Source organism: Adiantum capillus-veneris, chromosome 7 (assembly GCF_014529385.1).
Source record: "Adiantum capillus-veneris isolate H3 chromosome 7, ASM1452938v2, whole genome shotgun sequence".
Lineage (NCBI taxonomy): Eukaryota > Viridiplantae > Streptophyta > Polypodiopsida > Polypodiales > Pteridaceae > Adiantum > Adiantum capillus-veneris.
In genome coordinates, this window is record NC_140937.1 from 125439546 (window position 1) to 125511634 (window position 72089).

Below are 72089 nucleotides of genomic sequence, written 5' to 3' on the forward strand. Positions count from 1 at the left end.
GAAAAGATTATAGGTCAAAACTCTATGGGCATGGAAACACTAGGTTGACTCACTTTGCATGCAAGCCAAGATTGATGTAGAAGAAAAGATTACCGTCAGAATTCTATTAGCCTAGAGGGAGTTTTGAGATCCTTATGTGTATGTGAAGCTCTAGATGACCAATTGGATTTAGATAATGATGATAAGTGACACACTTCAAACCAATTTTTCTCCTTTCCCAACATTTCCATGAAGTATCAAATTTGTTTTGAACGCTTGCTATTTCTAAGTGGTAGGTATGTTTTTACCACTATGTCCATGTGGTAGGCCTTGTGATTTTATCACTTGTTTAAAAAAAAAGATCGCATTAGCGACACTTTGAACACGCAACGATTATATGACGTGCAGGGTTTCATAAGTGATCTCTCCTCACTCCCTCTTTCTCTCTCTCTCACACACACACACAGTACATACAACAATCTAGCTCTAATGCTCTCTCTCTCTCTCTAGCTCTTCTACACACACATACAAACTCTAGCTCTCGAGTGGAACACGTGTCACACCCACAAACTCTAACTCTCTCTCTCGCATCGGTGTTCTTGCATTTGTGATTGCTCTCATTGCTCATATATTTGTTGGCATTTCGCATAGTAGTGTGGACGTTGATCGGACCGGTGCGTACGTAAGCGATATAAATTTACAATTTCGGCTTCAAGATGAATTATGGTAAACAGCTCTCTCTCTCTCTCTCTCTTTTTGCTAATTTTTTAAGGTAGAACTTTAAATTAAATAAAAAATAGACGATTATGTTTGTTTATTAAAAATATATATTAAAATAAAATAGCAGGCCCTCAAGCCAATATTAAATCTCAAACCCATGATTTATGTCATGTAGCAGACGTTTTTATAAGTCCTAAATCGGCTCCCTTTGTTCAGTTAAGAAAAACGTTCTTGATGTATAACATAAATAATTCTTGCGAACTTCTAAAATGATCCATTGCTCAGCCGCTTCAGATCTCGTGAGCCATATAGCTTGCCAACATGCCTCGTTGGCATGTGGACAAGCTATGTGAGATCACAAAAGCTCAAACGGCTCGCAAATGGGCCATTTTCAAAGTTCAAACAAGTTGTATAACTTGTTCACATGCCTCATTGGCACGTGGGCTCCATGCGCTAAAGCGCGCCGATCGACCATTTCTGAAGTCCACGACCAAAAAAACGCTCGCGGACTACTTCGGACGGACTACTTTGGAAACGGCCCATTGGCGAACCATTTAAGATTCTGCGAGCCCACATAGCTTTTCCGCGTACCAAAGAGGCATGTGGCAAGCTATAGGACTCGCCGAGAGCTCAAACAGCTGACCGATGTATTGTTTTGAGCGTTTTTTTCTCGAGGACTTTGAGAACGATGCATATATCGACGAGTTGTTTGAGCTCTTAGCGAGTCGTATAGCTTGCCCATATGCCTCATTGGTACATGGACATTCCATGTGGGCTCACAAGAGCTCAAACGGCTCGCCGATGGACCGTTTCTAGAGTCCACGATAAAACAAAAACTTGTCCCTATTTCATACAACTCGGGACATGTGGGTTTAATATGAAAATAAAGAAAACTTGGTACATGTTGGTGTTACCATATACATGTGGTAGTGATGTGTGTGAACACACTAGGACCGCCGAGGCATTTTTTCCCTCTTTAGGAGGTTTTTTCCCCCGTGCATTGTATATACGCCCATCACTCTAGGGCTAACTATCTTTCCATTGCACACTAAGTAACATACTCTCTATTGTGTGCCTTGAGCTTCCTTCGTCTTCTCCAAGCTGTGTGTGTTTCTCTGCAACCCTAATTCCAACAATTGGTATCAGAGCAGGTCACGTCCTCCTGGGCTTAGTCGCCAGCTGCTCCAGCACACGCCTGCTCACTTTCTCCGATTTCAGTGAGCTTTGGCGAGCGTTCACAGGTCGACAAATATTTCGGGCGAGCTCGAAGAGCTCGGTCTGCTCAGAATTTTGATTTGGGCTCATTTCGGCCTCCGTTTCCACTACAGGCAGTACTGCACAGGCTATTTCGTCATTTTGTGTAGATTTTCTGTCAGTGCTGTTTTCTGCATAACAGGTGCCTTATAGTCTTCTACGGTTTGTGCTATATAGCACAAGTTGTTCCCGCTCCATTTCTCCTATTTTCGGGCAGTTTTCACATCAGGTGCAGCATTTACCATGGCTGACAACAACAACACAGATGTGTTCAAGATGTTTGCTGCTGAGGACAGGTTGGATGGGGACAACTACCCTATGTGGGCTTATATGATGCAACATGTTCTTGTGTCAAAAGGTGTCTGGAACATTGTGCAGGGCATTGATGTACGTCCTGGTTCTGAAGATGTAGGCGATGTTGAGGATGTTGCAGGTCTTGCTGCAAGGATTGCAGCTGTTAGAGTTGTTTTGCCTACTGCAGAACAAGCTCGTTGGGATGTTAAGGATGCGCAGGCTCATGCATTGATTGCGTTGTCTGTGAAGCACACCATTATTCCTCACATCCGTTCAGCAAAATCTGCAAAACCAGCTTGGGATATTCTAGCAGGTCTTTATGCAAGCCGCAATGAGGCTAAAATTGCTTTGCTGCGTAAAGAGCTAGAGTCGAAGATTATGCATGAGGAAGATGATATGGACACTTTCCTTGCTAGTGTCAAGGATATCAATGAGCAACTCATTTCTGCAGGTGAAGTCATTTCGGACAGTTCCCTTGTGCAGACTGTTCTTGATGCCTTACCAGATTCCTACCAGACTTTTGCTAGTACTTGGAGACTGATGACCCAAGGAAATCCTGAAGTTGTCAAGTTTGATGCATTATGCACATTGCTGTTGCAAGAGTCACTTTCTAGAAAAAACAGGACTAGGCAGCGTGCAGTTGAACAGGCTTTTATTGCTTCTCAAAGAAAGGGTGGTAACAGTAATGCAGCCACTTCTTATGGTTCTGTTGTGAGTGGCAAAAATTCTGTTCCTAATGCTTCTGGTGGCAGCACTTCGTCTGGCAATTCTAGTGATAAGGGAAAAAAGAAGATGCGTTGCCATTATTGTAAAGCCAATGATCACTTGATCAAGTCGTGTCCTAAGTTGAAGGCCAAAGAGGCTAAGAAGAAAGAGGGTGGTTCCACTGCAAATGCTGGTTCCACTACAAATGCAGCCATTGTTGAGTCTTCTGTGAAAGGAGATTGTGATGCTGATGTTGATGCAGAATGGGCTTTTAGCGCAGAGTGCACTTACAATCCTGCTGTCCATGATGCATGCTTGTCAGTTGCTGCAGATTCACATGTGTGGTATTTCGACAGTGGTGCTACAAAGCACATTACCTCACATCGTGAATTGTTTACCTCTCTCGAGTCTGTACCTCTCGCTTGTGCCAACAACGCCTCTTATCCAGTTCAGGGAGTTGGAAAGATTGTGCTCACTGCTGCTAATGGCAATTCCTTCACACTTGTTGATGCACTTTATGTACCTGGGATCAAGAAGAATCTCTTGTCTGTATCCGCACTTGCTAGACTTGGACTTGTAGTCAAATTTGTGGATGACAGATGTACAGTTCATGATCTCAGTTTTGGTGATGAAATTGTTGCATCTGGGCTTTTGTGCCGTGGGCTGTATAAGCTCACTTTGTATGACAAGTGTGGACAAAATTTTGCAAATGCTGTTGCAGATTCAAGGGCTATTTCAGATGCAAAACTTTGGCATGCACGTTTTGGTCATCTGAATTTTGCCAGTTTGCTGCGTTTGCAGAAATCTGATATGGTTGCTTCTTTGCCGCCTCTTGAAGCACCTGTCAAACATGTTTGTGAAGGCTATATTCTGGGTAAAATGCAGCGTTCTAAGTTTCCAAAGGATGGTTCAGTTAGGGCCACATGCAGGTTGCAGCTTGTGCATAGTGATGTTTGTGGGCCCATGCAAACTCCGTCCTTGGGCAATTACCTGTACTTCGTGACTTTCATTGATGATTACTCCAGGCATGCATGGGTATTTCCGCTTAAAGCGAAGTCCGAAGTTTTTATGTGCTTCAAACAATTTTTGGCTATGGCTGAAAATGTCTCAAAATGTACTATGGGCACCCTTCGTTCCGATCGAGGGGGGGAGTATATGTCTCATGAATTTAATGCATTTCTGGCTAGTCGTGGGATAAAACACCAATGTACAATGCCTTATACACCTCAGCAAAATGGTGTTGCTGAGAGGAAAAACAGGTCACTCACGGAAATGGCACGATGTATGGTCAAAAGTCAAGCTTTGCCGCATTCTTTTTGGCTTGAGGCCATCATGTGTGCCACTTATGTACTTAACAGGTGTCCTACGAAAGCTTTGCAGTCTATTACTCAATATGAAGCATGGCATGATAGAAAACCTTCTATTGAGCACATGCGTGTTTTTGGCTGTTTGGCATATGCTTTGGTGCCACAAGTGCAGCGTAGAAAATTGGATGATAAGGCTGTCAAATGTATTTTTGTTGGTTATAGTGCTGAAAGCAAAGGTTACAGGTTGTATCATCCGCAAACAAAACGTATTCTGGTTTCACGGGATGTAGTGTTTGTGGAAGACTCTGTTCAGCCCTTGCTGTCATGTACTAGAGACAGTAATGTAAGCTCACAGGACATTTATGACACTTTGTTGCCTCTTTTCAGTGGTGGAAATACGAATGTAAGTTCCAATGAGGCAAATGTACAGCCTATGGGGGTTTCTGAAAATGTTTTAGAACAGCCTATTACTGATGCAGATGTACATGATGTACTTGATGAGGAAAGGGCGGAAAATGAGCAGGCTAGAGGGATGCCAAAATGGCTGGTGCACACTTTGCGTGACAGTAAATTGGATGCACCTTTATCTAGTTGTACTCGTTCAGGCTCTCGCCATGCATCTTATGCATCAGATTGTTATGCTTTGGCTGTGTCTAGTTTACATGATGTTGAGGAGCCTCTGTCTTTTGATGAAGCACAGAATTCAGAAAATTGGATTGCTGCCATGAAATCAGAATATGATGCACTTATAGAGAATGACACATGGACTTTATGTGATTTGCCTCCTGGCAAAAAGGCCATTGGTACGAAGTGGGTTTACAAGTTGAAACGCAAGCCGGATGGTGAGATCGATCGCCATAAGGCTCGACTTGTTGCAAAGGGTTATGCACAATAAAAAGGCATAGATTATGAAGAGACTTTTGCTCCCACTTGTCGTATGACTACTGTTCATTTTCTATGTGCATTGGCAGCTCATTTTGGTTGGGATGTACATCAATCAGACATTGTTACTGCTTTCTTGAATGGTGACATATTTGAGGAAGTTTATGTAACGCAGCCTCGCGGTTTTGTCATAAAAGGACAAGAGGACAAATTGTGCAAATGTAAGAAGGCTTTGTATGGGTTGAAGAAATCTCCTCGTGCTTGGTATGAGAAAGCTGACACTCATTTGGTTAAACGAGGCTTTCGTAACAGTCCAACAGAAAGCACATTGTATGTAAAGCGTGAGGATGATGTATTTCTCATTGTGGTTCTTTATGTTGATGATTTGCTGATCACTGGACCAAATGAGAGACATATTGTTGAATTTAAGGCTGATTTGAATGCTACTTTCAAGATGAAAGATTTGGGGTTGTTGCATCATTACTTGGGTATACAGTTTAAGCAGTGTGATGGTGGTATTGCCTTGTGTCAGAAAAGTTACATAGAGACATTGCTATGTAAGTTTGGACTTGAGGATTGCAAACCTATTGCCACTCCCATGGAAACAGGTTTGAAGTTGAGTCTACATGGTGCTGGCGATCCTGCTGATGTCACTCTTTACCAAACTGCTGTTGGCTGCCTCATTTATGTATGCAACACGAGGCCAGATATTCAGTTTGCAGTCTCGCAGGTCAGCAGATTTATGCATAGCCCAGGGTCTAAGCATTGGCAGGCTGTCAAGAGGATTTTCCGCTACCTTAGTGGCACTTTACATCTTGGCTTGTTTTATCCCAAGGGGGGATCATTGCCGCCAGACTTACATGCTTTTTCGGACTCAGATTGGGCTGGTTGTTTTGACACGCGAGTGTCCACAAGTGGTTTTTGTTTCATGCTTGGCAGTTCATGTATATCATGGTTGAGCAAGAAGCAACCTACTGTGGCCACTTCGAGTTGTGAGGCTGAGTACAGGGCAGTCTTCACAGCTACGGTTGAGTGTGTATGGCTCAGACGCCTTATGGCTGACTTGGGTGTTGGACAGGACACTGCCAACACTATCTACACTGACAGTCAGAGCGCATTGGCAGTTGCGAGGAACCCAGTTTTTCATGCTCGCACAAAGCACATTGAGGTGCATTACCACTATGTCAGGGAGTGGCTCTCAGCAGGAGAGATCAGCTTGGCTTATGTGCCAACACAGGACAACCTTGCAGATCTTTTCACAAAGGCATTGTCTCGTGAGAAGCTTGAAGCTTTCCGCAAAGCTTTGGGCTTACTCCCCTTTGTGGACTGATTCTGTCCTCAGGGCATGGCACTTCCCTTTACTCATGTGCCAGCTCTCGTTCACCGCATCACTCCAGGGGGGATTTGTTACCATATACATGTGGTAGTGATGTGTGTGAACACACTAGGACCGCCGGGGCATTTTTTCCCTCTTTAGGAGGTTTTTTCCCCCGTGCATTGTATATACGCCCATCACTCTAGGGCTAACTATCTTTCCATTGCACACTAAGTAACATACTCTCTATTGTGTGCCTTGAGCTTCCTTCGTCTTCTCCAAGCTGTGTGTGTTTCTCTGCAACCCTAATTCCAACAGTTGGTACTTGGTACATGTTGATACTTGGTACTTGGTACATGTCGGTACTTGGTACTTGGTCCTTACTTTAATTTGGCTGTAGGTTCCATGATGAAACTTCGTACTTGCAATTGGTACATGGTCCATGGTACTAATTGGTCGGTGTAACTTTGTGGTACTGTAATAAATTAACATGAAAACAATAAAACCTCTCTAGTGTTAGATTTGGTATAAGGTACTTGGTACTTGATTTGGTACTTAGTATTTGCAACTTGAAATTTGGTACTTGATTTGATACAAGATATGTAGAATTTGACACTGCGTAAAATCTCCTACTTCTACAAAAAATATGAAAATCAAAAGCTTGTTAATACTAGAGCCTGACATAGAAACCAAGAAAACTTGTTAGTGTTAGATTTGGCAGTTGATTTAGGGTTTGGTATCAGGTTCCATAATGAAATTTGATAGTTGTAGTTGGTGCATAGTACATGGTACGTAACTTGAAACTTGGAGCGTATGATGCTTGTAGTTGGTGCATGGTACATGGTACGTAACTTGAAACTTGGAGCGTATGATGCTTGGTACTTTGAAACGTCATAGTTCAAATATTCATCTTCAAAGAAACACTAGAAGCCTTTTTAACAATGTGTAAACCGACCGGGTGAAAAGCCACAGACGGTGACCCAAAACCAGGACAACAATAACTGAACAGAAAGACTAGAGTCCCTAGCAATATTTCTTTAATATTCTTAAAGACTTGCACAAGAGTGCTATAAGATCAAAATGCCTTAATTTTGAAAAGTAGAGCAACTAACAGAAAACTTAGGACTAGGTTTCACATGCCACATCATCATTTGGTAGCACAATGACCATGATTTCAATCCATCTCTTTTTTTAAAATATATATAAAGACAAATAAATAACATTGAGATGGTTACTTAGGTTAATTATCTTATCGACAAATAATTAATTGTTTGACAATAGACAAATTCAGTGATGCAACAAACACATGTCAGTATATATCATCAGTAAGTTTATGTACATCTGTCCAAAATGTGTGGTGATCAATCCTCACATATACAAAAAAAATCTCATCATCACATACGATGTAGTAATGCACACTGAAAAATACATATATAACGATCCCAAATATGCAAAAGAAATCTCTACGCAGGATCACTATGTGATCCATCACTACTGGAAGAATCACTACCATCGGTCTCATGATCGCTAGTGCCACCACTATTGGTCCGAACCGTGGGACGACGACTGTCCCCATCTCCGGGATCATCACCATCATGGCCAGTGATTGGACCGCTGCTCCTCTCAACCTCTCGACGTCGCCCCTCGGCCTCCTGTCGAGCCACCTCTGTCATATCAGCCTCCCTATGCTGCTCATGTATTAGTTAGTGAAATAAAAAAAGAATATATTCAGTTACTATGAAAAAAACTACAAAGCAAAACAAAGATACGTACAAGTGGATCTGGAGTGTTAGTAAGTGTCTGACACAAAGCACGGTAGCCGCAGTATGTGGCGTACTCTAACTCCTGTGGCGTCGGTGCACGACCATAGTCTTTCATCTACATTAAGACACAACCAAAGACTTATTAATTTTTGCATTCAATAATACTACCTTTAAAAGTTAAAATGTGAATGGTCTATACTCACAAATGTGGCCACAAATCCATCTCGTCCCATCCGCCCTAGTCTATATGTGTGACGTAAAGCTACTCTCTTTCTTGCTGCCTCCTAAGCAAATTTGAATAAACAAAATAACATAGATTAGAGAAAAGTTAGAATCAATCTAGGAAAGTTCATATTAATTCTAATATATATTACCAAAGGCACACACCTTTTGTTGGGGAAAATTAATGCGTAGGCGCATCTCCTTGCGGAAGAATTGCCATGTCTCTATGCAAATGGTTGCCTTTCTCTTGTTTGACGGCACCACACAATAGCGCCTATTTATTTTTTAAATTACAAAGCGTCAGAATATACCATATACCTATTAGAATTCAATGTTTTGTTACTTTTATTGAATTTTTTATTTTAGTCATTTGATAAATGTTTCATGTTTTTATGGTAATTGAAATCCAGATTCGGATCAATCAAAGGGTACACCACCACCTCCTACTAGTGGTAGCCGGGGTGCACAGAGTTCCGATACTGCACATGAACCCGTTTACAATGATTTCTACTATGATGAGCCTATTATATGCTGGTGTGCTCGTTGTTGTGGCACGTATCGTCGCAGGCCACGACGGGAGTGCTTTTCACATCAGATGACTTATGGTACTTTTGAGCAAGCACCACCACCTGAGGAGCGACATCGACCTATGGTATATTTTTGATCTCCCTTTGTTTGATATTGGAGTTTTAAAAATCAAAGATTGATATATATAATGTAACTAGATTATATATGTAGGTATCTTCACTTGATGACGACGATGACTTTACTACCAGTGGTGCACATGTCTCTTGCACACGGTACGGACAGGTCATTTGTTAGTTGCAGCTCGAGGTTTCTCAACATCCTCTACCTCCTCCATTGGAGGCTGAGATGGGTGGAGATCATCCGCTGCCTACTCATTTATAGAATCAAGTACAGAGCTACGATCGTAGACGATACGGAGGCTGGCAGGGAGGACCACTTCCTTCAGATGGAGTGGTTTTTGGCTTTTGGGGCAATCGCTACATGATTGCTCCATCCACCATCAGTGGAGCGGGACGAGGCGTGTTTATTGCACAGGATTTGCATGTGCCCCCTCATTCAGAGGTCACCCTTATGTCTTTTTGTGGACCTATATATAGATGGGATCCATGGCATCAGCTCACTCGCTACATCCAGAGCATGAATACTTATGGATTATGTCTCAATGCAGCCTCTCTTTCTGCTAGAGGGATTACACATGCAGAAGGCCAAAGACTCTATGTTGATGGAAGACCTTACTCTCAAGGAAACATAGCAGGTTTAATCAATAGTAGTCGAGGGAGAAGTGCAAGAACCAATTGCACATTTGTGGAGTGTGAGAATAGTCATGAACCAAGACACATGACTAGGGATGTACCAAGATATATAGTTTTCCATGCTATTAAATCATTACGTGCTGGTCATGAATTGCTAGTCAATTATGGATGGCGTAGACCTCCACGAGCACCCTTAACAGATGAGGATTAAGAGCTCATTGTATACAATTCCTAATGTTATTTTGAACTCTTGTACCCTAATTCTACACTTTAATTTGCATTACCTTTCGTATTGTTGCTAATTTATTTTGATATTATTTTTTGTTGTATCCAAATGTTATTGAATTCCATGCACATCTCTCTCTCCTTTTATATATAAGCATGCTATTGATACAATCTTCTTTACCTTCAAATATGCAGATTCCAAATTATGACATTGATAACGTCACAAATCAACATTCACATGACGTATCTCAAATGTCAAAAGAGTGCATGAGGATCCTACGCAGGAGTGATCCTAATACGTATGCAAGACTAAAGGAACAATATTCTAAGGACTTTAATGGATGTGATGATATCTTTGATAATGACGATGGCATGACTGATTTTATTGAGGATTGGCATCAAAATGATAGTGCGAGCGATATTCCTAACAACGAGAAGAATCTTCGAGAAGAAGCTCTAAAGCATATCTACAAAGGAAGCCAACTGACACGACTAAGTGCAAGCTTACTTATTCTCAATCTTCAAAACCGTTTTGGATGGAGTACTGTATCCGTTTCAACACTATTGAAGTATGTATACATCTAACATATTTGTTTGCTACACTCTAAACATTGGTGCTTGTTATTGATCATATTTTTAATCAATTTGCAGGCTAGTCTCTCAAAAGTTCTTGCCGACAAGCAATTCCCTTCTTGCATCACACGATGAGGTGAAGAAGATGATAAGTAGTGTTGGACTTGACTATTCTTCTATACATGCATGTCCCAATGATTGTCTTTTATATAGACATCAGTACCAGGACAATGTGACGTGCCCAAAATGTCAAACGCCTCGTTATAAAGATGACAAAGTTAAGGTCCCTAAAAAGGTATTGAGACATTTTCCCTTGGCTCCGCGCATAAAACATATGTTTCAAAGTCCCGAATTAGCTAAGCTTATGACATGGGGAGTGGAGCACAAGAGCAAAGATGGAGTAATGCGAATTCCGCAGGATAGTCCTGCATTTGAGCATATTGATTCGCTATGGCCAGATTTTGCAAAAGAATCACACAATTTAAAGATGGGTGTAGCATTAGATGGTGTGAATCCATTTTCTATAAAATCAAGTAAATGGTCTACATGGCAGGTGGTAGTTATTAACTATAATCTACCTCCATATCTTAGTATTAAGAAAGAGCATTTAATGCTCTCACTCTTAATCCCAGGAAAGCGACAAGTTAAAGACCTGAATGTATATTTGGCTCCTCTCATTGACGATCTTCAAGATTTGTGGAGAGGGATTGATGTCATGGATATGTCAAGAAGCATTGGTGAAAGATAGTTCATTGTTCGTGGGATTTTAGGATGGACTATCCACGACTTTCCAGGATATGGTTTTTGCTCAGGTAAATGGTTTAGATATATACATTTTCTCATATGTTTTTTGTATATTTCTTGCGCTAATAATCTTTGTTATGTTTTTCATGCAGGAATATGTACCAAGGGTTATAAAGCTTGTCCTGTGTGTGGTGATTGGTTGAGCTCAACTTATAGCAAAAACCTCAACAAAAATATATATCTTCGACACAGACGATTTTTACCTGAAGAGCATCATCTATGAAATAGAAGGCAAGCCATACATTTCAACGGGTAGAAGAAGGGAAATGTCCAATACCAAACACACCAAAGGATTGGTATCTAAAGTGGACTGTTGGACCCGCTATCGATCCGGAGTTGGAGATCATAAGCGGTGATGATGATGACGCTGTGAAGGTGCGAGCCAGAGAAAAACGTTCTCTGGCTCTTGCCGACGGAGCTCGGCATCCATAAGAATTTTCTTTCTCTCGAGCTCTTTTCTCGTTCTTCTACTTTCTAGCCGCATCGCCTCTACATCTTTGTAGTAACTCTCAGTCTTCCTCGAGAGTGTCTGAGTCGAGGTCTGCATAGCCTTTTGCACCGCATCCCAGTAATATCCTGGTTTTCCTTTGCTCCATCCAGCAAAGCGTTCCCTCACGCGTCGTATCGCTCTTTCAAAGCATAAGAGGGCAACCTCCAAATTGAACCATGCCTTCAATGAGGCCATATCCAAAAGCTTGAAAAAACAGATTGGCCCTTAAAACAGTAGAATCAGTCACGCCACTTCTCCTACGCAATTGCAGCTATGAAGTCACTTAGTGTAGATGCATATCCATCGACAGCAGAAGCTCAACAACCTAGCGTTTTTGGAGACCCATCACCTAGCGTTTTTGACAGTTTTCAGCATGGCGTTTTTCAGCAATGAAAGACCAGCAGATTGAGCCCCTAAAGAGTAGCACATTCAGCCCCAAGAAACCTCAGTTTTCAGCCCTAAACCTGCAGATTTTCAGCGTCAAAGACCTACAGAACAATCCTAGAATCAATATTTTTGGACATAGTCGCAGATTTCAGCCCATAGCGTTTTTGGACAGCAGATACGAGATTGCAGATTTCAGCCCTTAGGACGGTGTCGTCATCCCCTTCGTCATTGCCGACATAGCCTAAACTTACATCATTTCCATGCATTCAACTTGATCTAGTTGGTTCTCTCCAACACAATTGCAGCTATGAAGTTACACCTACCTCCAATGGGTTACTAGCATGGGAGCTTTTGATGGACCAGAAAAACCAAGTCGATCTTATTCTGACGGAGGTCGTGATGCCCTATTTATTAGGCATAGGTCTATTGGGGTGAATTATGAACCATGGGGCCGTCAATCACATTCCGGTTATCATGATGTCCTCTCATGACTCCATGAATTCCATTTTCAAATGCTTGTCAAAGGGAGCTGTGGACTTTCTTGTGAAACAAGTGAGGAAAAATGAACTGAAGAAGCACTTGCAGCATCTTCGAAGGAGGTGCCATAGTTCAAGGACCTGAGCATTGGGAAAATAAAGATTTTGATCTAAGAGGAGTGGCTGCTGCAACCAATGCACCTTTTCTAGACCTTGTGCCATCAACACTTGAAAATTATGGGACAGCTGGAAGTGTTGAGGATGCTCATTTGGCTGGACACCATGTACATTTGATTTGTCTCATATGGTCCCAAGCGGCGAGCATGATAGAAGAGAGGAAAAATCATGCACCCCAACAGTGCATGGTGCACCCTTGCGAGAGTTGCCTACAGCCTGCCTCTACTATACGCTACACCTACTCAGAGAGCAGCTTCGACCGATTTCCACCTTGATAGATCGAGAGAGAGAGAGAGAGAGAGAGAGAGAGAGAGAGAGAGAGAGAGAGAGAGAGAGAGAGAGAGACATAGATGTTAAAAATAATTCTTTCTTTCTACTTACCGTGCTGCGTTGCGTCGATGACCCATGAGTTTGCACATTTGCTTGACCATCCACTTGTGACTCCATCCTGTCCCATACTCCGTCTCTAGTGTGTTGATAACATATTTCTTGTCATCCTCATGCTGATCACTACAATGAAAAATAAAGTCGATTAGTAATTCAACTAACAAACTAAATTTATATTTTTTATGTTAATTAATACTTACTCCCATGGTATATGAACCTGCTTTAGATAAGATGAGCAGAGGTCTCCCATTGGACGTTTGAGGGCGATGCCGGCTCCGAGCTGGAGGATAGCCCTGTCAGGCAAGATGTCGCATGTGAAACCCAAGCTTCCAATGCACGTGCACATTGGTGGAGGTGGAGGCACTGATGGTGGTTTGAGGGCGATGCCGGCTCCGAGCTGGAGAATAGCCCCATCAGTCAAGATGTCGCATGTGACACCCAAGATTCCAATGCACGTGCGCATTGGTGGAGGTGGAGGCACTGATGGCGGAGCTGGCAGCTGAGGAAGTGTCTCACGAGTCGATCGGCCTGGTGGCGTGCTACTCTGCCGGTGATGCCTACATGCAATATAAACATACGGAAAATTAGATGAGAGTTCTTAAAAACTACTTGATATTTAATCCATAATCACCATAATAGATATACCTCCGAGACTGACGGCCACTAGCCTGTGAATCAGGTGTCAACTGAGTACTAGGAGGTACATTAGGAGTAAGCCGCTGACTCTCATGATGTGATGTACCTGGAATAGGAGTCCTAAGCAAACAAAGACATCAAGGGAATACATATATTAAGATTTCTATATTAAAAAACGAATGACATTACTACTTTATCAATTGAGAAGATTACCGATGTGCTATGGTCTGATCTGCATGAGAGGAAGTCTCCACTCCTGTGTGTGGCTGGGAGGATGTACCCTCTCCAGGACATACGGGAAAACTGAATCGCCCAAGAAACTCGATGGAGCTGTCTAAACTGGCGTCATCCATCTCCATATAATCTGACATAGCCTCCGTCAAAGCCTCTCCTGATAGTCCAGTGGTACGTAGAAAAGTCTTGATGAACGTCAACTTCACTCTATGACCCTGGTCACTCATCGTATCTATATATTTAAAGCAAACCATATGTCAGACTAACACAAACATCGTATCTGCATGTAACCGTTCAATGCAAGTAAAAATATTAATAGATCAAGAATCTACAAATGAGGTCGAAGCCATGAATGGAGTGGACTACAACAAAATAGATCAAACAAAAATTCTACAGATGCTTCAAAAGGTTATGAATCAAATGCAAGATCAGGTAGCAAAACTAAAAGAGAAACACGCTCAGTAACAAATTCAATGCAAGAGTAAGCTACATGAGAGATTTGATGGTTTGTGGTCAAATGAAGCACGAGCTTATAACCATATGGCAGATGTGGACAAAATGAAGTAGACCTGGATGTATTCCTGGAAAGGACTCAACCCGAGCTATATGCTATTGTTGGTAGCGCTTCTGCTTTCGCTGCCTACTCTCACATGGTATCAGACACTGAGGTTATTCTCCTAAGCCGACGATCCCCTATTGATTGCTTCCGTCATGAAAAACTCCCTCAAAACTGAGATCACTCCCCCTTGGCTGTGTTTTCTAAAAACAGCAGCGTTTTCACCTCTTAGGCTGCGTTTTTTGTGCTATGGAGCCAGATCAGCCATCGCTACTCCCTTCTCTCTCAGCCCTGAAGGGATTACCCCAGCCATCGCTACTCCCTTCTCTCTAACCCCTGAAGGGATTACCCCAGATCAGCCGTTGATGAAGCACTTGCAGCACCATTTTCAACATTAGACACAGTAGCAGATCAACCCCTTGAAGCATTGCAGAGAACCTCCATTTTCAGCCATAAAAACGCTGCCAAAACAGTCATTTTCAGCCACCCGAAACAGCCCAAAGATTTGCAAAATTTCAGCAGTTAGAAGACCACAGATTTCAGCCCTAAAGTCGTCATCGTCGTCATCGGCAGGTCCCAGGTTGCATCAGTCCATTGCATACACATTGTACCACTTTGTGCAATCAAAAAGTAGACCACTCTCGCCAACGAGAGTGGGGCCTTCGGAGGAGGGTTTTACAACGTCTCTGGTGTGGTATCTCTCTTCTCTCTATCTCTCAGTCTCATTCACTTGCACGCACAGTGTCCATTCACTTTGTTTGTGATCATAGCATTTTCTCATTAAGAACGGAAGACTCTACCTTCCATAAAAACAAAAGGAATATTGAGCACAATTCGAAGCACTCATCTGGAGCAAAGCGCAAACAATCATTCCGCTGCACCTAACAGGAGCTTTATGTCCGAGATGTCTCTTGAAATGGAGTGACTGCAGGATATGCCCAACGTGGGCAGGGCCAAGGAGCTCTGGTCGTTTTTCACTGCACGAAGAGAGGATATCTCTCTAGACGCAGTCAGATATGAGCAACAACAATCAGAGGCCATCGAGCAGATCGACTCGAGCTTTTAGGACAAGTGGCTAGGCCATCTCCCTCAATGTCTCACCTACAACTGTCAGCTTATGATAGCCTACGCTCCTGCTCTCTTCCAGATGCAATCACATATGCTCTAGAATGTTTTCAGCTGATGCAGAGAGAGGGAATCTCTCAAAATGCAATGTTATCTCAAGGAGTGCATTGATTGCAGTAGTGTCACGTCAGGAAGGGAGAGATTTGTTTTCAACAGATGCAGAGAGAGGGCATCCCTCTTCAATAACAAATCTTGAGTTTAACTCTCGTCGGATAGATCTTTGAGGTCTCTTGGGATAGTTTCCTACAATGTTAAAATCCTCTTCTTCTTTTTCTTCTTCTCTAAATGCAATCAAGTACGCTTGCACCTTGAAGGCATATGGTATTGCACAAGATGCTGATATGGAGAAAAGAATTCATTTTGATATTGCTAGTCAATGGTTGTGCTTGGCACTACCTTGGTCGACATGTATGCCTAATGTGGTGCAGTCCATAGATCACAAAAAGTATACTTAAAGTAAGAGGTCAAGACAAGGGTTCAAGAGACTTCGCCTACAGGCTCGTTCTACTCATTTCGCCCACTAAGAGTTGGGAAGGCTTGTTGGGGTCGGTTGACGGACGACACATGGGCTTGCAGTGGAGGCAACGTGGATTGTGGGCTGAGGTCAAGACAAGGGTTCAAAAGCCTTCGCCTACAAGCTTGTTCTACTCGTTTTGCCCACCACTAAGAGCAGGGAAGGCTCACTGGGGTGGGTTGACGGACGGCATGTGGGCTTGCAGTGGAGGCAGGGTGGATTTTGGGCCGAGGCCAATGCGGAGGACCGCCCTAGGTGGGGACACATGGCTGCAGAATCCTCTTCGACTGCCTCGGCTCTTCATTTTTTGAGAGCAGGAGTTGGCTTGCTCCGCTTTGTCCTTCGGAGATCAACATGTAAACCTTGGTTCCTGGCATTCTGTTGGGTTTGGGAGGGGGTGTGGCTCCAGTGGGCAGGGGAGCCCCATTCAAGGGGCACTCTTAGATCCATGCTGTGGTTTGAAGATGGGATTGCCTCCTTTGTTAAGTATGGAGCCTGATTTACCCTTGTAATTTTCTGTGGTAAAAGCGCACATTTGTAAGGCCCCCATTATGAGGAGAAGCCATCGTGCGTGAAGGAAAATCACTCACCGGAAACCAAAATTTTCACGGACAAGAATCAGGGGCAACTTTAAAGGCCTCGGGGGAGGAGGCCCCCGATACTTTTTTTTTCACCGGAATATTATGGCCGGACAGCGGCCGGAAAGTGGTCGGAAAACAACCGGTTGGTTGGCCGGTGGTCGGAAGTCAATGGCCGGTGGCCGGTGGCCGAAGTCAATGGCCGGTGGTCGAATTCAAAAGCGGACTTGTCTTCTCAAGGGCGGCCACACATGGGCGGATTGGAGGGTCCGATTTGGACTTATTCGCACAAGGGCGGCTACACATGGCTGTCTCTCATAAGAGAGGGTAGCCCTTTTGGCCTATAAAGGGAGGCCATTTCTACACACATTTCATAGTGTGAAGTTGATGCAACAAGGTGAGTGTGAGGTGGTGAGAGTGAAGCAAGGCGGGAGCTCCATTAAGGGTATAATCCCTTTGTAAATTACTTCTTGTTTTGAAGTACTAAAGCCATTGAGTGACTGCTTTCCCATGGACGTAGCCCACATTGGGTGAACCACGTATATCGTGTGTACTCTCTCTCTCTCTCTCTCTCTCTCTCTCTCTCTCTCTCTCTCTCTCTCTCTCTCTCTCTCTCTACTCTATAATCTCGTGTATATAAATATGTCTCTCTCCATTAAGTAATCTACTCAATTATCTATTTAGCTACATTTTATTTCCTAACAACTGGTATCAGAGCAAGGTTTTCTCGTAGCTAAATTATCTCAAGGAAAGGATTCCTTGAATTGAGTGGGAGTTATGGCAGAGGAAGGGAAGCTCAAGATTGAGAAGTTCAACGGCAAAAACTACCAACATTGGAAGATGCAGATTGAAGACTATCTCTACCAGAAGGACCTCTATTTGCCACTAGGCGGTCTTGCGAAGAAGCCCGCAACAATGGCAGATGAAGCATGGATTGTCCTTGACCGAAAGGCACTGGGAACAATCCGGTTAAGCTTGGCGTCAATGGTGGCCTTCAATGTTTCGGAGATGAAGACCACGGAGGACTTGATGAAGTCACTTGAAGACTTCTATGAGAAACCATCGGCATCCAATAAGGTATTTCTTATGAAGCGCTTGTTCAATCTAAAGATGGCAGAGAATGGTTCAGTTGCAGAATACCTAAATGACTTTAACACAAACATAAGTCAACTTCGATCAGTGAAAATCAATTTCGATGACGAAGTGCGAGCTCTCCTTATACTATCATCTCTACCGGATAGTTGGGACAGCCTTGTGATGGCTGTAAGTAATTCTATCTCTGGCACAAATACTCTTAAGTTTGATGATGTTGTGGACTCCTAAGCGAGGAAATGCGAAGGAGAAGCACAGGAGAATGATCAAGTGCTGCACTATCAGTGGAAACAAGAGGAAGGCCTAAGGAGAGGTTCAAAAATCAAAAGGGTCGTGATCGCTGAAGGCGGAGCAAGTCACTCACAAAGTTAGTTCTTGAATGTTGGAACTGCGGCAAGAAGGGCCACGTCAAGAAGGATTGATGGTCCAAGAAGAAGAAGGAGACAGAGTCTCAACACAACAAGCCAACATCGGAGGCCAATGTGGCAGGTAAAGTAGAGCAAGATGCTCTAATTCTCTCATTAGACAATGTGTCTAATTCCTGGATAGTAGATTCCGGGGCTTCATTCCATACGACACCACACAAGCAACATTTCCAAGACTACACCAAAGGTAATTTTGGGTATGTATACTTGGGAGATGATGAAGCTTGTGAGATTGTCGGCAAAGGTATAGTTTCTGTCAAAACTGCTAACGGAAATGAATGGAAGCTTAAAGATGTTAGGCATGTTCCTTCTCTTCGCAAAAATTTGATCTCTACACGACAATTGGACGATGAAGGTCACAACATTGCATTCGAGAACAAACGGTGGAAGATCTCAAAGGGATCTTTGGTGGTTGCCAAGGGACAAAAGGTCGGTACACTTTACCTGTGTACTGTTAGCATGCAACCTTCAGCTTGTGCAGCAACTACAGAAGTTGACAGTGCAATGTGGAACTACCGGCTTGGGCATATGAGTGCCAAAGGAATGCAAATCCTTCAAACAAAGAAGCTTCTACCAGGTTTGAAAGAAGTGGACTTAGAGTTCTGTGAAGATTGTGTTTATGGTAAACAAAAGAGGGTAAAATTTCAAAAATCAGGAAATGAAAGAAAAAATAAAAAACTTGAGTTGGCTCATTCTGATGTTTGGGGTCCTGCAAGTACACCATCACTTGGTGGCTCATTGTACTATGTAACATTCATAGACGATGCGAGTAGAAAAACATGGGTTTATGTCATGAATAATAAATCCGATGTATTTTCCATATTTCAAAGGTGGAAAGCCTTTGTGGAAAATGAAACAGGTACCAAGGTTAAATGCCTCAGATCCGACAATGGAGGCGAATATTGCAGCCAAGCTTTTGAAAGCTTTTGTGCTAGCAATGGAATTCGGAGGCAAACGACAACCCCAAGGACACCTCAACAAAATGGGATTTCGGAAAGGATGAACAGGACAATCATGGAACGAGCACGAAGCATGCGGCTACATGCAGGCCTACCGCTTGAGCTTTGGGCGGAAGCTGTAAGTACGTCTGTGTACTTAATCAATCGGTCACCCTCAACGGCATTGGATGGGGGAGTTCCAGAAGAGGCATAGACAGGTAAACTAGTGAATTATGCATTTCTCAAAGTGTTTGGGTGTGAGGCTTTCATGCACATAGATAGAAGCCTAAGATCAAAGCTAGATGCAAAGTCCAAAAAGTGTTTCTTCATTGGCTATGGAGAAGGAGACTTTGGGTATCGCCTATGGAATCCTGAAGATGGTAAAATCTTAAGGAGTAGGGATGTAATTTTTAACGAACAAAATATGTACAAAGATTACTTGGAAAGAAAACAAACAAAAGAAACAGGTGATGAGTACATGGAGCTTGAGGACGGTGAAGACTCAAGGACTGCAAACGGTGACAATGTGCAACAACGTCAACCAAATGAGGAGCCTCAACCTATTCCCCAAAGATCTACAAGAGCAAGTAGACCTCCAGAAAGGTTTGTTCCTTCCTTCAACAATCTCTTGATCTCAGATTCTGGAGAGCCAGAATCATACGAAGAAGCTATGCAACATGAATCCAAAGAACAATGGACGAAGAGCATGCAAGTGGAGATGGACTCACTACATCGCAACCAAACATGGGAGTTGGTTGAGTTGCCTAAAGGTAAGCGGGCACTTCAAAACAAATGGGTGTACAAGCTGAAGGAAGAAGAAGGTGGGAAGAAAAGGTACAAATCTAGGCTTGTGGTAAAAGGTTTTTCTCAAAAGAAAGGTATTGACTTCAATGAAATATTTTCTCCTGTTGTAAAAATGAACTCAATTAGGCTTGTCTTAAGCCTTGTGGCTGCTCATGATCTAAATCTCGAGCAAATGGATGTAAATACGACATTTCCTCACGGTGACTTAGAGGAGGAAATCTACATGCTTCAACCAAAGGGGTATGAAGTAAAAGGTAAGGAGAAAATGGTTTGCAGATTAAAGAAGAGCTTGTATGGTTTAAAGCAAGCATCAAGACAATGGTACTTGAAGTTTGATCGATGGATGTTGGATCATGGATTCACAAGATGCAACTCGGATCACTGTGTCTATACGGAGAATTTGGGAGATGGGAAATTCATCATCCTAATGTTGTATGTTGATGACATATTGATTGCAAGTGCTAACATGCAGGACATCAAAGACCTAAAAGAGGAGCTGTCCAAATCTTTTTCAATGAAAGATTTAGGTGCTGCAAAGAGGATACTTGGTATGAAAATATCAAGGGACAGGACGAAGAAGACAATAAAGCTATCTCAAGAAGATTACATCAAGAAGGTACTAGAAAGGTTTGCAATGCAAAATGCAAAACCAGTTTCTACACCTTTGGCTGGTCATTTTAATCTAACGAAGGATATGTGTCCAAAGACACAAGAGGAGAGAGCCTATATGTCTAAAGTTCCATATGCTGCAACGGTAGGTTCTCTAATGTATGCTATGGTCTGGACAAGGCCAGACATTGCACATGCAGTGGGAGTTGTGAGTAGGTTCATGGACAACCCAGGTAAAGAGCATTGGCAAGCTGTGAAGTGGATACTTAGGTATCTAAAAGGGACAACAACAAATGCTTTGTATTTTGGAGGAACTGATATTTTTCTAGAAGGGTATGCTGATGCAGATATGGCAGGTGACAAAGATACTCGAAGGAGCACTACTGGCTATGTGTTCACGGTTGGAGGCACAGCAGTAAGTTGGGCTTCAAAGCTGCAGAAAGTGGTTTCACTTTCTACCACGGAAGTAGAGTATGTAGCAATGACGGAGGCAAGCAAAGAAATTCTGTGGCTTCACAGATTCTTAGAAGAGCTTGGATTCAAACAAGACAATTGTGTCTTGTACAGTGATAGCCAAAGCGCTATCCATCTTGCGAAGAACTCAGCCTTTCATTCAAGGACAAAGCACATTGAGGTGAGATATCACTTCATACGCACTCTTTTGGAAGAGGGACAACTAAAGCTAGGAAAGGTGCATACAAGTGAAAATCCTGCAGACATGTTTACAAAGGTGGTCAACAAGGAGAAGTTGAGCTTTTGCTCATCTTCAATCGGCATTCAAGGATAAGAAGCCAGAATGGAAAGCAGTCACAGGTTTGGTTTGGAGATCAGTCTCCAAGTGGGAGATTGTTAAGTATGGAGCCTGATTTACCCTTGTAATTTTCTGTGGTAAAAGCGCACATTTGTAAGGCCCCCATTATGAGGAGAAGCCATCGTGCGTGAAGGAAAATCACTCACCGGAAACCAAAATTTTCACGGACAAGAATCAGGGGCAACTTTAAAGGCCTCGAGGGCGGAGGCCCCCGATACTTTTTTTTCGCCGGAATATTATGGCCGGGGACGGCGGCCGGAAAGTGGTCGGAAAACAACCGGTTGGTTAGCCGGTGGCCGGTAGTCAATGGCCGATGGCCGGTGGTCGAAAGTCAATGGCCAGTGGCCAGTGGTCGGAAGTCAATGGCCGGTGGCCGGTGGCCGAATTCAAAAGCGGACTTGTCTTCTCAAGGGCGGCCACACATGGGCGGATTGGAGGGTCCGATTTGGACTTATTCGCACAAGGGCGGCTACACATGGCTGTCTCTCATAAGAGAGGGCAGCCCTTTTTGCCTATAAAAGGAGGCCATTTCTACACACATTTCATAGTGTGAAGTTGATGCAACAAGGTGAGTGTGAGGTGGTGAGAGTGAAGCAAGGCGGGAGCTCCATTAAGGGTATAATCCCTTTGTAAATTACTTCTTGTTTTGAAGTACTAGAGCCATTGAGTGACTGCTTTCCCGTGGACGTAGCCCACATTGGTTGAGCCACGTATATCGTGTGTACTCTCTCTCTCTCTCTCTCTCTCTCTCTCTCTCTCTCTCTACTCTATAATCTCGTGTATATAAATCTGTCTCTCTCCATTAAGTAATCTACTCAATTATCTATTTAGCTACGTCTTATTTCCTAGCATCCTTAGCATCCAAGAGGTTCTTCTAGCGGCTCAGATCGAGAGGGTTTGTGTGTGGAAGCAGTGCATTTCAAATCAGTGCATTTCAAAAGACGACATCCTGGACAAGAAGCTCATCAAGCACTTTTTCCGCTTTATGAAGTGCACCACATTTGGCATACATGTCGACCAAGGCAATGCCAAGCACAACGTTTTCTTTCAACAACGACTCACTAGCAATATTATCATAACTTCTTTTGTCCATATCAGTATCTTGTGTACTACCACATGCCCTCAAGGTGCCACTGTACATGATTGCATTTGGAGAGATGCAGTCTCTCTGCATCTGCTTAAAAAATCTCTCTCTCTCTCTCTCTCTCTCTCTCTCTGACCTAACCTTGTAGCAATCAATGCACTGCTTGAAATAACATTACATCTAGAGAGAGACCCTCACTTCGCATTAGCTGAAAATAGGCTAGAGTGTATGTGATTGCGTCTAGAGAGACACCCTCACTTCATCCACTTAAAAACGACCAGAGCTCCTTGGCCCTGCCCAAGTTGGGCATATCCCCCAATCAGTGTATCTCAAGAGACCACATTTCAGACAGAAAGCTCCTCAAGCACTTCGTGTGCTTCATGAAGTGCACTACATATGGCATACATGTCGACCAAGGCAGTGGCAAGCACGACGTCCCATTCAATTGAAAACTGCCTAGAGCTCACCATGTCCTTGATGATGGTCGGACTCTCGCCCAACAACATGTACTGAGATCTCTCTCTCTCTCTCTCTCTCTCTCTCTCTCTCTCTCTCTCTCTCTCTCTCTCTCTCTCTCTCTCTCTCTCTCTCACACACACACACACACACACACACACACACACACACACACACAGGCACAAGCACTCTGCTATCACATGAGAGGCTGCCAAATGAGAGGCTGCAGCACAGTTGGCCAGGGTAGCCATGGCGCTAGCAAATGAGGAGGCGATGAAAGGCAAGAAACACTCGTGCAGCTCATGCAAAGAAAACACATCATCTAGCTCTTCTATCTTCACCCCTTCTCCTTCAAAGCTCACTACCAGACTTGATGGTGGTGAAGAGGATGATATCTCTTGCATGCACTTGCGTTGTTGACATTGTTGCACGATTCCTGCAACTCCATCTTTGATTGGTGCTTCTCGTTTCACTCTCTTCTTCTCTTTGTCTCCACGTCTTTCTCTAGCATTGGAGCCATGACATTGACAAAAAAGTTCAGCAATGCGCGCACCCCACGCATCTTCAATGCCGCTCGATCATATGCCAAAGCTGCCTCCTCAGCTGTGTCAAAGGTCCCTAGCCAAACACGGGCCCCTTGCCTTGCAGAGTCTCAGATCTCGGTTGCATATTTGCCCCACGGCCGACGCCGTACTCCTCGGTAATGCTTCTTGTTGGAGCTCTTGGCAAGCTCTGCGGGTGTTAATGATGAGCTTGAAGGGGCAGAGCACAATGTAGAGGCAGCACCATTTTTTATGCCTTTCTTTGGAGGAGTTGTATTTTGCGGTGTTGATGATTTGGGTGCAAGGTGACTCTCCGTCGATGCATCTTCGCATTTTGGGGTGCGCGAAACCCAGCCTGTCTTGTTCACAGCTTCTTTAAGAATGCCATACACCATCATGTCCTCTGAGTCATTTTCATTCAATGGCAAACCAGAGCTTGTGCCTCAGCATGATCTCAAGCAAGTTGGAGTGACTTGAACAATTTGTACGAGCAAATGAGAGTGGGTCGAGGGGCCGGACTTGCAGACACCCGTTTGAAGGATGTTTCTTACGCACTAATGCCCCTTCATTTGCATCACAATCTCGCGCAATGTACGACATAAACCTCGTCTATGTGACGCATTCGTCATCGGTTAAACGACGTCCATCAATTATTAGTCCCTCGCAAACCCCCCCTATGGCTAGTTAAGAGAGCCCTAAATTTGTGGGGATCATGTTTACCTCGAGATTCGGGCTAGCCCCTCTCCACCGTTGATCACCTTACTCCACCCCACGTGCGGACTCGTTTCACTTAGTGTCATGTGGTCCCTCCCTCGTATTGTTGCCGATGTAAATTAACTTTACCAAAATGGAAGAGCGTGAGCATCTTCCGAATTGAACTGTGCTTGTAATGAGTAATGTTGTATAGGTCATTTTCATGTTTAAAAATCGGATCTAGCAAGGTTCCCCATCAATAATTATTAAACGCTAGGGTAAACTGTAGTGTAAGTAATCGCCTTCCAAGCCTGCAGCTTAGTTCTTAGGAAGCTTGACGTATTGAGGGAATGGCTGATCTGTTGAGCTTGTGCTTAAGAATATTATTATGTGCGCGTATGTTGCACGTGTCAATGCAAGGAACTTGCCGATACACCGTGTGCGAGCCACAAATGGCTCCAAGCACACAACAAGCCTAAACTAGTAAGCTCAAAGAAGGCGATGGTGTGTCACTCACCGCTCTACGCTTGCTTCGTGGAGGATTCCTCGCCGCGAAGAAGAAGGAGACGCCGCTACGCCGCGCTCAACCGCCTCACCACCACCGTGCCGCCGCAATGCTCGATCTCTCTCTCTCTCTCTCTCTCTCTCTCTCTCTCTCACACACACACACACACACACACACACACACACACACACACACACATACACACACACACAAGGAGGTGAAGAAGAAGAAGATGGAGATGGAGATGGAGCAAGAGCACTCTTCTATTGCACAAATGAGAGAATGAGTGAATTTTAGGTTTAGTTGACTTTTATATGAGCTTGCCCCATTCACACTTGGGCGCCCATGCTTAGCCAACTAATCCCTTGAATGTTCCAATTAGAGTGCGCCTCTCATCGGCGATCACTCTTACCCTTTTCCTATTGGACCGACAATCCCAGTACCTGACTCTACCAAATAAATAATACAATGTCCGCCGTAGGCTACAACGTCCGTCGTAGGTGATAGGGTGTCCGTGAGCCGTGAGGGTTAACATGCCCCCCTTCTTGATGTAGATTCCGTCCTCGGAAGCTATTGAGTTGAAGCTCGTTCGTCGAGGTGGAAGAGCATTTGAGATGAATGTCCTTAGCCTTGTTCAGTCGCTGCAAAATCAAACAACATTGGCACAGTAATTGCATTCTCATAAGGAATTAAAAAGCATATGCGGTTTTAGGCAGACAAATTGATTAGTAACAGAATTTTAAAAAATTTGTCAGCAATAAACATTAAATTGCAATGTAATAATATGCATAAACAGATGTAAAGGTAAAAAATTAAACAAGTTTGGGGTTGCTAATTTAACGGTCGAAAGGCACTAGAGATCGACTATTAATACCATGGGTAAGCTTCTTAATTTTCTCTGGTCAATTAAGTTGTTTAATCGCGAGAGTCAAGTATTTCATGTTCGAGGGCTAACTAGAGGCTATACCTAGAAGACCTTGTAGTTAAGCTACGATAAAAGTAATTTTTCATGAAATCATTGCCTGACTTATTTCCTTTTCTTTGACCCCCCAAAGTCTTTTCACCGTGAATGATGTGTTGGGGTATAAAGACCAATGTGGTCGCCCAGGTAAGTGGGCGGGCCACCAGGTATGTACACATATTCTTTTGTAAAAACCTAATAAGAACTCACTATGCTCTACACATTACAGTAGAGCGAGTTCACCATATCGTCGTGCTCTTCTTCTCGCACTCTCTCTCGCGTCGCACTTCCGCTCGTATTCCTTCAACTGGTATCAGAGCTCAGATCGAGGCTCGGGGCAGCACTGCAGGAGGCTACAGTCACCAGCTCAGATTGGAGTGAAATTCGACAGGCGAAGACACGGCCCCAAATCTCGTGGGAGATCTCGAAGGGCTCGGTGTTGTCAGAATTTCATTCTAAGGACATCTCGGCCACCGTTCGGCTTCGACAAAGGTCTGCACAGGCCATTTTCGATATGCTCTATTAGTAGGGATCTTCCACCAGCAGTCTTAACTATTCCACTACAGAAAAAGAATTACTAGCTATTGTATGGGCCTTCGCCAGACTTCATCCATACCTTCAGGGCTCAAATGTCCAGGTTGAAATAGATCATCAGCCCCTCATACCTCTACTCCAGAAGAAACATCCCCCTGGGCGGCTTCTTCGATGGGTGTTGGCTTTACAGGAGTACTCTTTCAAGCTCTCCTATAGGCGTGGTGCTACTAACTACATTGCAGACTGTCTCTCAAGGGCTGAACTCCAAGCCATGCAATTCTTGCCTCCTCCATCTGATCTACCAGTTACTATGTAAAAAATGGCAGTAGCTCAGCAACAAGATCCCAATATACAATCCATTATCTACATAATCCGCTCTCTCACTCTTTCTCCTCAACACAAACACTTTGTAATTATCAACAATGTGTTGTTCTACACAGATCACTCACATGACCCAGGAATCTATGTTCCTAGAGCACTCAGGCCCCTCTATTTAACTTACTATCACAACCATCCCCTCTCAAGGCATTTGGGTTTTCACAAGGTATTACAAAAGATACGCAAATCATATTATTGGCCCCACATGCGTAGATCAATCTCACAACACATCCAACAATGTCTCACATGTCGAGAAATCAAACCTTCGTCCACTCAAGTAGCCCTTTTAGATCCAATCACAATCCATGAGCCATTCGAACTTGTAGGATGGGACTTCATGGGTCCTTTTCCTACTTCCACTCAGGGCAATAGATACATTCTGCTCACAACTGATTACCTCACCAGATGCTTTGTAGCTATTCCATTACCCAATGTAACAACATCTACAGTAGCAGCTGCTCTCTTGCAAACAGTCATTTTCAATCATGGTTGCCCTCTTTAACTTCTGTCTGATCAAGGCACTCAATTTAACACTAGAATGGTAACAGGACACTTTTATGTCCTTGGACACTTTTGTGTCCTGTTAAGTGACCATTTCGCTTGAATTATTTGAAGAGTATGAAAATGAATTTCTAGGTGCTATATATCCACAAAGTTTCCTTATGAGCTGAAAAAAACTTAGCATTTTTTATTTAGTATCAATCTCACCATTAACCTTACTCTTGCACAACATTTTTGAACCTAAACTGTGTGAAAAAACGGGTCCTATTTTTGGCCTTTTTTCAATTTTTGGCAACTATATCACTCTAAACTTCATGTTTGTGAGGTTTAGATAGGTAGAGGTTAGGCCTTCATAGTTCTCAACATGTTTTGATGCTTGTAGGGAGAGCTAAGTGTTAAAATTGAAAGTTGACCAATTTATAAGAATTGCATACTCCTGTTTTTTGGCCAAAATTAGCACTTTTATGATTTTTTTGGTGGCTTTCTTGATATCCAAATTCAATTTTGATTTTGTAAGTGTAATGTATAACATAAAGCTAATCTTCCTTGAGTTTTGGGGGACCTAATATGCTATATAGCATAGTATATGATGATGGTTGAGTTTTTTGATTGCTGAAAAATACGATACATTTTAGAGTAGGAAGTATAACTTTCTCAATATTGCTAGTTTCTTAGGCCAATTGTGTGTATTTTGTAGGTAGTAACCATATCTAATCATAGACTACAAACTTGGCTAGATATTGAGTAGTTTTTATAGGTTTCTAGAGGTCATAATGCTAAACCCAGTTTTTTCATGTTTGCTGTATTTAGCACTTTATCATTGCCCCCAAGGTTCCAATTGTAAGAGATCCATTATCCTTTTGACATGCTCCATGCCTCCTTTTGAATCCAAAGGCCCAAAGGAAACTAAGAAAACATGTATATAGTATCTGTATTGAGCGTCACTATAGAAACTTTGATGATAGGTCCGCAGAATGGCAAAAATGCAACTTTTTTGTACCTATTTTTTTTTACCAAAAAAAAGTTTAGTGAGGTAAAAGCAACCATATGTTTTGGTCACCAACCCATTGAAGTTAACGGGGCATTTTATCTCATGTCCTACAAAAATCCCCAGTCTTATTTATATGCAATCAACCGTAAGAAATTGCTGTTTGGGGCAAAATGCACTAGTCCATCAACTTTGGAGGCTTGTAGTGACCAAGGGATGAGAAAAATTACAAGTTTCTCATTTTTTCCATATGTAGTAGTTATTGAACTATAAGCTCATGAAAGGATTTTTCAGAATGAGTGGATCTACTATGGTTTTGGAAATTTTTCCCAAAACCCTGAAAGGACACTTTTATGTCCTGTTAGGTTACCATTTTAGTGTTAAAAGCGAGGTTTTAGCAGTCCTAACAAAGTGTTTGGGAATTAGCAGCTATTCACCTCTCCCTATCATCCACAGACTAATGGTCTTACAGAAAGGATGAACCGGACTATTAAGCAGGTGTTAGCAGCTTTTGTAGATACCCTTCACTAGAATTGGAATGAAGTTCTTCCCTTCGTAGTCTATGCATACAACCCCTCTGTTCAAGCTTCAACCAAAGTCGGTCCTTTTCGGGCCTTATATGGTCACGATCCGCGGTTACCTCCAGATTTGAAAACCGTCCAGGTTGAAGCGTCGAAGGCAGATGCGATTGATTGGCTTCATTACCTCCAACAATCTCAACCTCTTCTACGCAGAGCCCTCACGCACAATCTTCTCCAAGCTCAGGCTTGGCAAAAACGTAGCTATGACAAAGGTCGTAAGCAAGTGTCGTATGCTGAAGATTCTAAGGTCATGCTGTACTACCCTTTACGCAAAACAGGCTTGAGTGCGTCATTGCTCCGTAAATGGCTTGGTCCCTACACAGTCCTTCAACGCCTTCGAACAAATACTTATCGACTCCAGCGCGATTCAAATGGCACCTTAACGTGTGCTCACACAACTCGCATAAAGCCCTATTACACCCCCTATACCATGAGGCCCTGCCTGTTCACTTTGTATGATCTTAGTCCTTTTGTATGATCTCAGTCCTTTTTTGGGGGGGGGGAAAGTGTGGTGTAGGTTGCCAGGTCACTGACTCCTAGGCCTATGTCCACGTGAGTTGATAACAACCGTGTAACGGAAACCGCCCCAAGGGTTCTTGCTGATGTACTCTATTAATAGTAAGCAGATCCTGCTTGTTAGGCAGGAGAGATCTAATCTAGCGAACTCTACAATATGTGTGATTTTTCAACCAAGAAATTCACGTGGTCGAACAAAGATATGTTACAAATGATGGGGTAGTACACCCAATAACTTTATCACGTTACATGTTGCCTTAATTAGTTCCGTGATTTTCCAAACTATTTGGCTCGAGTTCAACCAGACATTGCTGTGCAGGCCATCTACGCAAAGACGTTGCATTTAGAGAGAGAGAGAGAGAGAGAGAGAGAGATAGAGAGAACACTTGAGCTTGCGAAGCAGAACAAGCAGTTTGCACACAAAAGAGGAGCCACAGAGGCCCGTCATGACTTGTTAGAGCTAGAGCAGAACCTCAGCTAATTATTGGAACCGCAGAAAGTGTGAGCGAGCTAGCGAGCTAGGCATGAGGGCCGTGGCCACCATGACCGCCATGCCCCTTATCGTAGCCGCCTCCATGGCCCTTGCCTTGGTCGCCTCCATGGCCGTTGTAATAGCCGCCCTTGCCACCTTGCCCGCCATGCTGATCATAACCACCGCTGCCCTTGCCGCCATATTGGCCCTTCTCCCCACCCGCGTTCGCGAGGCTCGCCACCCCCATCACCAAAAGCATGGCAAGAAGCAGCAGTGCCAGACCCTTGTTGGTCGCCATTACAGTACTACAGCAAACTCAAACGCTACTGACTAGTGGATACCTTGCTAGAGGTGCAGAATGCAAGTGATGGAGAAATGATGCGCATGCTGCGCCCTTTTTAAGGCTCGCCGTGAACGTGTTTTTCTTTGGCCTTACAACTTTGCCAGGAGCTCGGTTGAAATTTTGATGCCTGTCGGGCTGTCACTTCGGTGCTTTTTGACCCTTTCCACAATACAGTGCCACCGCCTGGCCCTCCGGGCACGTGCCTTGAATCTGTATGAGTTTACTAAGGCCCCTGTCACACTGGGGCACCTGCCCTCCCTCTCTCTCTCTCTTTGAAGGTGGCCGGCCGTGCTGTTGTCACCCCAAAGTTTGAAAAAGTAATTGGCAATGTTTTGTAGCAAATCGCAAGGGGGCCAAGTAGTGCAACCTCTGCCTCCAGCATTGGATGTCAGACTGCAACTCTCGTCATATCTCTTCACCGATGAGCTTTTGCAACTGGTCGCTTCCTTGCAAAGTTGGTGGGTGCAAAACCATCCATGTGGCAAAGGCTGCAGACCAAGTTTCCCTTTTTCCTTCGCAAATGAGAGGCTTTTGAGTCCATTTAACGAAATCCCACTGATTAGGAGCTAGGAGTGGACTAATCACTGGAGCTAGTGAAGAAACGCGTGTTCTCAAAATAAGGTAGGATAGTGAGCAATGGGCTATTCGTTAATCAAAAGGCTCGTAAAGAAAGGAGACGAATGGAAGATAGCCTTTTGAACCAGGTATGGCCACTTTGAGTATGTTGTCATACCATTTGGACTTACAAATGCTCGAGCACTCTTTCAACACTTGATGAAATATATTTTTTGTGAGTATCTAGATGATTTTGTGGTAATGTACCTAGATGACATCTTGATATTTTCAAAAAATCAGGAAGGACATGAGCATCATGTTTGTAATGTTCTTCAAAAATTATGAGAGATAGATCTGTATGCAAAATTAGAGAAATGCTTTTTCCACCAAACAAAGGTGGACTTCCTAGGCTATCTCATCTTTGAGAATGGAATTTCAATGGATCCAAAGAAGGTTAAGACCATTCTCCAATGGGAAACTCCCACCTTTATACGAAATGTTCAGTGTTTCTTGGGTTTTAACAAATTTTTAACGATCTTCATCAAAGACTACTCCAAGATTGTTGTTCCTCATTAGGAAAAATATGAACCCTCTAGGGGCCCTTTGGGATTAAGGTTAATCAGAGGCCAGCCAATGAGAAGAGGGTGGTGGACACACTCTATGCCCTCAAAAATGTAGGGAGACAAAGTAGTCTTACACTTCTTAAATGGGCTCTTACCAAGTGAGAAGGTGGGGGGGGGGGGGTGGGCCATATGGAACCTCCAACTTCCCTCTTTTTTAATCCGGTTTTGAAAAACTCTCAAAAATTTGAAATTTTTCAAATTTTTCAAAACTCAAATTTCATCTTCTGAAAACCCCCCTTAAACTATTTTATGATCAAAAAAGCATTTTTTGATCTCAAAAAGTCAAAACGTGCATCCAAAAACCCTAAAATTCAATTTTTTAAAAAAACTTTTGAAAAATCTGTTTTTGCTATCCAGAGCTCCCCCAAAAGTAGTTATTAGGCAAAAAGTGATTTTCTCTCTCTAGAACTCTTTTTCCAACCCCTCCTTGGTTGCAACCATCACACTCATCCTCTACTCCAACACTCTCTCTCTACACCATCTCCATTGCTGCAGCAAGGAAGCTCCTCTCTCCTCCCCTACCACCTTCCATTGCCACACCAAGCAAGGGTTATCCACCTTCTCCTCCCATTGCCACACCAAGCAAGGGTTATCCACCTTCTCCTCCCATTGCCACAAGGGTTAACCACCTTCTCATATCACTTTATCCCACCTACATTGTAGCAACAAGCAAGGTCTTTCTCCTCCTCCTAGTTTTCTTTGCTCAACCATGGCCAACTCTACTTCGCAAAGGTGGGCAAAGGATGAGGTCACAGCAGTTGCATGCCACAACACTAGAGGTGTAGATGATGAGTGGGTGCCACAAGAGTTCACCAAAGGTGCTTGGGTATACATGTAACCATCTGCTATTGGCCCTCATCGTGTGCAGAATCGTGCAAACTTGGATCTTCATAGGAAAGGAAAGCTCCTTGGCTTCAAGAACCGCAAAGACAAGGGGACCGTAGCTATTGTGCAACATGTTTTCTCAATGTCAACCATGCACTTGCAACAACCACCTCGATTTCCAACACATTGTAAGTACATGTTTTGAGAATACAAAGCTAAGTGTGAAATCACAGTGTAATGTTATTATGGATTCATACTTAACATTTGTCATGCATTTATAGTCATATTTCCATCCACGTTGGCGGAGGAGCAGCCACTACATAGTCTCTCCGGCACATTCAATGCTATACATGCGGATATTGGAGCAATAATGTTCCCACATCTTTGCCCAACCAAAGTGGTTCAAAGAAGGATTTTCTTCTATTCTCACTCCTATATTGTCCCTACTTCTACACAAGCGTTTAGAACTCTTGAACCCATCAAAGTAACTTCCTTATTAAGTATGGAGTGGCCGGTCCCAGATTTGTGGTCGGTAGCATCTTTCAAGCAAAAGATGATAATGGATGTCCAAAACTCTTTGAAATACTCTAAAGCTTCTAAGTCTGTGGGCTTGAGTTGGTGTTTGCCTATTCATTGTTTTGTGCACATTTTTAAAGAGTTTAGATTTGTGGAGACTACCACAATGCTTGTATGTAAAGATGCGCATTACGAGAAATTAGGAAGGCTTTTAGAAGAGGACTGGGGTTTTGTGGAGGGCATGCACAACGGGGACAGGTACCGTTGTAAGGTTGGAGCTTCAGGTATTGGAATGTGCTATTTGAAATCCCACACCTCCTTGTACATACGATTTCACTATGATCGTTGGATGTGCAAGCTTGGAGTGTGGACTCCCTTACAGAGTGTAGACGGCACTATTGCAAGCTTTGACATTGCAGTGAAGATGCCCAACGATGCTTTGGAGGCAGTCCAAGTGAACAAGCATTGGACTCTCAGTAATGTTCGAGAACATTTGGTTATTATGGGTTTTGAGGCCCTTCAACAAGCACAATTTCATTTACAAGGTCACAAGGTGAGAATCCTTCCACCACATTTTCAATACATCATGGTTTGTCGATCATTGGATGCTTATTGTAATGAATGTCCGTAGATTGGGAAGAGAATGGAAGACAAATTGAAGGTCGAGGAGGACTGGGGGATAGATGGAACTATGCTATCGATCTTATAACTTTGTAAATCTTGCAATTTTCATATTGATCCCCGCTGTAATCAACATGATTTGCTTCGGCAAATCATGCCTTTGAATATAATTTTTTGCATTGGGATGAGAAATCATTTTTTGGTGAAAGTGCCTTTTTTTTAATGTCTTAAAAAAAGGGTCCATTATAAAAGGGGGGCCACCTAACTCATTCACTATTTTCACTTTTGCAACTCTTGAGCTCCTCCGCTCTCTATCTACACCCCAGGCTAGACATGGATGCTGCCACAGTCTCTGCATCTGCACCCACATCTCCACCCCTTTGTCACGCTTCATCCTCTTCCTCAAGGACACCAAATACAAAGGGAATTTGGACCTCCACACCTTTTTTACTCGTCTCCCTGACCTTGACGCCACAGTTGCCCTTCACATGGATGCATTTGAGGAGATTTTTGCGTTCATGGAGGAGCACATCATAAAATATTCTGTATCTATCCCCCCACATGCAGGGATCTGGGTGCCTTGCGATCTTTTGCACTATATACACAAAGGTGATCGCCCATTCTCCAAGCGGTTGCAACGATTCCAAGAAATTGCAACCGATGCAGGCTATTACTTGGACGAGCAAGCCCCTGGGGTGTTAGCGCTCAAGAAGCGCAAGTTGGGGGTGGAGTATCTTTCTCGGCTCGCAACATTTATCTTCTTAGTGAGCGAGGAACCGGATATGGAGGAGCTCCGCTTACCACACCTTCAAGTTGGGTCTTTTATCAAGGACACCAAGGAGCAGCAGGTTATACCCATGAACCCTGCAGCGGAAGGAAAAGCACACCGGCTCGAGTATCCTAGGCGTCTTGAGGAAGTGGTTGAGACATCCATAGTTGTGGCTAGCCCTAGTGACACTCCAGTGCCACTACCACTGACGGATGTGGCTATCCTAGAGGTAGAAATAAACCGCTTCTCCTTAGTGTTAGTGGATGGGGAGGAGTATGTGTTCCTGCATGATTTGGAGAAAGCATTTGGCATGCGCATGGATGAATTCTTGAGCGTGCTATGCAACAGCAGCAAATGTCCCTTAGACAATACGCCAGATGTCCTAGAAAGCAAGCTCTTGCCAGATGGGGACTCTGTTGCTGACACTATTGCAGTTGTATGTGCGGAGGTCCTGGCAGCAGAGCAGTTGCACATGGCCGATGAAGATTTCCAAGCCACGCAAGCCAAGGTTGAGGCTGCTAGGATGCCTATGCCATTATGCAACCTCCCATCTGATGATCCAAAGCTCGTATCTGTGGTGCATGGGAGCATTGACTTGGATGCAAAGGGCAACAGGGAGGAGGACAACAAGGAGCAGGTGGTAAACTGTATCCTAATTTTCATGTTACTATTTTATCCTTCATTGTCTTTTTTCTCAACCTTCATCGGTTTATGACAGGATGTTGTGGAGGTTGATGATTTTGCTGCAAGGACGGGTGGCAAGCGGACTGGCTTTGGACCTCAAGCTTCCCTTGTGCATTACCTAGGACAACTCCCCCCTGGTGATGAGGCCATTATCCATAATAAATTTACTCCCCAAGCCCATTTTATGACTTGGTCGTTAAAATCTTTGAGCAAGTTTTTGTGTTTGAGCACCATTGCTTAAACTGCGCATCAAGTGTTCCTAGTGCGTAGATCCCTTGTATGCACAGTGTTTGGCACTGGCTTTCGTGGTAAAGTGCTTGCCCAGATAGGGATACATGCTTCCATTGGCTCAACTGACCCAAAGGCCATAGCGCAGTCCCTCTTGACTGGGGAGTTTCCTTACGCGCAAAATAGGCGCCAGGAAATGATCAAAAAAATTATGAACTCCTCAGATACATGATGTAAAATCACCTTTTTGGAAGGAATAAAAAATATTTGAAATTGTCTCTCTATATTGCAAATTCTTTTGAATGTGATTTGTCAATCTTCAAAATTGTTTCAATTGGTGATATGAATTTTTTTTTTATTGGTGACTTTGTAATTTCAAGTTCTGTATGTAATTGTAGTCAATTTCAGTAAATTTGTGCTTTTTAAGTACCCTTGGGGGTAGATAAGCCTATAAGGGCCAAAAAAAAGCCTGGCCACAAGAGCGCGCAAATGGCCCATCCATCAATTTTGGATGGGCCATTTACGCGCCCTTGTGGCCGGCTTTTTTTTGCCCCTATTAGGCTAATCTACCCCCTAGGATACCTACAAAGCACAAATTGATTGCAATGGATTGGTTTTGCATCACTCATTTAGATGCACCCTTTTTATGGCAATTCCAGCATATGTTCACACTCAGGGACACTAGAAAAGGTGAAATCAATTATGAGATGAAGTTTCCAGCACACTATCACCTGCTTCATCTATACCTAGTACACCCCTGCACCAAAAAGTCCAATTACATTGGACATTTGAAAATTCCAAATTACTGTTGCATAGACACTTGGTTTCACAATATGTTATTTATTCTTATATCCTATAGGGAATTCAAAGCTTGAAATGGCCAAAAAAGGGTGTCCACAAGGATCCATGTAAAATAATGATACAAAACCAATAGGTTTTAGTAAATTTGTGCTTTGTAGGTATCCTAGGGGGTAGATAAGCCTACAAGGGGCAAAAAAAAGCCTGGCCACAAGGGCGCGCAAATGGCCCATCCATCAGTTTTGGATGGGCCATTTGCGTGCCCTTGTGGCCAGGCTTTTTTTTGTCCCTAGTAGGCTAATCTACCCCCTAGGATACCTACAAAGCACAAATTTATTGCAATGGATTGGTTTTGTATCATTCATTTAGATGCACCTTATAGGTTTATCTACCCTCAAGCGTACTTAAAAAGCACAAATTTACTGAAATTGACTGCAATTACATACAGAACTTGAAATTACAAAGTCATTTCATTACAAAGATAGTAGACACAGTAGACACAACTGTTGATCATATTGTCATTGGAAAGTCAAATCATTACAAAGATAAGGGTGTGCAATACAAAAAGAGGGGTAACTTCGGCTAATGCTCAAAGTCTCGTCGCAATCGACGTGCAAGCTGCATATCTTTTGGCTGTATTGCCACTCGCTTTGCATGTATGGCGCATAGGTTGGTATCTTCCAACACCGAAATGATGTGGGCCTCTGCAACTTCTTGAATAGCCTCTAGAGCTATTGCTATCATTCTATACTGATTTCCATAGCTTTGAAGCACCTCCTTCACAGTGCGAGCAAAGGGGGCGCGTCGAATCAAAAGCTCCATCGTCTTCTGTTAGTGGCGGATTTCTGCAAATGCCCTTGCTATTTCTCGGCGCCGCTGCGGTTGTCTTGGGGGCACTTGCGCATTTGCTGGCGGGCGGAGTTTAGGCTTCTTGAAAAACTTAGACTTGCGCATGTTTACATGCTTAGGGGCTGGTTCTGCAGCCTCTTCTGATTCTTCCTCTTCCCTTGGCTGCCGATCTTGTCGTGTGGGGAGAGCTCCCTGGCCTCCAGGAAATGTCTTCCCCCCAACGGCCACCCGGTGTGTGCGCGGTATTTTTTCTCGCAGCCATGGTGGCTCACTCTCTGATTCAGAGTCTGTATGGACCACCCGAGTCCTGGATGGTCCTGCTTGTGATTGGTGGCGCAACGGCTGCTCCCTATCGGACTCTATTGTTTGCTGGCCCTCTTCTTCTCTCCAGCGCTGGGCACGTTGCTTCATTCTCCTTCTAGGTGTTATATCTTGAGGAGGTGGAGATTCAACAGTCCTCGATGACTCTCGTGCCCTACCACCATGCCCACTACCAGATGAGTTCCTGGAATGACCAGGCGTTCGTGGCCGTTTTCTTGTGCCTTTAAGCCATGACGGCTTCTCACATCCTTGGAGGGTATTTTTGTTGGCAGGTGGATGCTCTTTCACGGTTTGTTTGGTGCGCGCCATTTCGTTGGTAAGAGCTCACCTGTTCTTAAGAAATGAGTGGTTTATGAGAGCATGCAATATTTATAAGGGCCCATTTAAAAAGGGCCCTGTTCACACTAATTTTTTTTTAAAAAGTATTATTTTTTAAATGAACATGTCGCTAAGAGTTGGACCTTGCGTTCACGTTTAGTGACCCGCGCAGTATCCACTTTGATCCGTGTCGCACTCTGCATCGCCGCCATGCAGCATGCTTGGTGGGACCTTGCGACATTTGCCACTTGTTGCTATGCTCTTGACGACTCCATTTCCACACTTCAATAGTAATCTTGGATTGTCGCGCACGCTCCATTGTGAGCTTACGAGAAAATGTTGTGCGAAAAAACCAATTGAACATCTCCTCCAAATAATTGGATTGCACCATTCCACCACCATGTCGAGTATTTTTGAGGTACACTCCCCTTGCTCGATAATGGGACTTCTCCATGCCTTGAGTGCTAAAAATTTCAAGCGATCCACACTTGTGCATAAAAAATGCACCATGCAAGATATGTTGTTCACATGAGTAAACGATCCACATTATTAAATAAAAACAATCCCTTGTAATGAATACACCATGTCAAATGACTTACCATGTAATGTGTGATGTTATTTTCACCCCAAGAAAGGGTGAAGACCTTGGTAAAATCCGCCAAGGATTCTTGAAATGATTGGTGTTGTTCTTCTGTTGTGCTGTTAAGGCCCATAAGCTTGACCATATTATCAAAATGTGCCCAAACTTGATTGCGCTTGTTTGCAAGCTCGCCATTTGAATCATTGTCGGTAGTAGCTTTGCATAACTCCTTCCAAAGCTCCCAAAGGTTACCTGCCTACTGGTTGGAGCTGTTTTGAGCATCATATCGACTTGGCTTTCCTTGGGAAATTTTCTTCAAAAAGTGTCTAGCTTTTTGTCCACTCATTGACACTTGTTGAGCAATTTCATGGGCCTCCCCTGTGTTTTTTGCAGCAACGATAGACACATTTCCACCGTGACAGCCAATGGAATTCAAGAGTACCTCCACTCTTTCGATCGCTTCCTGAGACTTTTCCAACGGTTTCATTGTGAAAGCATAGTCAATGTGGAGCTTCAATAGCCTATCAAAAATGCGCATGAATGTGTGTAATGTACAAAAATGTACATTCAATAGAGGAAATCAAAAGATTGGATTCCAAGCGTGGTCCTTTTGATCACGCTCTGAGGCATTGAGCATGGGACATCTCAGAATAGACGCTTCACATTCTCTACCTTCATCTCCGACATCACGACAATCTAACCCTTGTTCTCCGTGCCCTTGCCATGGAAGCATGGAACCGGCCTTTGCAGTGCTCTTATGTGATTTGTTTCCATTAGGTTTGTACCCTCGAGTGCAAAATGGACAAGACATGAGAGAAGAAGCTCCTTGTTTGCAGCCAAGCAAACACTTTATGGTCTTCAAATCCCCACCTAAGTGCCACTCCACATCATAACTACCAAAACCCTCAATCTCCAACTTCTGACCTGCAATTTGGGAGTGTATTACTTCTGTGATCCATGGAGTTCTCTCAAAAATCCATGAAAGTACTCCATTGGTCTCTTTGGGCACCTCAATAGCACCCAACCACCAAATGTCTTTCTCTGATTGCACGCTAAAAGATGGAGTAGGAGATGGCTCAATTGAATCCCTTCGCTTGGTTTGCAGAAGGGCCTCGTTCATTAGAGTGACACTTAGCCTCTCTAACCTTCGGCCTTTCACTATTTGACACTCATCGCGTTTCAGCACAAAAGCGACTTTTGTGCCAAGCACTACAAAATAAATAGTGCTAAGACCTTAAACTTCAGAGTTATAATAAGAATAATACCAAAGAAAAAAGTAAAGTGTGTCACCTTCTTCAGGTAACTCGTAAAATCTAAGCATGGCTTCTTGAAGCCTTCTAAGATCCACGAAAATATTGTTCCACATTGTGTAAGGAAAGCCCTTCTCCGAAGGTCTTATGGATTGTTTCTTACCTTTTCCCCTTGTCTTTGTTGCGCACGAAGAATAAAGGGAAGTTGGCATCGTGTCCTCAATTTGTAGGTATGTCCCAATGCGGGAGAACACATCTTCGTTTGTGGCCTTCTTTGCGAGCTTGACCTTGTGAGGAACGGGAAATAGGTTTTCCACAATGCCATGTTCTTTGAGGGCATCCTTTAGGAGTTGGAAAATAGCCTGATAGGCTTTGGTGCTGATTCCAACCTCATCACAAGCTTGTTGAACGTCATCATCACTAACCACATTTCTTAATTTACGCATAAGGTCCTTGGTGACTGCATCCTTAATGTGCTTACCTCCAGGTGATTGTAAGATAGAAATCACGTCCTGGGTATTGAGACAACTAGTGAGAAGGTTGACTCGATCATCTTGGCTTGTTCCACCGCATGCCTCCTGGATGAAGTTTCTAGCAACAAATAAACATAAATGTTAGAAAATAGTGTGAAGTAAGAATGCATCATGCAAGTAAAGACCAAATCACCTTGTGGCTGTAACTCGTCGTTTGCGTGCTCCTCCCGAATGTGCAAGATTTTCAATGGATGAATACGTGCGTTTGCGTTCCCTTGCACCAAGGGGTGTTTCTTTCAAGTATGTGATGGTGTTGGTAAGCTTCTGGATGTGGGACTCCTTTTCTTGCATTTGTTGTTCAAGAGTTTTAACTACCCTCTCCGAAGAGGAAACACTCTCTTGTAATGCCGTCCTCTTGAGGTGAAGAGCTTGACATTCGTGCATCCATATATGCAAAGAAGCACTTGCACCCATACACAACCGCTTGCAATAGCCTAACAAACCTGCTTCTCCCCTCCCAAGAAATTGAAGAAATGTGGAAAGGCTATTAAATGGTGGATGGAAGCGGCTTATAGGATCGTAAGGGTACAAATGGCCATCCACCCAAATGTCAACATTGGTCTCACAAGCGGTGCGATGTTCCTGTGATGACTTTTGATCACCTTCACTAGTGGTCTTCGGTGCAAATGCCGTGGGTAAGCGAATATGTATGCTTTTGGTGTGCGGAGTACGTGGTGGTGGAAGCAAACCATTTGTGATGTCCGTGAGCACCATGGAAGCTGTTGCGTGAGGAAGCAAATGATGAAAAGATAGAGGGGGAAGGGTAGAGAGGTTGAGGAAGATGGGAGGAGAGAAGGAGGGAGGGGGCGGAGGGAGAGATTGGGAAGGAGGAGGAAGCTAGGGACAGGGAGAGAGAGGAGAGGGAGAGAGAGAGAGGAGAGAGGAGGAGGAGAGAACAAAATGTTTATTACTTTTTGGGAGAAAAGAGTTTTGAAAAAATGGACTTTCTAAGCTTGTGGGTTAAAAAATGGGTCAAAAAATGATTTTTGGATATGTATATATGTTGGGAGGGAGTTTTAAGTTAGAAACAAGTAAAAATGAATTTTTTTTTAAAAAGTCAAATTTTGTCTCTTTGTGACCCACGTTTTTGCTAATGTGGACACACCCCTATGCTTCCTTCACTTTAAAAAAAGCTAGAGAGAGAAAGTAACCCTTTAGGTCCACATCCTACATTTGTCTTAAAAAAAGGCTAGAAAAGCCTACTCAAAACTACCTTCTTCAATTCCTTTGCCCCCTAAACCCCACACAACATTAGCCTTAATCCCTAAAAATTAGGATTCCTTACAAGGCCCATGCAAGGTTCATATTTCTCCTAATGTTTAACAAGCTTGACTACGAACGATAAGTTGAGGTAGAAAAAACATTTCAAGCACTTAACAAGGACTTCACAATGGCATCAATCTTGATATATGTAGATCCAACAAAACCATTCATCAATCTTACCCTAGCCTTACCGACCCTTTTTTGGTCATCCATGCTAATGTAACAACCATTACCCTCTCCTTGATGAGAGGAGACATCCTTTGTATGCATGTTTTGGTCCCATGGGTCATAGTTGACCTCTGGGGACGATAGTGACCTCTCTCTCTCTCTCTCTCTCTCTCTCTCTCTCTCTCTCTCTCTCTCTCTCTAAGATGGTCGCTAGTAGCACCATGGAGCTTGCAATCCGAGAGTGCTAAAAAAAAACCTAGAATTATAGTCTTATAAATCCTATAGCTAAAAAAGAAAGTAGATTTTTATATAGTGTCTTAATTCAAAAAATTAGAAAACATAGGTTAATTAAGTTCGTCCCAAATTTTGGGGTTCAAAAAACCTAGTATCTGAGCACGATTTTGGAACGCGTTTCTTTAGCTAGAATCTAGCAAAGATATGTCTTCAATTTGACGAGTTTGAAGAAAAAGTAAGAAAAGCAAGGAGGCATCGACGCCTGGCGGAGAAGCATGGGTTGATAGGTTGGTTTACAAATTACAATTGGCAAGGCATATCATCGTGTGGCGAGATTGAGGAATGTCGGGGGGGGGGGGGGGGGGGGGGGGGGGGGGGGCTTGGAGCAACAAAATGCCGGAGGCGTGGTGGAACAAGGCGCATGAGGAAGAAGAGCAGGAAGCTTTTTTTATTTTACATGGTGTGTCGCTTAGGAGGCACTCAAGTAGCGGCGGTGTGGTGGCTTAGTTCAATCAACTCTTTTGCAGCGGTTAGGTCGTAGGTTCGAGGGTGATGCAATTCCTTTTGAACAAGTGCCGATGGATGCCAATGTGAGGTGGAATCTGATGAGATTCCACCTACTTAACTTTTCCAAAAGAGTTTAAAAGCTCCACAAGTTGATTTTTGGACTACATAAGTAGTCCTTAGTAAAGGGTGGATTTTTAAGTGCAAATCTGGACCATTGGAACAGGGTGAGAAGGCACAAAGGCCTGCTAAGTTGAGGGGAGATTAGGGAGAGTAAGTTTAAATACATGCCCATAATCACATGGAATTTTTGTTGTGACTTGATATGAAATTGTATGATCTTACTTACATATATAATCACAAGTAGTTTATATATTACAAAGACCCCCACTTACATACTGTGAAAGGTGCACGATGCATATTGTAAGAAATGTGGAATACAATAAGGATCTAGTAGCAAGGAGAGTAGAGAAAGATACAATGCAAATTAGATTAGTGGAAAATCAAAAACTTTAGATTAGCACACTATCACAAAGTGATGGCGTCATCCACCCATGCGCTCTCAAGGTAGAGTTGAGATGGCGATTTATACAACTAGAGCAAGTAGAAATACAAGGGACTAACAATCCTTCAACAAGGAGTGTTGTGTGCGTCAAGTGTGCACACCATTCTACCAAATTACTCATGAGAAGGCCTCCTTCTATAGATGTAAGGCAGCCTCTAAACACCCATGTGTAGCCTTCCTTAGATAGCCAAGTCCAAATAGAACTCCGCCATGTGTCCATTTGTGTGGCCGCCTTTGTGTAACCAAGTCCAAGTAGGACTCTCCCATGCGCCCATGTGTAGCTGCTTATAGGTAGACAAGTCCTCCTAGAACTCGGGCACCGGCCAAGGAAATCCGGCCATCGGCCAAAAACCACGAACAACCGGCCACCGAATGGCCATTTTCCGATTGTCTTTCGGCCACCGTCCGGCCAAGATATACCGTACCATCCACGATCACAAATAGAGATCTTATCAGCGTATCGCGCAGCATGCAAAGTTGGAATCCACCAAATATATGTGCACCATTGGCTTCTCCTCATATGGGGGCCTTGCAAACTGTGCAATATATATTGTGGTGGCAAAATTGAGAGAGGTGGGCATTGCAAATATACCAACACGTCAATATACCAACCCATCTATACTATATATAATGCAGCTTCAAATTTTTGAGGAAGGAGAAGGCATCCATGTGTCACTCAATGCTTCAATGAAAGAAAACCTTACAAAATATCTCATCTATACTTATATGAAGCCGCTTAATTTGGAGCTCAATGAGAGCACCCACATGTTGTGCTCTCATGTTTCTTCTCCAAGAAGAGCCCACACCATAAATGCTCTTTGACGACCTCGACGACCCTTGCGATGACATCGACTTGGTGTAAGTGCGCAGTGATAGTCCAACCGACTGTAGAGTCCAGATGCTCTCCTCTCTCTCTCTCTCTCTCTCTCTCTCTCTCTCTCTCTCTCTCTCTCTCTCTCTCTCTCTCTCTCTCTCTCTCTCTGTGTGTGTGTGTGTGTGTGTGTGTGTGTGTGTGTGTGTGTGTGTGTGTGTGTGTGTGTACAATACTACCAGCGGTCAGTATGCAGGTCGACAATGTTGGCAACAACCATTTTGCAGGTCGCTTCATATAGGTAAGATGTTGGCAGCATAGTAGTGTGTCCTTGTGCGCAGGTGTGTGTGTGTGTGACACTACGGGCTCAGGGCCTTCAGGTGGTATCGCAACAGTGTGTCCTCGTGCGTAGGGGTGTGTGTGTGTGTGTGTCACATTGACTAGGCTGTGGGGGTGTGCACAGTGCAGGCTCAAAACCTTCCACTGGCAGCGCAGTAGTGTGTCCTCGTACAACAGTGTGTGTGTGTCACTACGGGTGTGGGGTTGGCTTTTGTTGCAGTTGTGCACGCACACACACAGGATAATTTAAGTCTCCTGCAGAACGCCACACTGCGTATGTGAGAGACATTGGAGAGAGAGAGAATGATGACTAGACTACGTGTATGACAGAATGGGAGACAGAGAGAATGATGACTAGGCTTCTATTGCAGTTGCACTGAATCTTGCAGAATGCCAACTCTACGTGTGAGCGAGACTTGAGAGAGAGAAACGCCAACTGTGAATCATTGCGTGTGAGAGAGACTCGACAGAGAGATTTGATTGGCCTCTAGAGTGCAGACTCCAACTGTGTGTGTGTGTGTGTGTGTGTGTGTGTGTGTGTGTGTGTGTGTGTGTGTGTGTGTGTGTGTGTGTGTGTGTGTGTGTGTGTGTGTGTGTGTGTGTGTGTGTGTGTTTGTGTGTGTGTGTGTGTGTGTGTGTGTGTGTGTGTGTGTGTGTGTGTGTGTGTGTGTGTGTGTGTGTGTGTGTGTTTGTGTGTGTGTGTGTGTGTGTGTGTGTGTGTGTGTGTGTGTGTGTGTGTGTGTGTGTGTGTGTGTGTGTGTGTGTGTGTGTGTGTGTGAGAGAGAGAGAGAGAGAGAGAGAGGGCTCCTTGCCATTCCACATGCCAATCGAGCCTCTTAACGGCAAGCCAGCAAATCCGAGATATATGTGATCATTTCTTGGCAAACCAACGAGCAGAAGAGATCCAACGTGGGAGCGAGCAACCCTTGGGTGGAAAAAGCAAGCGATCGGTGAATTAATCGAGCAGTGGGTGGGAGGCGAAGGCAAGTGATGAGGACGTGGAGACGCGGGTGAGCGGGATTGCCAGCGGCAACCTCGGCTACATTGGCTACATTTGAAGGTTTTTATGTTGAAAAAACCTTCCTTCATTTGCATTTCGCATGTGCAATCACCTTTAGGTGTTCTCACGGTCATTGTTAGCAAAAAAACCGGGATACAGTGTATTTTAACCAGTTAAAATCATAAAATCCCGGTTAGATTTTGAGCTTGCCTTGAAGAAAACCCGCAAATTTACACGAGTTTGTGTAAATACCAACAAAAGCTTCAAATTTTGACCTAAAAACCGGTAGCATTTCAAGTTTGCCCTTATTTTCTTTGGCTAGGAATGTGTTGGGGTGCATTGAATTTTATCTTGCTAAAATCATAGAATCCCGGTTAGATATTGAGCTTGCCTCGAAGAACACCTGCAAATTTACACAAGTTTTAGTGTAAATACTAGCAAAAGCTTCAAATTTTGACCTAAAAACCGGTAGCATTTCTGCAAATCGGGGAGATAGGCGATCATTTCTGGGCAAGCCAACGAGCCGAGGAGATCCAACGTGGGAGCGAGCAACCCTTGGGGGGAGATGAAACATTTATGGTCTAGTAACTTGTGTGTAGCGGAAAATAGCATGAACATAGTGAGCATTTCATTAGAATAGCTTCCTAATAAGAATAACAAGAGTGCTTGGGTGGAGAGAGCACCAAAAAGCATAACACCTAGTTAGATAGCATGAACAATACTTCAAAAGGGAGAGAAATTAAGCAATTGACAACAGTTGAGGACCGGATTTTCATGGAGCCGGTCCCCCCTCCAAAAGGCTTTGTATTATGGTTTCTCCCATCAAGAGAGACATTTTACAATACAATTTCTTGCGTTTCTTCAATACTAGCTAGTGCAATGAAGACGGAAACTTCATGCACTAAGCAAAACACTTATCAAACACAACATCAATTCCCTCACGGTTTCATACCCAAGACCTCACACACCTTCAAAGATGGTGAGAGCTAGCGGGGTATGAGAGTAGATTGAGAGGAAGAAGGATTATTCTTACGAGAAAGATGTACATCTCCTCACATAATCACTCATATTAGCATAGCTTGGCTTAGTAATTAGCATGGTAGAGGAGATGAGCATGCAATGAAGCTTGGCTCTTGGTTGGATTTGCATCACAAAGCCAAGAGTTGTTGGTGTAGGCCTTCTTTCTCACAAGCTTGGAGTAGGTGATAAGCTTTCCATTAAAGCTTGAGAAGGAGAGAGAGTCTTCTTTACTTCACACATGAGATTGTGTGAGTGTGTGTGTGTGTGTGTGTGTGTGTGTGTGTGTGTGTGTGTGATAATGCCTTGCAAAGATCAGCCCCCTCCCTCTCCATTAAAGCTTGAGAAGGAAAGAGAGTCTTCTTTACTTCACACATGAGATTGTGTGAGTGTGTGTGTGTGTGTGTGTGTGTGTGTGTGTGTGTGTGTGTGTGTGTGTGTGTGTGTGTGTGATAATGCCTTGCAAAAATCAGCCCCCTCTCTCTCTTGGTCGACCCCTCTTGCTATTTGCTCTTACTAGCATCCTATTGGACCTCCCCAGGCTTAGCCAATGGTAATTAAGCAGCATAAGTGATAGCCTTCTGACATGTGTCCCCCTTTCCCCTTTTGTGAGAGCTTTAGGTAATTATTTAATTCAACTAAACTCTCATTGGACCCCTTTGCCTCCTGGCCAATAGTAATCAGGCAAGCCATTGGGCTGTTGAATGCTCATTGGTCCCCTTGGGAGACTGTCCAATAGTCTTCTAGAGAGCTTAATTCTTATTGGTTCTTTTATTAAGTGTTCGTCCACCTCCAAGGCCATCCAATAGGAATTGGGTACACCTTGTGGGCATCTGGCCTAGGGAGTTGACATGTGTCCCTCATTCCCTTTGTGTAAAGGGAGCTTGTGAGTGTGTGTGGATTTCTCTCTCATCCCCTACAAGCTAGGCTCGCCCCCTCCTATCTAGGGATGTGTAAATACTTTTTTGGACACACACAAAGCATCCAATTCCCCATTGGTAACCTTTGGACACAACCTTTGAATTTTGGAACCTTAGCATTTTGGAAGTCTTAATGGGCTGAACCTTAGGGTCGGGCTAAACGCTCTCCATCACCACCAAAGCGAAGAAGACCATCGCACCCTTCTCCACACCATAATTCAAAGAGGGATGATAAAAAACAAGAGAAGAAAAAGGCGAGAAAGAGCACACCCTCTTCTCTATCTTCTTCATCCTCTTCCTCTTATAAAAATGATGGTGAAGACGACGAAGATCAAGACAAGAAAAAGGCGAGAAAGAGGTCACCCTCTTCTCCACCTTCTTCAAATTCTTCACCTTCTGAAGAAAGTGATGGTGCAACCTTTGAACCATCAAAAAGAAGAGGCCATAGGAAATCCTATGCCGCATGGAAGAGGTCGTCCAAGCTGAAGAAGTTCAAAGAGGGAGGGAAGAGCATCTCTTTCCTTAACTATGATGGCACTTTTGGTGCTACGGACAAAGTCTTGGCCTTTATCCAGCAATTTGATGCGGTGTTTGGACATGAGGGCTTCACGAAGTCCTCTAAGCTACTCCATGTACCTATGCACTTTCAAAAGTCTGCCAGGCAATGGTGGTCTAGCCTACGAGCCAACGGTGAAGCTCCACGAACATGGAAAGCTTTAAGACGGTGAAGCTCCACGAACATGGAAAGCTTTAAGAGCTTCCATTATGAAGCAGTTTTTGGCCACCGATGCCAAAGACAAAGTACTCACCGAATGGCGAAGCTTAAAGCTCTCTCCCTATGAATCCATCCACAAATATGTAGACAAGTTTTGGGACCTACAACTCAAAGCCACTGTCTTCAAAAAGTTGGATTTTGGAGAGCAAAAGCAACAATTTTGTGCGGGCTTAACCGAAGAAATGGCGGAGTATGTCAACTCCCAAAGGCCACGTACCATATCGGCGGTAATACACCATACTATGGTGGCCTCTCGAATCAATTTCCAAACGGGGGCTCAAAAAAATAATAAGCCCACGGAAAACAAGGGTTCCAACGAGCCTAAGGGGAACGACAATGTCCAAAAGTCTCCTAAGGGCAACTCCAACAAAGCTAAAGAGAAGGGAGTTTACAAAGGTAAAAACAAACTCTCTCCTGAAGAGCTTGAGCGTTATCGCAAGGATAACCGGTGTTTCAAGTGCGGCGAACAAGGGCATGCGTACCGCGCTTGTCCCCAAAAGAACAACCGCTAAGATCCTCCTAGAGCTACCTTGGTTGAAATCCAAGAGGAGAAGACTCACCAAACTCACCACAAAGGATCTTGGGGAAAGGTAAGAGAACATGATGCTTTTATTCTCTTTGACCCTGGTTCTACTCACAATTTTATATCCATAGAGTTGCCCACCAAGCTAGGCATACAAGCCTACGAGATGGAAGATGTCCTACCTGCAGACAGTGCTTTCAAGGGGCAAGAAGCTTCAATCACTCCCTTAATCAGGAAATTGAGGCTTCATGTCCAAAGCTATGTGGACAAAGAGGACTTCTTTATCTCTCCTCTCAAGCATGAGGATGTAATCCTAGGGGCACCATGGTTTGACCACCTGGCTGCCAATGTTAAATTCCCTGAAAGGAGAATCTCCTTTAAGTTCAGGGAAAAAGACATGTATACAGATGCTAAGGAAATGGGTAACACTATTCCCATTGTACATACACCAGCTTTCAACAAGTCAATAAAGAGCTCTATTTCCGTGTACATGATTCTTGTTAAAGATTCTAAAAATGAACCTAATGCTTTAGCAAAAGAAAATAAAAGCAACCAAAAGGAATTAGAGTTATCCAATTTTCTCAAGGGGTTTCAAGATGTTTTTATTGAAGACATCCCTTGTGAACTACCTCCTAAACGAGGTAATGATGACCATGCAATTGAAATTCTTCCAGGAAGTTCACCGCCTAACAAACCTCCTTATAGAGTTTCTCAAGCTCAACAAGAGGAGATTATGCTGCAAGTGCATGAGTTGGTTGAGAAGGTCATGGTTAGGCCTAGCTCATCTCCATTTTGCTCACCTGTGCTATTAGTGAAAAAGAAAGATGGCACATATCGTATGTGTGTCGACTATAGAGCACTAAATAGGATCACTATCAAGAATAGGTTTCCCGTTCCATGGGTAGAAGAACTATTTGATAAGCTACAAGGATCGACCTACTTCAGTAGGATTGACGTAAAAAGTGGCTATCATCAAATAAGGATAGTTGATCAAGACATTGTAAAGACCGCATTTCGCACCACATTTGGTCTTTACGAATACATTGTCATGCCTTTTGGCTTGACCAATGCACCAATCACATTCAACCGCTTAATGGAGAAGCTGTTCAGGCCTCATCGAACCTTCACTGGAGTGTTCTTTGATAATATTATCATCTACTCTAATTCATTAGACGAACACAAGCAAGACCTCTAGGTAATATTTCAAGTTTTAAGAGAGAATAAAATTTATGTTAATCGAAAGAAAAGTGAATTTTTCTTGCAAGAGATTCAATATTTAGGTCTTATCTCTCAAGATGGCATCCAAATGGATCCATCGAAATTAGAGGTAATAAAAGGATGGCCTAAACCAAGGAATCTTCATGAGTTAAGAAGCTTTATAGGTATGTGTGGATACTATAGACGCTTCATAGAAAAGTTCTCACTAATAGCAGGACCATTAGATTACCTAACAAAGAAAAATGTTAGGTACACATGGTCTGCCAAGGAGAAAAATGCTTTCGAAAATCTTAAAGAAAAGCTTATCGCTCAACATGTGCTTACACTACCGGATCTCTCAAAGCCATTTGAGGTCCAATGTGATGCTTGTGGTGATTGCCTTGGAGCTGTTTTGCTCAAGGAAGGGAACGCCATAGGCTATGAAAGTCGAAGTCTCGACACTGTTGAGCAAGCTCTAGGCATATATGAAAACGAACTCCTTGCAGTTCTACATGCCTTAGACTCATGGAAGCACTATTTATTGGGGACTCCTTCCATTCTGCGAACGGATCACCAAAGTCTTAAGTACTTCATGACGCAGACCAAGCTCTCCGACAAACAAATGAGGTGGGCAAATTTCCTTTCACAATTTCATTTTCATATTGCTCACATTGCTGGCAAGCATAATCAAGTAGCTGATGCACTCTCAAGACGGCCGAGAGTGAATGCGGTTTCCATAGCAACTCACAGTGATCTATCTTTAATGATAGATGAGTATGCTATTGATTCCGATTTAAGAGATGTGATTTCAGCCCTTGCATTAGGGAATAAAGAAGAACCATTTACTTTACAATATGGTTATCTTCTCTATGGCAATAGACTATGTGTTACTAAGTCACTATGTGAGAAAGTAATGTAAGAATCTCATGCTCCACCTTATGCGGGGCATAGAGGGATCAAGTCTACCTTAAAGGGAATTGAAACATATTTCTATTGGCCTACCATGAAAGTGAACATACAAGAGTATGTTTCTAAATGTGTGGTATGCCAAAAGACAAAATTTGATAGAGGGAAGCAACTTGGATTGCTTCAACCCTTGCCAATCCCTAATTCACCATGGGAGAGCATATTCATGGATTTTATCTTTGGATTGCCTAAGTCTATCCATGGGAATACGGGAATATGGACGATAGTAGACAGGTTCAGTAAACAAGCTCATTTTATATCTGTCAAAAAGACTATCAAAGCCCATCAAATGGCAACCCTCTTCATTTCACAAATTTTCAAGTAGCATGGCTTGCCAATGTCCATAGTGTCGGATAGAGATCCTAGAATGACCAGTAATTTTTGGAAGGGTCTCTTTGAGAATTTAGGGACAAGGTTAAACTTCTCTTCGACCTATCAACCACAAACGGATGGCCAAAGTGAAATAGCTATCCTAACAATTCTCGATCTACTAAAAGCCTAGTAACGGAAGTAGATCAAAGATCCCAATGGGAGAAGTACTTACCCTTAGTGGAGTATGCTTACAATAACACTGTACATACTTCTACGGGAAAAGCACCTTTCGAGGTAATTGAGGGAAGATCAAAAAGTCCCTTTCTACTTAAGGTACATGGGAAGATCTTCTCTGCAGATGAGTATAGCCGGGACCTACAAGAATCTTTTCAAAAGAGTAAGGATGCTATCTCTATCTCACAACAAGCGCAAAAGGCTGCTGCTGACAAGCACAGAAGAGCCCAAGCCTTTAAAGAAAATGATTGGGTCTTATTAAAATTCTCCAAGGCTCGATTAAGGCACACGACGGGCAAGAATCCTACGAGACACCAAAAGTACTATGCTAAACTAGTAAAAAGTTACTATGGTCCCTTCCAGATTCTTAGGACAATCAATGAGATGGCCTATCAACTCAAGTTGCCCTATCATTGGCTAATACACAATGCTTTCCATGTGAGCCTATTAAAGCCTTACAAAGGAGAGCCACCTCAAGAACCAACTACTGAAGACCCACCGGAGATCGAGGACCAAGAGGAGGTGTTGCAGCCCGAGTCCATTCTCCGACATGAAGGCAAGGTACTAAGAGGCGGTAAGACTATCCGACGATATCTTATTAAGTTTAAGAATTATCCTTTTGAAGATGCTAGATGGATGCAAGGCATACAATTAAAGGATAACCTAAACCTTGTCAATGCTTACAATGCTTCCCAAGAGTAAGCAAATGTACAAAATGTTAAAAATGAACAAGGTTTTTGTCTTATAAGACTCTCTTTTTCTTTATTGTGCACAAAAATGAAGTAGTATGCATGCTTAGATCATGTTTGCGGAGACGAAGTCTCCCAAAGACCAAGTAGAGCTTGTCACTCTACTATGCAAGATTGATAGGACTAATGTGCAAACATGCTTGCGGCCGCCTTAGGCTCTCAAGCACCAAATGGACTAGTCATCCATTGTGGAATGATGTCGTAGGGTAACATAGGGATCCTCTACCCGCTAAGAAAAGGACTCATGAATATGCTTTATCTTCTCTACACCATAGTCGAGGACGACTATGATTTCAAGAGAGAGGTAATGTCATAATAATCAATATCTCATTCTCCTAAATGATTTTCTCATGTTAAACTGATCATTTAATATGGGGAAGTGTGAGGGGAGAAAAAGCTAGAATATTGGTTAAGCTAGTAGACCGGCCACAATAGGGATCCAAAGGTGGGAAAATAGGGATCCAAAGGGGGGGCCATCTGCAAAAGAGCCATGTGCAACAATGGACTAAAAAGACCCTAAGGTTCAGCCCATTAAGACTTCCAAAATGCTAAGGTTCCAAAATTCAAAGGTTGTGTCCAAAGGTCAACCATAGGGGAATTGGATGCTTTGTGTGTGTCCAAAAAAGTCTTTACAAATCCCTACTTAGGAGGGGACGAGCCTTGCTTGTAGGGGATGAGAGAGAAAGTCACACACACAGACACAAGCTCCCTTTACACAAAGGGAATGAGGGACACATGTCAGCTCCCTAGCCTAGATGCCCACAAGGTGTACCCAATTTCTATTGGATGGCCTTGGAGGTGGACCAATGAGAATTAGGCTAGAGTAAATCTAGTTTAATTAATTTAAAAACACTTAATAAAAGAACCAATTAGAATTAAGTCCTCTAGAAGACTATTGGACAGTCTTCCAAGGGGTCCAATGAGCATTCAACAGCCCAATGGCTTGACTGATTCCTATTGGCCAGGAGGCAAAGGGGTCCAATGAGAGCTCAGTTGAATTAATAAATTACCTAAATATCTCACAAAAGGGGAAAGGGGGACACATGTCAGAAGGCTATCACTTATACTACTTAATTACCATTGGCTAGGCCTGGGGAGGTCCAGTGAGAGTAGATCATGAGCAAATAGCAAGAGGGGTCGACCAAGAGAGAGAGGGGGCTGATTTTTGCGAGGCATTATCACACACACAGTCACACAATCTCATGTGTGAATTAAAGAAGACTCTCTCTCCTTCTCAAGCTTTAATGGAAAGCTTACCACCTACTCCAAGCTTGTGAGAAGGGAGGCCTACACCAACAACTCTTGGCTTTGTGATGTAAATCCAACCAACAGCCAAGCTTCAATGCATGCTCATCTCCTTTTCCATGCTAATTACTAAGCTAAGATATGCTAATATGAGTGATTATGTGAGGAGATGTACATCTTTCTCGTAAGAATACTCCATCTTCCTCTCAATCTACTCTCATACCCTGCTAGCTCTCACCACCTTTGAAGGTGTGTGAGGTCTTGGGTCTGAGACCGGAGATAATTGATGTTGTGTTTGCTAACTAATTTTCTAAGTGCATGAAGATTCATCTTCATTGCACTAGCTAGTCTTGAAGAAACACAAAGAATTGTATTGTACAATGTCTCTCTTGATGGGAGAAACCATAATACAAAGCCTTTTCGAGTCGGGACCGGCTCCATGCAAATCCGGTCCTCAACTGTTGTCAATAGCTTAATTTCTCTCTCTTTTGAAAGTATTGTTCATGCTATCTAACTAGGTGTTATGCTTTTGTTGCTCTCTCCACCCAAGCACTCTTGTAATTCTCATTAGGAATCTATTCTAATGAAATGCCCACTATGTTCATGCTAATTTCCGCTACACACAAGTTTTTAGGCCATTAAATGTTTTTGTTAGCTATTTCACTTTGGCCATCCGTTTGTGGATGATAGGCCGAAGAGAAGTTTAGCCTTGTCCCTAATTTCTCAAAGAGACCCTTCCAGAAATTACTGGTCATTCTAGGATCTCTATCCGACACTATGGACATTGGCAAGCCATGCTACTTAAAAATTTGTGAAATGAAGAGGGGTGCCATTTGATGGGCTTTGATAGTCTTTTTGACAGGTATAAAATGAGCTTGTTTACTGAACCTGTATACTATCGTCTATATTCCCGTATTCCCATGGATAGACTTAGGCAATCCAAAGATAAAATCCATGGATATTCTCCCCCATGGTGAATTAGGGATTGGCAAGGGTTGAAGCAATCCAAGTTGCTTCCCTCTATCAAATTTTGTCTTTTGGCATACCACACATTTAGAAACATACTCTTGTATGTTCACTTTCATGGTAGGCCAATAGAAATATGTTTCAGTTCCCTTTAAGGTAGACTGGATCCCTCTATGCCCTGCATAAGGTGGAGCATGAGATTCATATATTACTTTCTCACGTAGTGAGTTAGTAACACATAGTCTATTGTCATAGAGAAGATAACCATCTTGTAAAGTAAATGGTTCTTCTTTCTTCCCTAATGCAAAGGCTGAAATCACATCTCTAAAATCGAGATCAATAGCATACTCATCTATCATTGAAGATGGATCATTGTGAGTTGCTATGGAAACCGCATTCACTCTCGGCCGTCTTGAGAGTGCATCAGCTACTTGATTATGCTTGCCAGCAATGTGAGCAATATGAAAATGAAATTGCGAAAGGAAATTTTCCCACCTCATTTGTTTGTCGGAGAGCTTGGTCTACGTCATGAAGTACTTAAGACTTTGGTGATCCGTTTGCAGAATGAAAGGAGTCCCCAATAAATAGTGCTTCCATGAGTCTAAGGCATGTAGAACTGCAAGGAGTTCCTTTTCATATATGCCTAGAGCTTGCTCAACAAGGTCGAGACTTTGACTTTCATAGCCTATGGCGTGCCCTTCTTGGAGCAAAAAAGCTCCAAGGCAATCACCACAAGCATCACATTGGACCTCAAATGGCTTTGAGAGATCCGGTAGTGTAAGCACATGTTGAGCGATAAGCTTTTCTTTAAGCTTTTCGAAAGCATTTTTCTCCTTGGCAGACCATGTGTACCTAACGTTTTTCTTTGTTAGGTAATCTAATGGTCCTGCTATTAGTGAGAACTTTTCTATGAAGCGTCTATAGTATCCACACATACCTATAAAGCTTCTTAACTCATGAAGATTCCTTGGTTTAGGCCATCCTTTTATTATCTCTAATTTCGATGGATCCATTTGGATGCCATCTTGAGAGATAATGTGACCCAAATACTGAATCTCTTGCAAGAAAAATTCACTTTTCTTTCGATTAACATAAAGTTTATTCTCTCTTAAAACTTGAAATATTACCTGGAGGTGTTGCTTGTGTTCATCTAATGAATTAGAGTAGATGATAATATCATCAAAGAACACTCCAGTGAAGGTTCGATGAGGCTTGAACAGCTTCTCCATCAAGCGATTGAATGTGGCTAGTGCATTGGTCAAGCCAAAAGGCATGACAATGTATTCGTAAAGACCAAATGTAGTGCGAAATGCGGTCTTTACAATGTCTTGATCAACTATCCTTATTTCATGATAGCCACTTTTTAGGTCAATCCTACTGAAGTAGGTCGATCCTTGCAGCTTATCAAATAGGTCTTCTACCACAAAGTTTTTGTCTTATAAGACTCTCTTTTTCTTTATTGTGCACAAAAATAAAGTAGTATGCATGCTTAGATCATGTTTGCGGAGACGACGTCTCCCAAACACCAAGTAGATCTTGTCACTCTACTATGGAAGATTGATAGGACTAATGTGCAGACATGCTTGCGGAAGCCTCAGGCTCTCAAGCGCCAAATGGACTAGTCATCCATTGTGGAATGATGTCGTAGGGTAACATAGGGATCCTCTACCCGCTAAGAAAAGGACTCATGAATATGCTTTATCTTCTCTACACCATAGTCGAGGACGACTGTGATTTCAAGAGAGAGGTAATGTCATAATAATCAATATCTAATTCTCCTAAATGATTTTCTCATGTTAAAATGATCATTTAATATGGGGAAGTGCCAGGGGAGAAAAAGCTAGAATATTGGTTAAGCTAGCAGACCGGCCACAGTAGGGATCCAAAGGAGGGAAAATAGGGATCCAAAAAGGGGGCCATCTGCAAAAGAGCCATGTGCAACAATGGGCTTAAAAGACCCTAAGGTTCAGCCCATTAAGGTTCCAAAATTCAAAGGTTGTGTCCAAAGGTCAACCATAGGGGAATTGGATGCTTTGTGTGTGTCCAAAAAAGTCTTTACACATCCCTACATAGGAGGGGGCGATCCTAGCTTGTAGGAGATGAGAGAGAAATCCACACACACACACACAAACACACACACACAAGCTCCCTTTACACAAAGGAAATGAGGGACACATGTCAGCTCCCTAGGCCAGATGCCCACAAGGGTACCCAATTCCTATTAGATGGCCTACGAGGTGGACCAATGAGAATTAGGCTAGAGTAAATCTAGTTTAATTAATTTAAAAAACACTTAATAAAAGAACCAATGAGAATTAAGTCCTCTAGAAGACTATTGGATAGTCTACCAAGGGGTCCAATGAGCATTCAACAGCCCAATGGCTTGCCTGATTCCTATTGGCCAGGAGGCAAAGGGGTCCAATGAGAGTTTAGTTGAATTATTAAATTACCTAAAGCTCTCACAAAAGGGGAAAGGGGGACACATGTCAAAAGGCTATCACTTATGCTGCTTAATTGTCATTGGCTAGCCCTAGGGAGGTCCAATGCGAGAATAGCAAGAGCAAATAGCAAGAGGAGTGGCCCAAGAGAGAGAGGGGGCTGATTTTTGCAAGGCAATATCACACACATACTCACACAATCTCATGTGTGAAGTAAAGAAGACTCTCTCTCCTTCTCAAGATTTAATGGAAAGCTTACCACCTACTCCAAGCTTGTGAGAAGGGAGGCCTACACCAACAACTCTGTGATGCAAATCCAACCAACAGCCAAGCTTCAATGCATGCTCATCTCCTCTACCATGCTAATTACTAAGCTAAGCTATGCTAATATGAGTGATTGTTTGAGGAGATGTACATCTTTCTCGTAAGAATACTCCTACTTCCTCTCAATCTACTCACATACCATGCTATCTCTCACCATCTTTGAAGGTGTGTGAGGTCTTGGGTGCATAAGCTACATGATTATGCTTGCTAGCAATGTGAGCAATATGAAAATGAAATTTCAAAAGGAAATTTTCCCACCTCATTTGTTTGTCGGAGAGCTTGGTCTGCGTCATGAAGTACTTAAGACTTTGGTGATCCGTTCGCAGAATGAAAGGAGTCCCCAATAAATAGTGCTTCCATAAGTCTAAGGCATGTAGAAGTGCAAGGAGTTCCTTTTCATATATGCCTACAGCTTGCTCAACAGGGTCGAGCCTTCGACTTTCATAGCCTATGTCATGCCCTTCTTGGAGCAAAACAGCTCCAAGGCAATCACCACAAGCATCACATTGGACCTCAAATGGTTTTGAGAGATCCGGTAGTGTAAGCACAGGTTGAGAGATAAGCTTTTCGAAAGCATTGCTCTCCTTAGCAAACCATGTATACCTAATGCTTTTCTTTGTTAGGTCATGTAGTGGTCCCACAATTTGTGAGAACTTTTCTATGAAGCGTCTATAGTATGCACACATACCTATAAAGTTTCTTAGTTCATGAAGATTCCTTGTTTTAGGGCATCCTTTTATTACCTCTAATTTCGATGGATCCATTTGGATGCCATCTTGAGAGATAATGTGACCTAAATACTGAATCTCTTGCAAGAAAAATTCACTTTTCTTTAGATTAACATAAAGTTTATTCTCTCTTAAAACTTGAAATATTACCTCGAGGTCTTGCTTGTGTTCGTCTAATGAATTAGAGTAGATGATAATATCATCAAACAAGGTTCGATGAGGCCTAAACAGCTTCTCCATCAAGCGGTCGAATGTGACTGGTGCATTGGTCAAGCCAAAAGGCATGACAATGTATTCGTAAAGACCAAATGTGGTGCGAAATGTGGTCTTTACAATGTCTTGATCAACTATCCTTATTTTATGATAGCCACTTTTTACGTCAATCGTACTGATGTAGGTCGATCCTTGTAGCTTATCAAATAGTTCTTCTACCCATGGAACGGGAAACCTATTCTTGATAGTGATCCTATTTAGTGCTCTATAGTCGACACACATACGATATGTGCCATCTTGCTTTTTCACTAATAGCACAGGTGAGCAAAATGGAGATGAGCTAGGCCTAACCATGCCCTTCTCAACTAACTCATGCACTTGCAGCATAATCTCCTCTTGTTGAGCTTGAGAAACTCTATAAGGAGGTTTGTTAGGCGGTGAACTTCCTGGAAGAATTTCAATTGCATGGTCATCATTACCTCGTTTAGGAGGTAGTTCACAAGGGATGTCTTCAATAAAAACATCTTGAAACCCCTTGAGAAAATTGGATAACTCTAATTCCTTTTGGTTGCTTTTATTTTCTTTTGCTAAAGCATTAGGTTCATTTTTAGAATCTTTAACAAGAATCATGTACACGGAAATAGAGCTCTTTATTGACTTGTTGAAAGCTGGTGTATGTACAATGGGAATAGTGTTACCCATTTCCTTAGCATCTATATACATGTCTTTTTCCCTGAACTTAAAGGAGATTCTCCTTTCAGGGAATTTAACATTGGCAACCAGGTGGTCAAACCATGGTGCCCCTAGGATTACATCCTCATGCTTGAGAGGAGAGATAAAGAAGTCCTCTTTGTCCACATAGCTTTGGACATGAAGCCTCAATTTCCCGATTAAGGGAGTGACTAAAGCTTCTTGCCCCTTGAAAGCATTGTCTGTGGGTAGGACATCTCCCATCTCGTAGGCTTGTATGCCTAGCTTGGTGGCCAACTCTATAGATATAAAATTGTGAGTAGAACCAGGGTCAAAGATAATAAAAGCATCATGTTCTCTTACCTTTCCCCAAGCATGGCATAGAGGAGATCCTTTGTGGTGAGTTTGGTGAGTCTCCTTCTCTTGGATTTCAACCAAGGTAGCTCTAGGAGGATCTTGGCGGTTGTTCTTTTGGGGACAAGCGCGGTACACATGCCCTTGTTCGCCGCACTTGAAACACCGGTTATCCTTGCGATAGCGCTCAAGCTCTTCAGGAGAGAGTTTGTTTTTACCTTTGTAAACTCCCTTCTCTTTAGCTTTGTTGGAGTTGCACTTAGGAGACTTTTGGACATTGTCCTTCCCCTTAGGCTCGTTGGAACCCTTGTTTTCCGTGGGCTTATTATTTTTTTGAGCCCCCGTTTGGAAATTGATTCGAGAGGCCACCATAGTATGGTGTATTACCGCCGATATGGTACGTGGCCTTTGGTAGTTGACATACTCCGCCATTTCTTCAGTTAAGCCTGCACAAAATTGTTGGTTTTGCTCTGCAAAACGAACTTTTTGAAGACGGTGGCTTTGAGTTGTAGGTCCCAAAACTTGTCTACATATTTGTGGATGGATTCATAGGGAGAGAGCTTTAAGCTTCGCCATTCGGTGAGTACTTTGTCTTTGGCATCGGTGGCCAAAAACTGCTTCATAATGGAAGCTCTTAAAGCTTTCCATGTTCGCGGAGCTTCACCGTTCGCTCGTAGGCTAGACCACCATTGCCTGGTGGACTTTTAAAAGTGCATAGCTACATGCAATAGCTTAGAGAACTCCATGAATCCCTCATCTCCAAACGCCGCATCAAACTATTGGATAAAGGCCAAGACTTTGTCCATAGCACCAAATAGATAAGGAAAGAGATGCTCTTCCCTCCCTCTTTGAACTTCTTCAGCTTGGACGACCTCTTCCATGCGGCATAGGATTTCCTATGGCCTCTTCTTTTTGATGGTTCAAAGGTTGCACCATCACTTTCTTCAGAAGGTGATGAATTTGAAGAAGGTGGAGAAGAGGGTGACCTCTTTCTCGCCTTTTTCTTGTCTTGATCTTCGTTGTCTTCACCATCACTTTCATAAGAGGAAGAGGATGAAGAAGATGGAGAAGAGGGTGTCCTCTTTCTCTCCTTTTTCTTCTCTTGCTTTTTATCATCCCTCTTTGAATTATGGTGTGGAGAAGGCTCCGATGGTCTTCTCCGCTTTGGTGGTGATGGAAAACGTTTAGCCCGCCGTCTTCGTGGAGCCATCTTTGCCGAGGTGGCGGGAGACTCACTTCTTTCTCGTTCCTTCGGTGGGGGCTCTTGAGTTCTCCTTTGGGAAGGAGATGCATCATCAAGAAGTAAATAATTGATCCCTTCGTATGGATTCTCTTCTTCTTCCCGAATCGGAGAGAGACCTCTTCTGGACGTCTCACAAGGAGGCTTCCTAGGTGTTCTCTCATCATGGTGATGAGCTTGGAGAATCCCATGAGCACGAAGCTGCCGTTGCACTTCACTTTGGAGAGATGGATTGCCCATGGCTTGTTGAAGCCTAGAAACAAGATAGTTGACAAGCATCGGAGCATCATTAGTAGCTTGCTCATTAGCAAAATCAAAGTTATAAACATTAATTTCACTCTCTTTACTATTGTCAGCCATTCTAACAGCTTTTAGGTGTAAACTTTTTAGGTGTACTTTGCGCTTCAAGCCCTAGTTGCTACTCCTCTTTACCCCTTTAGAAAAAGCACTCAAGCTACTGTACCCGTGGCTCGAATACCATTAATTACAAGGAATAGAAGAGAGGGTCGTTCAACACCAAAACAGCACCGGCTCCTGTCAAGCTTCTAATAGCTCAATAGTGGTTAAGCCGTAGGCAAGCCCCATAGGACTCCACTATTAAGACCATAGCTCTCGACGGTGATGCCCCGTTAACTGCAGGAAGGCAGGCGCACTGCAAGGCTGAAAAATCCCTATTCTCCTTACTCACAAGCAATTAATAATACCAACCATTTATAGCTAGCTTGAGGACCTCCCTTGTTGATCAAGGAAAGAGAAACCTTGTGCTCTGATACCAATGTAACATTTAATGGCCTAAAAACTTGTGTGTAGCGGAAATTAGCATGAACATAGTGGGCATTTCATTAGAATAGATTCCTAATGAGAATCACAAGAGTGCTTTGGTGGAGAGAGCAACAAAAAGCATAACACCTAGTTAGATAGCATGAACAATACTTTCAAAAGAGAGAGAAATTAATCTATTGACAACAGTTGAGGACCGGATTTTCATGGAGCCAGTCCCCCCTCCAAAAGGCTTTGTATTATGGTTTCTCTCTCAACAGAGACATTGTACAATACAATTCTTTGTGTTCCTTCAAGACTAGCTAGTGCAATGAAGATGAAAGCTTCATGCACTAAGCAAAACACTTAGCAAACACAACATCAATTATCCCCGGTCTCAGACCCAAGACCTCACACACCTTCGAAGATGGTGAGAACTAGCAGGGTATGAGAGTAGATTGAGAGGAAGTAGGAGTATTCTTACAAGAAAGATGTACATCTCCTCATATAATCACTCATATGAGCATAGCTTAGCTTAGTAATTAGCATGGTAGAGGAGATGAGCATGCATTGAAGCTTGGCTGTTGGTTGGATTTGCATCACAAATCCTAGAGTTGTTGGTCTAGGCCTCCCTTCTCACAAGCTTGGAGTAGGTGGTAAGCTTTCCATTAAATCTTGAGAAGGAGAGAGAGAGTCTTCTTTACTTCACACATGAGATTGTGTGAGTGTGTGTGTGATAATGCCTTGCAAAAATCAGCCCCCTCTCTCTCTTGGGCGACCCCTCTTGCTATTTGCTCTTGCTATTCTCTCATTGGACCTCCCTAGGGCTAGCCAATGACAATTAAGCAGCATAAGTGATAGCCTTCTAACATGTGTCCCCCTTTTCCCTTTTGTGAGAGATTTAGGTAATTTAATAATTCAACTAAACTCTCATTGGACCCCTTTGCCTCCTGGCCAATAGGAATCAGGCAAGCCATTGGGCTGTTGAATGCTCATTGGACCCCTTGGGAGACTGTCCAATAGTCTTCTAGAGGACTTAATTCTCATTGGTTCTTTTATTAAGTGTTTTTTAAATTAATTTAACTAGATTTACTCTAGCCTAATTCTCATTGGTCCACCTCCAAGGCCATCCAATAGGAATTGAGTACACCTTGTGGACATCTGGCCTAGGAAGGTGACATGTGTCCCTCATTCCCTTTGTGTAACGGGAGCTTGTGTGTGTGTGTGTGGCTTTCTCTCTCGTCCCCTACAAGCTAGGCTCTTCCCCTCCTATGTAGGGATGTGTAAAGACTTTTTTGGACACACACAAAGCATCCAATTCCCCTATGGTTGACCTTTGGACACAACCTTTGAATTTTGAAACCTTAGCATTTTGGAAGTCTTAATGGGCTGAACCTTAGGGTCTTTTTAGCCCATTGTTGCACATGGCTCTTTTGCAGATGGCCCCCCCTTTGGATCCCTATTTTCCCTCCTTTGGATCCCTACTGTGGCCGGTCTGCTAGCTTAACCAATATTCTAGCTTTTTCTCCCCTGGCACTTCCCCATATTAAATGATCAGTTTAACATGAGAAAATCATTTAGGAGAATTAGATATTGATTATTGTGACATTACCTCTCTCTTGAAATCATAGTCGTCCTCGATTATGGGTTACAGAAGATAAAGCATATTCATTAGTCCTTTTCTTAGCGGGTAGAGGATCCCTATGTTACCCTACGACATCATTCCACAATGGATAACTAGTCCATTTGGCGCTTGAGAGCCTGAGGCTGTCGCAAGCATGTCTGCACATTAGTCCTATCATCTTCCGTATTAGAGTGACAAGCTCTACTTGGTGTTCGGGAGACTTTGTCTCCTCAAACTTGATCTAAGCATGCATACTACTTCATTTTTGTGCACAATAAAGAAAAAGAGACTTATAAGACAAAACCTTTGTTCATTATAAACATTTGTACATTTGCTTACTCTAGGGAAGCATTGTAAGCATTGACAAGGTTTAGGCTATCTTTAATTGTATGCCTTGCATCCATCTAGCATCTTCAAAAGGATAATTCTTAAACTTAATAAGATATCGTTGGATAGTCTTACCGCCTCTTAGTACCTTGTCTTCTTGTCGGAGAACGGACTCGGGCTGCAACACCTCTTCTTGGTCCTCGATCTGTGGTGGGTCTTCAATAGTTGGTTCTTGAGGTGGCTCTCCTTTGTAAGGCTTTAGTACGCTCACATGGAAAGCATTGTGTATGAGCCAATGACTGGGCAACTTGAGTTGATAGGCCATCTCATTGATTGGCCTTAGAATCTGGAAAGGACCATAGTACCTTTTTTCTAACTTAGCATAGTACTTTTAATGTCCCATAGGATCCTTGCCCGTTGTGTGCCTTAATCGAGCCTTGGGAAATTTTAATAAGACCCAATCATTTTCCTTAAAGGCTTGGGCTCTTCTGTGCTTGTCAGCAACAGCCTTTTGCCTTTGCTGTGAGATATAGAGATCAATTGCAGCGAAGATCTTCCCGTGTACCTTATGTAGCAAGGGACTTTTTGATCTTCCCTCAATTACCTCAAAAGGTGCTTTTTCCGTGGAAGTATGTACAATGTTATTGTAGGCATACTCCACTAAGGGTAAGTACTTCTCCCATTGGAATCTTTGATCTACTTCCGTTACATAGGCTTTTAGTAGATCGAGAATTGTTAGGTTAGCTATTTCACTTTGGCCATCCGTTTGCGGATGATAGGCCAAAGAGAAGTTTAGCCTTGTTCCTAAATTCTCAAAAAGACCCTTCAAGAAATAACTGTTCATTCTAGGATCTCTATCAGACACCATGGACATTGGCAAGCCATGGTACTTGAAGATTTGTGAAATGAAGAGGGTTGCCATTTGATGGGCTTTGATAGTCTTTTTGAGAGGTGTAAAATGAGCTTGTTTATTGACCCTGTCTACTATCGTCCATATTCCCGTATTCCCATGGATAGACTTAGGCAATCCAAAGATAAAATCCATGGATATGCTCTCCCATGGTGAATTAGAGATTGGCAAAGGTTGAAGCAATCCAAGTTGCTTCCCTCTATCAAACTTTGTCTTTTGGCATACCACACATTTAGAAACATACTCTTGTATGTTTGCTTTCATGGTAGGCCAATAGAAATATGTTTCAATCCCCTTTAGGGTAGACTGAATCCCTCTATGCCCTGCATAAGGAGGAGCATGAGATTCATACATTACTTTCTCACGTAGTGAGCTATTAACACATAGTCTATTGCCGTAGAGAAGATAACCATCTTGTAAAGTAAATGGTTCCTCTTTCTTCCCTAGTGCAAGGGCTGAAATCACATCTTTAAAATGAGGATCAATAGCATACTCATCTATCATAGAAGGTAGATCATTGTGAGTTGCTATGGAAACCGCATTCACTCTCGGCCGTCTTGATCAGAGTGCAGCTACTTGATTATGCTTGCCATCAATGTGAGCAATATGAAAATGGAATTGCGAAAGGAAATTTTTCCACCTCATTTGTTTCTCGGAGAGCTTGGTCTGCTTCATGAAGTACTTAAGACTTTGGTGATCCGTTTGCAAAATGAAAGGAGTTCCCAATAATAGTGCTTCCATGAGTCTAAGGCATGTAGAATTGCAAGGAGCTCCTTTTCATATATGCCTAGAGCTTGCTCAACAGGGTCGAGCCTTCGACTTTCATATCCTATGGCATGCCCTTCTTGAAGCAAAACAACTCCAAGGCAATCACCACAAGCATCACATTGGACCTCAAATGGCTTTGAGAGATCCGGTAGTGTAATCACATGTTGAGCGATAAGCTTTTCGAAAGCATTGTTCTCCTTAGCAGACCATGTGTACCTAACGTTTTTCTTTGTTAGGTAATCTAATGGTCCTGCTATTAGTGAGAACTTTTCTATGAAGCTTCTATAGTATCCACACATACCTATAAAGCTTCTTAACTCATGAAGATTCGTTGGTTTAGGCCATCCTTTTATTACCTCTAACTTTGATGGATCCATTTGGATGCCATCTTCAGAGATAATGTGACCTAAATACTAAATCTCTTGTAAGAAAAATTCACTTTTCTTTCGATTAACATAAAGTATATTCTCTCTTAGAACTTGAAATATTAGTGGAGGTGTTTCTTGTGTTCGTCTAATGAATTAGAGTAGATGATGATATCATAAAAGAACACTCTAGTAAAGGTTTGGTGAGGCCTGAATAGCTTCTACATCAAGCGGTTGAATGTGGCTGGTGCATTGGTCAAGCCAAAAGGCATGACACTCTATTCATAAAGACCAAACGTAGTGTGAAATGCGGTCTTAACAATGTCTTGATCGACTATCCTTATTTGATGATAGCCACTTTTTAGGTCAATCCTACTGAATAGGTGGAGCCTTGTAGCTTATCAAATAGGTCTTCTACCCGTGGAAAGGGAAACCTATTCTTGATAGTGATCCTAATTAGTGCTCCATAGTCCACACACATACAATATGTGTCGTCTTTCTTTTGCACTAGTAGCAGAGGAGAACAAAATGGAGATGAGCTAGGCTTAACCATGCCCTTCTCAACTAACTCATGCACTTGCCGCATAATCTCCTCTTGTTGAGCTTGAGAAACTCTATAAGGAGGTTTGTTAGGTGGTGAACTTCCTGGAAGAAGTTCAATTGCATGGTCATCATTACCTCGTTTAGGAGGTAGCTCACAAGGGATGTCGTCAATAAAGACATCTTGAAACCCCTTGAGAGAATTGGATAACTCTAATTCCTTTTGGTTGTGTATATTTTCTTTTGCTAAAACATTAGGTTCATTTTGAGAATCTTGAACAAAAATCATATACACGGAAATAGAGCTCTTTATTGACTTGTTGAAAGCTTGAGTATGTACAATGGGCATAGTGTTACCCATTTCCTTAGCATCTATATACATATCTTTTTCCCTGAACTTAAAGGAGATTCTCCTTTCAGGGAATTAACATTGGCATCCATGTGATCAAACCATGGTGCCCCTAGGATTACATCCTCATGCTTGAGAGGGGAGATAAAGAAGTCCTATTTGTCCACATAGCTTTGGACATGGAGCTTCAATTTCCCGATTAAGGGAGTGGCTGAAGCTTCTTGCCCCTTGAAAGCACCGTCTACGGGTAGGACATCTCCCATCTCGTAGGCTTGTATGCCTAGCTTGGTGGCCAACTCTATAGATATAAAATTATGAGTAGAACCAGGGTCAAAGAGAATAAAAGCATCATGTTCTCTTACCTTTCCCCAAGCATGGCATAGAGAAGATCCTTTGTGGTGAGTTTCCTCCTCTTGGATTTTGACCAAGGTAGCTCTAGGAGAATCATGGTGGTTGTTCTTTTGAGGACAAGCGCGATACGCATGCCCTTGTTTGCTGCACTTGAAACACTGGTTATCCTTGCGATAACGCTCAAGCTCTTCAGGAGAGAGTTTTTTTTTGCCTTTGTAAACTCCCTTCTCCTTAGCTTTGTTGGAATTTCCCTTAGGAGACTTTTGGACATTGTCCTTCCCCTTAGGCTCTTTGGAATCCTTGTTTTTAGGGGGCTTAGAATTTCTCTTATCCCTGTTTGGAAATTGATTCGAGATGCCACCATAATATGATGTATTACCGCCGATATGGTGTGTGGCCTTTGGGATTTGACATACTCCACCATTTCTCCAGTTAAGCCCGCATAAAATTGTTGCTTTTGCTCTCCAAAATCCAACTTTTTGAAGACAGTGGCTTTGAGTTGTAGGTCTTACAACTTGTCTACATATTTGTGGATGGATTCATAGGGAGAGAGCTTCAAGCTTCACCATTCGGTGAGTACTTTGTCTTTGGCCTCGTTGGCAAAAAAATTCTTTACAATGGAAGCCCTTAAAGCTTTCCATGTTCGTGGAGCTTCATCATTGGCCCATAGGCTAGACCACCATTGTCTGGCGGACTTTTGAAAGTGCATAGCTACATGGCATAGTTTAGAGGACTCCGTGAAGCCCTCATCTCCGAACGCCGCATTGAATTGTTGGATAAAGGCCAAGACTTTGTCTGTAGCACCAAAAGTGCCATCGTAGGTAAGGAAAGAGATGCTCTTCCCTCCCTCTTTGAACTTCTTGAGCTTGGATGACCTCTTCCACGCGGCTTAGGATTTCCTATGGCTCTTCTTTTTTATGGTTCAAAGGTTGCACCTCTTTCTCACCTTTTTCTTTCCTTGATCTTCTTTGTCTTCACCATCACTTTCATAAGAGAAAGAGGATGTAGAAGATGGAGAAGAGGGTGTCCTCTTTCTTGCCTTTTTCTTCTCTTGGTTTTTGTCATCCCTCTTTCAAGTATGGTTTGGAGAAGTATGCGATGGTCTTCTCCATTTTGGAGGTGATGGAGAGCGTTTAACCCGCCGTCTTCGTGCAGCCATCTCCGCCGAGGTGGCGGAAGACTCACTTCTTTCTCGTTCCTTCGGTGGACGCTCCTGAATTCTCCTTTGAGAAGGAGATGCATCGTCAAGGAGCTACTTTTCGAGCCCTTCATAGGGATGCTCTTCTTCTTCCCGAATCAGAGAGAGACTTCTTTTGGAGGTCTCGCAAGGAGGCTTCCTAGGTGTTCTCTCGTCATGGTGGGGAGCTTGGAGAATCCCATGAGAATGAAGCTACCGTTGCCTTTCACTTTGGAGGGATGGATTGCCCATGGCTTGTTGAAGCCTAGAAACAAGATAGTTAACAAGCATCGGGGCATCATTAGTAGCTTGCTCATTAGTAGCTTGCTCATTAGCAAAATCAAAGTTATCAACATTAATTTCACTCTCTTTACTATTCTCAGCCATTCTAACAACTTTTAGGTGTAAACTTTTTAGGTGTAAACTTTTTAGGTGTAATTTGGCACTTCAAGCCCTAGTTGCTACTCCTCTTTACCCCTTTAGAAAAAGCACTCAAGCTACTGTACCCGTGGCTCGAATACCATTAATTGCAAGGAATAGAAGAGGGGGTCGTTCAACACCAAAACAGCACCAACTCCTGTCAAGCTTCTAATAGCTCAATAATGGTTAATCCGTAGGCAAGCCCCGTAGCACTCCACTATTAAGACCATATCTCTCGACGGTGATGCCCCGTTAACTACACAAAGGCAAGCGCACTGCAAGGCTAAAAAATCCCTATTCTACTTACTCACATGCAATTAATAGTACCAACCATTTATAGCTAGCTTGAGGACCTCCATTCTTGAGCAAGAAAAGAGAAACCTTGTGCTCTGATACCAATGAAACATTTAATGGTCCAGTAACTTGTGTGTAGCGGAAAATAGCATGAACATAGTGAGCATTTCATAATAATAGCTTCCTAATAAGAATAACAAGAGTGCTTGGGTGGAGAGAGCAATAAAAAGCATAACACCTAGTTAGATAGATGATGAACAATACTTTAAAAGAGAGAGAAATTAAGCAATTGAAAACAGTTGAGGACCGGATTTGCATGCAGCCGGTCCCCCCTCCAAAAGGCTTTGTATTATGGTTTCTCCCATCAAGAGAGACATTTTACAATACAATTTCTTGTGTTCCTTCAATACTAGCTAGTGCAATGAAGATGGAAACTTCATGCACTAAGAAAAACACTTATCAAACACAACATCAATTCCCTCACGGTCTCAGACCCAAGACCTCACACACCTTCAAAGATGGTGAGAGCTAGCGGGGTATGAGAGTAGATTGAGAGGAAGAAGGAGTATTCTTATGAGAAAGATGTACATCTCCTCACATAATCACTCATATTAGCATAGCTTAGCTTAGTAATTAACATGTTAGAGGAGATGAGCATGCAATGAAGCTTGGCTCTTGGTTGGATTTGCATCATAAAGCCAAAAGTTGTTGGTGTAGGCCTTCCTTCTCACAAGCTTGGAGTAGGTGATAAGCTTTCCATTAAATCTTGAGAAGGAGAGAGAGCCTTCTTTACTTCACACATGAGATTGTGTGAGTGTGTGAGTGTGATAATGCCTTGCAAAAATCAGCCCCCTCTCTCTCTTGGTTGACCCCTCTTGCTATTTGCTCTTGCTAGCATCTTATTGGACCTCCCCAGGCTTAGCCAATGGTAATTAAGCAGCATACGTGATATCCTTCTGACATGTGTCCCCCTTTCCCCTTTTGTGAGAGATTTAGGTAATTATTTAATTCAACTAAACTCTCATTGGACCCCTTTGCCTCCTAGCCAATAGGAATTAGGCAAGCCATTGGGCTGCTGAATGCTCATTGTTCCCCTTGGCAGACTGTCCAATAGTCTTATAGAGAGCTTAATTCTTATTGGTTATTTTATTAAGTGTTTTTAAATTAATTAAACTAGATTTACTCTAGCCTAATTCTCATTGGTCCACCTCCAAGGCCATCCAATAGGAATTGGGTACACCTTGTGGGCATCTGGGCTAGGGAGCTGACATGTGTCCCTCATTCCATTTGTGTAAAGGGAGCTTGTGTGTGTGTGTGTGTGTGTGTGTGTGTGTGTGTGTGTGTGTGTGTGTGTGTGTGTGTGTGTGTGTGTGTGCATGCGTGTGTATGTGTGTGTGTGTTTCTCTCTCATCCCCTACTTGCAAGGCTCACCCCCTCCTATGTAGGGATTGCTAAAGACTTTTGGGACACACACAAAGCATCCAATTCCCCCAATGTTTGACCTTTGGACACAACCTTTCAATTTTGGAACGTTAGCATTTTGGAAGTCTTAATGGGCTGAACCTTATGGTCTTTTAAGCCCATTGTTGCACATGGCTCTTTTACAGATGGCCCCCCCTTTGGATCCCTATTTTCCCTCCTCTAGATCCCTACTGTGGTCGGTCTGCTAGCTTAACCAATATTCTAGCTTTTTCTCCCCTGGCACTTCCCCATATTAAATGATCAGTTTAACATGAGAAAATCATTTAGGAGAATTAGATATTGATTATTATGACATTACCTCTTTCTTGAAATCATAGTCGTCCTCGATTATGGGGTAGAGAAGATAAAGCATATTCATTAGTCCTTTTCTTAGCGAGTAGAGGATCCCTATGTTACCCTACAACATCATTCCACAATGGATGATTAGTCCATTTGGCGCTTGAGAGCCTGAGACTACCGCAAGCATGTCTGCACATTAGTCCTATCATCTTCCATAGTAGAGCGACAAGCTCTACTTGGTGTTTGGGAGACGTCGTCTCCGCAAACTTGATCTAAGCATGCATACTACTTCATTTTTGTGCACAATAAAGAAAAAGAGAGTCTTATAAGACAAAACGTTTGTTCATTTTAAACATTTGTACATTTGCTTACTCTAGGGAAGAATTGTAAGCACTGACAAGGTTTAGGTTATCCTTTAATTGTATGCCTTGCATCCATCATTAGGAGAAATATCAACCTTGCATGGGCCTTGTAAGGAATCCTAATTTTTAGGGATTAAGGCTAATGTTATGTGGGATTTAGGGGGCAAAGGAATTGAAGAAGGTAGTTTTGAGTAGGCTTTTCTAGCCTTTTTTTAAGACAAATGTAAGATGTGGACCTAAAGGGTTACTTTCTCTCTCTAGCTTTTTTTAAAGTGAAGGAAGCATAGGGGTGTATCCACATTAGCAAAAACTTGGGTCACAAAGAGACAAAATTTGACTTTTTAAAAAACAAATCATTTTTACTTGTTTCTAACTTAAAACTCCCTCCCAACATATATACATATCCAAAAATCATTTTTTGACCCATTTTTTAACCCACAAGCTTAGAAAGTCCATTTTTTCAAAACTCTTTTCTCCCAAAAAGTAATAAACATTTTGTTCTCTCCTCCTCCTCTCTCCTCCCTCCTCCCTCCTCTCTCTCTCTCTTCCTCTCCTCTCCCTCCCTACCCCTACCTTCCTCCTCCTTCCCAATCTCTCCCTCCCCCCCCTCCATCCTTCTCTCCTCCCATCTTCCTCATTTGCTTCCTCACGCAACAGCTTCCATGGTGCTCACGGACTTCACAAATGGTTTGCTTCCACCACCATGTACTCCGCACACCAAAAGCATACATATTCGCTTACCCACGGCATTTGCACCGAAGACCACTAGTGAAGGTGATCAAAAGTCATCACAGGAACGTCGCACCACTTGTGAGACCAATGTTGACATTTGGGTGGATGGCCATTTGTACCCTTACGATCCTATAAGCCGCTTCCATCCACCATTTAATAGCCTTTCCACATTTCTTCAATTTCTTGGGAGGGGAGAAGCAGGTTTGTTAGGCTATTGCAAGCGGTTGTGTATGGGTGCAGGTGCTTCTTTGCATATATGGATGCACGAATGTCAAGCTCTTCACCTCAAGAGGACGGCATTACAAGAGAGTGTTGCCTCTTCGGAGAGGGTAGTTAAAACTCTTGAACAACAAATGCAAGAAAAGGAGTCCCACATCCAGAAGCTTACCAACACCATCACATACTTGAAAGAAACACCCCTTGGTGCAAGGGAACGCAAACGCACGTATTCATCCATTGAAACTCTTGCACATTCGGGAGGAGCACGCAAACGACGAGTTACAGCCACAAGGTGATTTGGTCTTTACTTGCATGATGCATTCTTACTTCACACTATTTTCTAACATTTATGTTTATTTGTTGCTAGAAACTTCATCCAGGAGGCATGCGGTGGAACAAGCCAAGATGATTGAGTCAACCTTCTCACTAGTTGTCTCAATACCCAGGACGTGATTTCTATCTTACAATCACCTGGAGGTAAGCACATTAAGGATGCAGTCACCAAGGACCTTATGCGTAAATTAAGAAATGTGGTTAGTGATGATGACGTTCAACAAGCTTGTGATGAGGTTGGAATCAGCACCAAAGCCTATCAGGCTATTTTCCAACTCCTAAAGGATGCCCTCAAAGAACATGGCATTGTGGAAAACCTATTTCCCGTTCCTCACAAGGTCAAGCTCGCAAAGAAGGCCACAAACGAAGATGTGTTCTCCCGCATTGGGACATACCTACAAATTGAGGACACAATGCCAACTTCCCTTTATGCTTCGTGCGCAACAAAGACAAGGGGAAAAGGTAAGAAACAATCCATAAGACCTTCGGAGAAGGGCTTTCCTTACACAATGTGGAACAATATTTTCGTGGTACTTAGAAGGCTTCAAGAAGCCATTCTTAGATTTTACGAGTTACCTGAAGAAGGTGACACACTTTACTTTTGTCTTTGGTATTATTCTTATTATAACTCTGAATTTTAAGGTCTTAGCACTATTTATTTTGTAGTGCTTGGCACAAAAGTCGCTTTTGTGCTGAAACTCGATGAGTGTCAAATAGTGAAAGGCCGAAGGTTAGAGAGGCTAAGTGTCACTCTAATGAACGAGGCCCTTCTGCAAACCAAGCGAAGGGATTCAATTGAGCCATCTCCTACTCCATCTTTTAGCGTGCAATCAGAGAAAGACATTTGGTGGTTGGGTGCTATTGAGGTGCCCAAAGAGACCAATGGAGTACTTTCATGGATTTTTGAGAGAACTCCATGGATCACAGAAGTAATACACTCCCAAATTGCAGGTCAGAAGTTGGAGATTGAGGGTTTTGGTAGTTATGATGTGGAGTGGCACTTAGGTGGGGATTTGAAGACCATAAAGTGTTTGCTTGGCTGCAAACAAGGAGCTTCTTCTCTCATGTCTTGTCCATTTTGCACTCGAGGGTACAAACCTAATGGAAACAAATCACATAAGAGCACTGCAAAGGCCGGTTCCATGCTTCCATGGCAAGGGCACGGAGAACAAGGGTTAGATTGTCGTGATGTCGGAGATGAAGGTAGAGAATGGGAAGCGTCTATTCTGAGATGTCCCATGCTCAATGCCCCAGAGCGTGATCAAAAGGACCACGCTTGGAATCCAATCTTTTGATTTCCTCTATTGAATGTACATTTTTGTACATTACACACATTCATGCGCATTTTTGATAGGCTATTGAAGCTCCACATTGACTATGCTTTCACAATGAAACCGTTGGAAAAGTCTCAGGAAGCGATCGAAAGAGTGGAGGTAC

At 43.0% G+C, this 72089-nt stretch overlaps 2 protein-coding genes across 2 annotated transcripts; one reads left to right on the forward strand and one right to left on the reverse strand.

The window, feature by feature from the left end:
* Positions 1–7919: 7919 nt before the first annotated feature.
* LOC147454575 (uncharacterized) lies at positions 7920–23525 on the reverse strand. Its single transcript, XM_086517359.1, has 10 exons — positions 23468–23525; positions 14090–14342; positions 13886–13996; positions 13628–13797; positions 13441–13513; positions 13235–13363; positions 8607–8715; positions 8423–8503; positions 8230–8334; positions 7920–8147 (listed from the first exon to the last, which is right to left on the reverse strand). Exons 1-10 carry the CDS (start codon positions 23523–23525, stop codon positions 7920–7922), a joined length of 1317 nt encoding a protein of 438 aa, XP_086373485.1.
* On the forward strand, positions 9450–9932 carry LOC147454576 (uncharacterized). Its single transcript, XM_086516911.1, has one exon. The coding sequence runs from the start codon at positions 9450–9452 to the stop codon at positions 9930–9932; it is 483 nt and encodes a 160-aa protein (XP_086373037.1).
* Positions 23526–72089: the final 48564 nt, after the last annotated feature.

Coding starts and splice junctions, on each gene's coding strand:
- LOC147454575 (XM_086517359.1), bottom strand. CDS start 23,525: ATGTCAACAACGCAAGTGCATGCAAGAGATATCATCCTCTTCACCACC. Junction 13,798..13,885: donor AGTGGCCGTCAGTCTCGGAG/GTATATCTATTA, acceptor TATTGCATGTAG/GCATCACCGGCAGAGTAGCA. Junction 8,148..8,229: donor CTAACACTCCAGATCCACTT/GTACGTATCTTT, acceptor CTAATACATGAG/CAGCATAGGGAGGCTGATAT.
- LOC147454576 (XM_086516911.1), top strand. CDS start 9,450: ATGATTGCTCCATCCACCATCAGTGGAGCGGGACGAGGCGTGTTTATT.